This window comes from Phragmites australis, chromosome 4, assembly GCF_958298935.1.
Source record: "Phragmites australis chromosome 4, lpPhrAust1.1, whole genome shotgun sequence".
In the NCBI taxonomy this organism is placed as follows: domain Eukaryota; kingdom Viridiplantae; phylum Streptophyta; class Magnoliopsida; order Poales; family Poaceae; genus Phragmites; species Phragmites australis.
The window spans coordinates 9,061,046-9,133,134 of record NC_084924.1 but is presented as its reverse complement, the minus strand read 5'-3'; the positions used below and the strand labels follow the sequence as shown (position 1 = coordinate 9,133,134).

At 42.4% G+C, this 72,089-nt stretch overlaps 1 protein-coding gene and 1 pseudogene across 1 annotated transcript; one reads left to right on the top strand and one right to left on the bottom strand.

The window, feature by feature from the left end:
• The first annotated feature begins 33,167 nt into the window (after window positions 1-33,167).
• On the top strand, window positions 33,168-37,273 carry LOC133915587 (GPN-loop GTPase 3-like). The gene is made up of 9 exons (XM_062358801.1): window positions 33,168-33,295; window positions 33,710-33,818; window positions 33,892-33,973; window positions 34,384-34,469; window positions 34,796-34,899; window positions 34,986-35,116; window positions 35,198-35,291; window positions 36,302-36,357; window positions 36,958-37,273. The coding sequence occupies exons 1-9, from the start codon at window positions 33,251-33,253 to the stop codon at window positions 37,052-37,054; spliced, it is 804 nt and encodes a 267-aa protein (XP_062214785.1). The 5' UTR covers window positions 33,168-33,250; the 3' UTR covers window positions 37,055-37,273.
• A 173-nt stretch (window positions 37,274-37,446) lies between these two features.
• LOC133915588 (probable phosphoribosylformylglycinamidine synthase, chloroplastic/mitochondrial) lies at window positions 37,447-44,931 on the bottom strand (annotated as a pseudogene).
• Window positions 44,932-72,089: the final 27,158 nt, after the last annotated feature.

Below are 72,089 nucleotides of genomic sequence, written 5' to 3'. Positions count from 1 at the left end.
CTCTTTTGGGAAATATTGTCAATCGGGTCATTTGAGTTTGGTTCTCATTCTTATTTGAGATAATCATACTAGTTTTATTTTGCTGTTTTTTTAGTTTTCTATTGTACTATTGACATTATTCATCAAGAATTAAGAACATGTTGAAAGTTAACTCTTACTAGTTACTACTTGGTTTATCATGTTAGCAATATTCATTTGTGTCACTTTAAAGGATGAATGGTTTATAAACTATACAAGTGAAAAGAATATTTAGCCTTAAGGGCCTATAGTGCCGAGTTCGTCCTAGGGCCCTCGAAACTGTAGAGCCGGCAATGCCGACGGCTTGGAACTACCAACGTGTCAGCTTTCGGCCAGGCGTGGTTTGTTCATCAAGCCATAATATGGGTCGTACAGATCTACTCTCGTGTACCAAATTTCTAGCCTGTTTTGTGAGAAATTTTTTAGCTTGTTTTGTGAGGCTCATTCTCCGGGATAGTTTCATGTCGGAGAGAGGCAGAGAGAGACAAGATGCTTTGGGTGTCAGAGGACGGGGGCCGACGTCAGGAGGCCCACGCCGTCAGGTATGGCAAGCACCCTCCTCGACCTGTAGGCCGCTGCTGACCAGGTTTTCAACGCCGTCTTCAAGCGAGTAGGTTCCACCACCGCTTTCCCTGTCGTCGTCACTCGAACCACATATCCTCTTCGCTCTCTCTGCTCACTGAAATCCTCGAATTGTGGAGATAGGACCTATGACGAGGTACACATTCTATTAGTAATATATTGCTAATAGATGTAGAGGTGAGAGATTTTTCTCTATATATATATCTAAGGACCCCCATCTTATTGGAGATAGAAGATAAACTACTAATATGAGTAACCCTTAATTTAGGAATGCTCTTATTACGTGAGTCTATATAAGAATTAGTTTTCTTTGCCTCTTCTTTCAATGTTGCTCTATCACTGTAGTCTACTCTATCCCGATATTGATATGCACCGGCAATCGGGAGAGAAGGTCTCTAAAACCCTCTCTTAAGATCTTGCATCGGGAGAGGACGGATAAGGTTCTTGGAAAGTGCTCCACGCAACTGCTCAAGTTCTTCACCACAGCTCATCTTCCTGGTCGTTTGGACACCATCCGCTATCATCGTCAACAAATCCGGCGTGTCATTAGCAGGATCAATTGTGCCGTCAATATAGTGCAACCTACATCCTCAACAATCTTTACAGTACAGGATCAGTACGTAAAAATTATGACATTTGTAATTTATTTCCTGTGATCTAATTTCGAGTATAGTAGATCTAGGCATATGAAATGCTATCATACACATGTCTAGATTTTGTTGTGATGATATGAACATGTTAGCTTATCAATTTACGCTCATAAATTCTTTATGGATTAAATTAAACCTAAAAGTGTCTTATTTTCCAATAATCAAAAAATCTTATTGTAAGCACTTTGGTTTATCAATGGCTAGATTTGTCGATGCATTGACACTAGATAAGTTTTCTGGTGTGCACTTTAAGATATGACAAGTCACGGTCACTCTGTGGCTGACGGGTATGAATATCTACTGGGTGGCTAATGGCAAGTCAGAATGAACCCTTACCTCTGACCAAGAAAAGACATTCACAGATGCTAATACACTCTTTGTATGATGCATTCTTAGCATTCTTGGTGATCATCTTTGTGATTGTACACGTACATATAAAGCACGAAGGAGCTGTGAGATATACTGAAGGCTAAATTCTTTGCATCAGATACAGGAAGTGAACTGTATATCATTAAGCAGTGTCATGACTACAAGATGGTTGAAAACTGCTCTGTAGTCGAGTAGGCTCGTGTGGTTCAGTGTATCACGAAGGAACTCGAACTCCTCAAGATCAATGTACCCGACAAGTTTGTAGCTGGAGGCATCATTGCCAAGTTACCTCCTTCGTGGAGAAACTTTGCCGTTGCTCTAAAGCACATGAGACAAGAGATTACTGTTGAAAGTTTGATCACGTCTCTTAATGTTGAGGAGAAAGCTTAGGTTAAGGATGCAAAAAGAGGCGAGGGACAGACTAGCATCAATATGGTGCAAAAGCCCTTCCACAATAAGAACAAAGTGAAAGATAATAAGCTAGACAAAACTACTACCTTCAAGAAGAAGATGAACATAACAAAACTACCTTACCTTGTGTGCGATGAGATTGAGCACTTCGCCAAGGATTATCCAAACCGCAAGGGAAGAAAGGTTCCACAAAAGCTATTGCGAGATTGACTACTATCCGAGTGCTACTTTTATTGGCTGCCTCACATGGTCTTATCATTCATTAGATGGACGTTAAGACAGTTTTTCTTAATAAATAGTTGGACGAGAAAATTTATATGGAGCAGCCTAATGGGTTTGTAGTAAAAGGTCGAGAAGGTATGATGTATAAGTTGTTGAAGTCCTTGTATAGTCTTAAACAAGCTCCTAAGCAATGGCATGAGAAGTTCCATAAAACTTTAACATCTGTAGGCTTTTCAATTAATGAGGTAGATAAATATGTGTACTATCGCCATGATAGGGGTGAGGGAGTTATATTGTGTTTGCATGTTGATGACATACTGATATTTGTGACAAATTTTGACGTGGTTAATTGTCACGGCCCAGAGTTTCTAAATATATAATTAAGTGCTAATGAGCATCATTAGTATCAATTGTTTTGTTTTGAGCAGTATAGACTTGCAATGTGGATTAAACCGAATTTGGTTAAACCAGGTTTAACTGATGCATTGTAAAGCATCTCCCAAAACTTCCATGGAACATAGGGCTGGTAACAATTTTACAAATTAGTAGATGCCAGGAGGAGAATATAAATGAATTTTTCCAAATTTTTGGGAAATGTTTAGAAGGCATAAAAATTGTCACAAGTTGGAAAAGATAGCATCTTTGAACAATTTTTATTCAAAATTTGCTCAAGCATTCTGGATCAAACAAGTTCAAATGGGTTCTTTATGAATTTTAGTTTCAAACAAAATTTGTTTTACCAATTTTGGACCTTGGGAAGGCATTCAAATGGATGGCTAAAGTGGTGGGGATATTTTGCCGGCCGATTACTGTTCACGGCCCCACCTGTCATCCCCCTCGCACACGCAGCTCTCTGCTCCCCCTTCTCCCGCTCTCACAGAGCAAGCGGCGGTCGCCCTTGTTGACTTCGGTGGCCAGGCAACGTCGCCGGAAACCAGGACACAGCGCCGCTTCCTTATCCTCCCCTCCCTGCCTCTGTTTCCCTCTCTCTTTCCCCTCTCGCGCGGCACCAGCGAGCACAGAGAGCAGCGCAGCGCTGAGCAAGCAGAGCCGCGGCCGCCGGCCAAAAGCGCGCGCCACCAGCGTGTTCCGCCGAGCCCGAGCAGGGTGGAGCATCGAGGGAGGTCGCCAAGGCCCTCCTCTGCCGTTTCCCCTCCTTCCCCGGTCGTTTCCCGCGCGGATTGGAGCCGTCCGCGCTTTCTTCCCCAACGGCGGCAACCGAGCTCCGCCGTCCTCCGTTGACCTGCCGCGTCCCCGCTTCTCCGGCCCAACCCGCTACACGGTGAGCTTCCCCATGCTCCTGTACACCTTATGCGCGTGCCGTTTTCCCTCCGTCCCGTCACCGGCGCGTGCGTCCGCGGTGGTCGAACCGCCACCGCCTCCCCGCGCATGCCGCCAGCCGTTGTGCTGCCACTGTAGTCTACTCTATTCTGGTATTGGAGTGCACTGGCAACTGGAAGAGCAGGTCTCTGAAACCCTCGCTCTTGAGATCTTGCACTGGGAAAGGACGAATAAGGTTTTTGGGAAGCCCCGCGCGGCTGCTCAAGTTCTTCACCACGATTTGTCTTCTTCGTCGCTTGGGCACCGCCCGCTGTCATCATCAACAAATCCGACACGTCGTCAGCATGATCAATTGTGCCGTCAATACGGTGCAACCTACATCCTCAGCAATCTTCACGGCACAGGATCAATATGTAAAAACTATACCACTCGTACTTTATTTTCTACGATATCTAATTTCGAGTATAATAGATTTAGGCATATATAATGCTATCATACACCTGTCTATATTATACTTTAATAATATTAATATGTTAGTTTATCAGTTTACACTCATAAATTATTTATAGATTAAATTAAACCTAAAATGCCTTATTTTCCCACCGTTCGGACTATTTAGACCCTTAGATTTCATAATACTAGTATGTAGCCGTGGCTGTAATTCAGCTGCCTAATTTACCCTGATCAGCACATCACTTCAAAGTGCTCAACGCAGAAGTGGCAATATTCAGATACTATGAGCTATGGGGGAATTGTCAGCTGTGGTAGCTTCCGTATGTAATCGAAATGATTTTGTTGCACATCTATTTGTGTACGACCTGTCTGGGTAACCCATTGGGAAATACATAAGTAGGTCTATCTTTCAATTTTGGAACTTATTGGGTGCGATTTAGGCTTCTAGCACTGTCCCTTCTTGTCATAGAGCTGCTTCAATGCGTCATCTATTGCAAGCGAGTATGCATCATTGGGTTTTCTGTTACTGAAGCGCCATCTTAATATGTTGAGCTTTCCTCCTTCCATATAAAAAAAGAAACACGGTCAGTATACGGTGAATGTGCATGGGGAGTGTTTCTGTTTTCATCGTTTAATTATTGTGTGAATTTCAATTGACTGACTTGTTTGAACTCCTTTTGATTTGTTGGATACTTCTACGCTAAGATCAAAGCATTGTCTCAGTCGGAGGATCCACTCACAATTGTATCACCAGCACAGCATTCTTCAAGTTCTACTAAACAAGAAGACTTCAGACCACTTTTTCACAACAAATATGATGGTGCCAATTTTGGGCTGCCCATAGCAGATATTGCTGTAAATGGAGGGTTCAACAGAGTATGTAACAGTATACGTAACTATTCTAGAGCCATTAGATTTTGGACTTAATGTGTTCAACTTTTCTGATAGACACGTTCTGGACAGGAATATGGGCCAGAGGGCACCCTTGAACTCTTCCAATTTTTATCTGAGAACTGTGATCATCCTTCAAAAGTTAGTGGTTTAAAGTTTAGTATTTGCATTGTTCTTTGACAGTATTCTGGCTAGATGCTTCATGTCATTAATGTATTTTGACAACCCTTTTACTAATACTTCTGGATGTACAATATGATTTAAGCTTGCTCCTATTTTGTGCATGTGTCTGCATTTATATTTGTGTATAGGGGGCATAGTAAACGATATATCATGTGCGCTTTTTCTTAGTTTATTTGGATTCTAACTATGGGGTTGTTGACCCCCAGGCTACAGGTAATCTTCCCAAAACAAGAGATGGCACATATCTAGAGAATCTTTTGGAGGCAGCAAAGTAAGCATTTACTCATGCATTCATCAACTCATGACCATCATTTGTATTTATTGTTCTTATTCTGAAACAGACAGTGTGCTACTTGTACACTGTACCAAGTACCAACCACCAAAAACTTGTGTATGTTTCTCCTCCAGATTATATGGTCAAGTAGGCTGATAGTCCTTTTAAGTTATTCCATATGAGTTTTTTGGGGCATTGCCCTATTTGAAAGAGAGGTATGCAAGGAGAACTTTTTGCAGGATGACTCCCCTATTGGTTTAAGTGAAAATCTCGCATATACATTTCAATTTTCTGCCAGATGAAATAGTAAAATGATAGTGTTGAAGGTGGCGCTTTCTGCTTTAAATAACTGCTTGGTGCTCTCGGGCAACATAAAAATCAAGTTGAATTATCCATAAGTCTAGATAATATTTACGAATTTGTCCAGATATTTATGGATTCTTATTCATTTTTTGGTCTACATGCGGTAACATAATTATGTTAACATTTTGATATTGTTCTAGGTCGGCTACCTCTGTAAATTAATTAGAAACGGGACATTAACCAATATAGTTGAATCTCACCAATATTAAGGCAGTGGGTTAAACTTGTAACTTGAATCAGGATGTATGGAAACATTTAGTCTGAATTGTGGATATCATTGTTTTTGTCAGCCGGAGTAACGAGTATTAACACCTGTGAAACTAATCTAGAATACTGGATCGAGACATACGCTTTTCATTGATCTGGTGTTAGTTGAATAAGGACTTGAGGGGCTTCTACTTGCTCGTAGCCTTTTGCAACTGTATTTCTAACATTGTTGTAAGCAATCAAGAAAGCTCGATCGAGATACATCATACATGCTAGAATTCATTTTCGCTGATTTAGCGCTGGTTGAAAAGGGACTTGAAGGGATTTAACTAACTTGCTATGTGATTGCCTGCTTAAAATTGGCATGCATGATCCACATATTTGGGTTTAATAATGAATTAATTCTCTTTTGCTGTTATATCATTCATGTTGTTTAATCTGAGATCCTAGTTGTGCTTTTACAAGAATGTTGGCTAACTTATTTTCTCTACTAATAGCCACCCAACTCCGGAGAACCATTTAGCGTCTGAGTATGACATGAAGAGTGAAGAACTGCCACCTCCACACCAAGTCTACTGCCAATACACTTTGTAAGAGTTCTAGATAGAAATCTCACTTGGTAGCCATATGGGTGGCGGGCTAGCAGGCCCTCTTGATTACTACTGGCCTATACACTTTGGTAACAATGAGTCCGTAAGCCTAAGGACACGTGGAAATTGAACACAAGCAGCAAAGGGAAGCAAAAAAGACATGCTTGACTCAGAACAGTTCCCTATGCTACACCGATGTTGCAGCGTGTGAACACACAATGCCTGGACCAAATATGGTAGCAGAACAAAAACTCAAGATTTTTAACACCTGATACGTTCTGATCTTTCCCAGATAATTTTTAATGTCCATTATTTTTTAGCCCTTATGCTATATATTCTTGGTCTACCCTAATTTGCTTGGGACAAAGGTTGTTCTTGTTGTTGTTGTATGCTATATATTCTTAAATCCCTGATGTGTACTAAATATTCCGTAGTTCTACCTTTTGTTTTTACTTGTTGAAATGAAAAACAGTTAGTTATTCTCACCTATGAATTCTTTTGTTGCCTCTAATGAATCCTTCTACAATTTTGTAGAGAACTCAGAAATCGGATGATGTTAGAGTAGAATCAGATGTGAATACTGCCAGTCCACAAAGCTTCCATCATCAGAGGGCTAAATGGTTGATTGCAATGTACACTACCTTTGATTTTAACATCAGTGATGACTCTACTGATTCTCACTAACTTATGTATTATTAGTTGCTTCCTTATGGTTTCTTTCAAAACTTAGTTGCAAAGGAACCTCGAATGATTTTTATTATAGTACCTAGGTGTGCTAAAAGACAATTGTCTGTGACCAGAATACTTGTCAACTCATGCATACTGTTGCACACGATGGCGAAAACATATCCATACAACACTCTCGTAATCAAGCATAAATTTCTATTCATCAGGTTGAAGCATGGGGAAAAAATTAAAACTAACTGATAAAGGATCAAAGTGAACAAAAGTTGAGGAACCTAACAAAACTGAATTTTTTGGAACCTACCTCAAGAATCGAAGTTTTAAAATGCAGCTCTAAAAAAAGTTTTAGCTTAACATCAGCAGTTTGCTTGTTTCTCCATTAACGCTAACGGTTGAATGAGGTATCTCTACAAATTAGGGACCTTATAACAAGTTGAAAATCCATAATGTTTTCACGAAATAGAGTTGCATAACCATGAGCCCTGGTTTACATGATTGTGGTCCCTTGTACAGTCCTGAAGCACGAGCCGTCTCTTATGGAGCTTCTTGCTGATCAAAATGCATAAGAATTATTTGGCACACCCCTTCAGCCTGTGCGACAAGTACTATTATCATGACTAGTTCCACGCAATTCTTGGCACTCTGTTTGAATTAGAAACGCGCATTGCGCAGTACCTGCATGGGGCAAGATTATACTATTGGCGAAAAGGTGTGCTAACACTCGCTGATGCCATGACAAGGCCGGCACGTTTTCTGAGGCTGAGCTAGCAATCGCTTATGAATTCAAGTAAGAAAAAGGAGTGGAGTACAGGCACTCAAGCAGAGGTGTTGTTCATTGATTGTAGACTTTGTAGTATGTTCGTATATCTTTCAGTTCACTGTTTGTGATTTCTTGGAAGTTCCTTGCTGCTAAATTGTCGGGTTTTGTCGTCTGTGAGCCGTGGGCAAAAGGGCCGGAAGCAGAACTTTTTTAAGAATCGTTGTGAATTGATTCCAATCGAATATTGAATAATCAAACCCTTCGATTCATTATTTTTTAGATCTTTTAAAAAGTGCAATTTCTCAGATGGTCACTTTCGTGAGATCTCAGATACTTTTGTGCATCACTTCTGGTCCTCCTTCGCGCAAGGGGACAGGCGAGTGCAACCGCTTATGAATATTCCGCCGCACCTCGCAGCATGCATGCTCTTCGATTTGATTACTCGATTTCCTGGGCCGACTACCAGTTTCCATCTTCCTTTGCAAAGATTCTTAGTTTCGTTGAAGAGCATGCACAGTGCAGTGCATGTGTACCTGTTCTGTTCCTGCTAGAAAACTCCTCGCATTTCTTGCACACTTCACGCGAAAATTCGCATGGGTGCACCGCACTTTACTGGGCACCGCCTAAATCAAGCTTCAGCTCTTTTTTTTTATGAAACAGGAGAGGAGCACCACCACAATGTAGAAATATATTGACTCAACGTTTTCTCTCTTTGGCGGACGCGCAACTTTAACACCTTGGTAAGACTCCACGAAGGGAGTCGAGCCAGAAGACCGTGCAGTTTCGAGAGGCACAGTAAAAAAAAGTTTTCTCTCTTTGGCAAAAGTTCATAAGTATATGAATCCATATGTATATTTTTTTTTTCTTGAGAGAAGACCTCTAGTATTTAGTTTGTCTTTGAGCAAAAGCCAAAAGAAAACTCTATGTTTAGGCTAACATGAAGATTTCCACCAGTCCTTCAAAATCATCTGAAATACCCAGATTTCGGTTAGCTCTTCCAGAGTTGAGATCAGCTAGTTTGGCTAGATGCTGAATAATAACGGAGCTGTCTGGCTGCAACTGCAAGGGGATACTGCTCGCCGTGTGCTTTTGTAAGTAACTGCAATCCATTATTTTGTTGCAGTATATTGAAAACTTTGACTTTGACCAGTAAATGTGCATTAAAATGGATTGTAAACAGTTGAGAAAAAAATATTCCCACCGTACTTACAACATTTATATAAAAAATCATAGAATTATTCTCAAACAATATGCCCTTTTTATGCAATCAGGGTGCCCATATGGCATCCTAGGTATTGAATGAATAATTTGTTATCAAAATGATAAAACCCACTCCTCCTGATTGGTTGAAAATTGAAGTAATTGTCAAGAATTCATTTTCCTTAGAACCGCAAACTATAAAAATTTACCTAATGCCAAACATATAGTTTGCTCTGTGTTAAAATGCTAAATTTGATGCAAAGTTTAAACCAGCCGATATCAAAATATCAAGACTTTTCTCCACGAGGCCCTAGGACATCTTATATTGTTTTCTTAAAACGAGAATGCCCAAGTTCACACGCTGTCAACTAAGATTGATGAAACATCATCATTAGCGAAATACTCCTTACCTAAATAGATAAGCTGATATTGATTTTGGTGCATTTCTTTTCTTGACTTTAATTCTTGGTTCGTATAAGCTTCTCGCCTTCTCCTACTAATTCTATATATGCGACTAAGTACTAAAAAAGAGATGAAATTATTAGCAAGCATCACACCTCAAAACCAGCCAGATTATTCGTCTAATTTATTTATAGCAGTATCCAGTACAATTAATAATTAATATCTGGCATCTCATGTATGTAAATCGTTTTTTATATAATTTATAAATTTATGTCTCATACATGTAGAATCTGATTACTTTATTCATCTCATGTATGCTTACAAATGATATTTATTATACAAAACTGAAAAATGTTGGGAAAAGTAAGATGAACAAAAGAACACAGGAGAAGAGTTACGATACAGCCATTGGACATCCCGTACAAATTATAGCGATGAACATCATCAGCTTACCTTATAATGTATATTCCCAAGCAAAAGCATTGAAGAAACGTGATGGCCAATATTCAGGGTACGGTGTCGAATGAGTAAACAACTAAAACAACAAATATGTGGACTGCAGACCGTTGAACAATGCACATATTTCAGTGCGTATTTTACATTTTTACTGGTTCGTACATTATATTTTAGGTCATTGCAGTCACCAAAATACAGGAGAAGATGAAAGAATTGAATATGGTAAAAACCTGGAAGAGTAAAAAAATGTTATGAATGCATACAACAAAATTAATGATAGAAGAAACAGTAAGGCCAGTAGGCCACTAACCTTTTGTAATTTATAGCATTATACTGCGTACATCTGGCCATCGACTAAATTAATCCCTCTTTGCTTTGGCACCCATGGAAAACCTTGCATCACGTCTCGCGGTTCTTTTTTTTTCGGCCTTGCTAGCATATTAGAACACAGAAATCTTTGTCAACCTTTGTATATAAAATCTTTGTTCAGTTCACACTAAAATTCCAAAAAAAAACTTGCGTTGAATTATTGCAGTACTTGTAAGACACAGGTTGCCAAATAGTTTATGCATCGAACACAAAGGACACGAAACAAGAGAGAAGTCCATATGAAATTCGTAGAGGCAAGCTATGTTAAGACATGGCATGGCAGATCTTACCAATTTTGAATAAGCAACCGAAGAGTTCTACATGTTAAGACATGGCGGATCTTTCCAATTTTGAATAGAGAAATCGACTGAAGAGGGGTATCACAATTGATTTATACTGCATAAGTAATAAGCCTAATGTTAATAACGCGATGAGTGAATAGGGATTTAGAGCATGTTTGTTTTTTATCGTGATTCTAACAAATCAGAATGATTCTTACAATCTAAAATCTGGATTGTTAGAATCTGAATTGCACAATGTAAAAAAAATAGCATCCGATTATTATAATATTCCTTCTCTCTCCTCCTCCCCTATAGAATCGCTCTCCAGACAACACCAACGTCGCCATTGATTGCCGCAGCTCCGACTATCCCTTTCAATGCTGGTGATCTCATCCTGCTCCTCTCTAACTATCCTACCGATTTTACTCACCGGATTACCGCACCATCACATCATGACACAACTCGGGCTCTTCACTCTTCCGCTCCCCATCTTCTCCTCGCTCCTGTTCCTGTGGTGGATGACGGATCTGGAGGCAATCATATCGCCAAGAGGCTCTTCATTGCGCACTGCGGCAATGCCACGACCCCACCACCGTCCTTGGGCAGCGTTTCTGCCTCAGCTACACCGGTCATGCCCAATTCCACCGCCACCGAGCCCGTTGCCACTCACCTCTACTCCCCACCGATGTCACCCAAAAATCTAGTACTCGGTTGCCAACACTCCTTCGACTCCGGCCGGATCCGCCACCTCTCCACTTTGGTAAGCCCAAATGCAACTCGGGTCAGCGGGAGCTTGGGCCAACGGGAGCTTGGGCGGTGGGAGCTCAAGCGACGGAGCTCAAATCGGCATCAAGAGGGAGAGAGGGAAGGGAGAAAAAAGCAAAACATTATGCTTGTCATGACAATGGTGGATAAATATGTTCCATAATCTATAATCCAGAAACATTCTTTCTCTAGATTATGGATTATGGCATAATCTACCAACAGATTATAGAATCGGTCTATTTATTTTATATTTTAATTTTAAAAATCAAAATCTTGAAATTATAATAAAAAAACAAATATACTCTTAATGACATTGAAATACCAGTACTCCAAGAGGACTTCACGTACGGTCAGACAGGGGCAATCTCAGTTCACCTACCGTACAAGAAGTCGATAACCAAACGAATACATTAAGAATGATGTCGTAGTTTGATTTTATATAAAATTAAAAAAAGATAAAGAGATTATCCGCTAATTTTTTTATAATTTATTTATTTATTTTTATTAGTAAAATAAGTCTCATGTCCGTAGCCGATAACGAGATAACATACAGAGGACGATGATAGATATAAAAACAGATAAATTATTTAAATTGTAGAAGTTTTTATTAAATATAAGAAGAATAAGGAAAAAGAATGATAGAAGAATCAACTAGTGGTTTATATAAGTAGAGATATAGTAATCGACCTAATGGCTCGTGCCTCCCATTCTGCAGATGCTGACCAAAACCTGACCAGGCTCTGAGTCATCTCAGAGACCCACCTAGACATTCAATTCCTAATCTGCCAGACCCATGCCTAAAGACGTCCAAATGGGTCGTGCCTATTGGGCCGGCCCGAGGCACGGCACTGTAGGCATAGCCCGATCACCGACGGGCCGAGTCGGCACGGCACGAGGCCACGGGCCGTGCCTGGGCCGAGCGTGCGGCACGACGGGCCGGCACGGCACGACCCGGCCGAGTCGGGCCGGCACGGTCCGGCCCGGCACATATTTTCTATTTTTTATATATATTTTTAATTTTTAGCTATTTTTAATATTTTTATCTATTTTTTATATTTTTATCTATTTTCTATATATTTTTTATATATTTTTTCATTTTTTATATTGTTTTTATCTATTTCGGCCCGTCGGGCCGAAATCGTGCCCAGGCCGACCCGGCACGGCACGATCACCGACAGGCCGTGCCGTGGGCCGAGGAGAAGGCACGCGGGCCGGCACAGCACGGCCCGTTACTGTAGATGGGTCGTTTGGGCCGTGCCGAGTCGGGCCCGTGCTGGGCCGGCACAAATGGCCCATTTGGCCATGTTTACCCGTACCAACTTCTACGAAGAAGTTATTGTCCAGCGATCGTAATTTCGCTGCTGAGATGATGTTGAGTCCGCGCCAAATTGGATCCACGATCGAGCCGCAAAGATTTGGTTCGTTCATGTGCGAGCGGGAGCTCGGGTGACAAGAGCTCGAATCGATATCAAGAGGGAGAGAGTAGGGAGAAAGCGAATGGAGAAAAAATAAAATATTATATTTATAATGGTAATGGTGGGTAAATATGTTATACAATCTATAATTTGAAATGTTTTTTCTCTGTATTATAGGTTATGACATAATCTACCTCTAGATTGTGAAATCTGGATTGTAAAATCGGCCTATTTATTTTTGATTTTAATTTTAAAATCAAAATCTTAAAATTATAATAAAAAAACAAATATACTCTTAATGGCATTGAAATACCAGTACTCCAAGCGGACTTCAGTTCACCTACCATACACGAAGTCGACAACCAATCACCCGCGCGTGCGAATCTTCAGAAACTTTTCTCCAAAGTTCACGGCAGTCGCCAGGGCATATCTACCCACTTGCAAACCAGGCATATCTACCTCGGTCCTTGGGCATATCTACCCACTTGCAAACCACCGGCACGAGCTCTGTCGGACATGCTAGTAACCAGATGGAATGACGCGTTTAAGCCACGCCGTTTTTTTACAAATAACATAACAAAAGAAGATTAAAAAAATTATGTTCATCAATTTTAGACATCTTAATATTTATTTATGAATTTATTAATATTTAATACATTCACTTAATTATGAGAAAAATAATATTATTTTTATACATACACATAATTTTAATATATAGATAACAGTAATATGAACCTAATAAAATTTATTTCATATTCTTTTGAGTTTTAAATATTTTTCTATGCATTTGGATTATTTCAACCAATTTATCAATATAACTATTATACCTTTCGCTACTTTCTAGAATTTCTAAAAAACTATATTATATATGTAAATATATGGATACGTATATACATACATACACATATATACATACATGCACATATATGTGTGCATATACGTATCTATATCCATATACATACATATATACATACGTAGGATCTACATAAACAATAGCTACCGTACATAGGCTACAGTGCCTTAGCCTACGAGAGGCCTTCAAATCTTGACTGGTTAATATATAGATAGATTTCTTGCGCTTTCAGCTATTCCCACTGCCTCGATCGGGGCTCGGTCCTCTTCGGTGAAAATAGCCGTACTTTTCCGTGCCATTGCCCGGTCACTTCGCCCCTGTAGGTACGTGTACGTCCCCTATAAATCTCACATTCTCACCTCACCCCGCTCCATAGCGCCAGTCCCATCGTTCTCACTCACCTGTTCAGATATAGCTCGATCACTACGAAGCTAGCTGAGTGAGCCTCACTAACAAGATTCAAGAAGCTTCTCAAACGACCACTCGAGCCTCCAAGGGCGGCGCCTAGCTCACCTCGACCCTGACGGGCCCGATGGCACGGTGCACGCTCGCGTTGCTCTTCGTGTTTGCTCTCACCTGCGTCCCTGTCGCGAAGCCTGCGGCGACGATGCCCTGGGTGGCGCCTCACGGCCCTGAGCCGCGCGGCCACGACGAGGCCGTGGGGGCCACGGTGAAGGAGACGGCGGCTGCGGGACGTGGAGCCCACGGGGACGGTGCGGCGGTGGGTAACGATGTCCCGACGGGCGGGACGGTGGTCTGGGTGCTGACCGGAGGAGCAGTGCCGCGTTTGAAGCTGCGGCGGCAGCTTCTGATGCAAACGGCGGACTCGAAGGCCGGGCCATCGTGCCACTCCAACAATGTGCACATCAACTGCACCCCGCCGTCGCCGCACTGATGATTAGCCTGGTTGGATGTGAATGTCAGAAACTCGCACTTCGACGTAGACGCTCCTGTTACTGTTGTACAATTTTTTTTTTGAAACGTTAGCATTATATTAATTTAATCAATCGTTACAAAGATGGTCGGGATCACGTACCAAACAGACTCGGATAACTGATCAGCTAGCCTAGCCAAAATAAGAGTTGACTCATTACAACTTATGTGAGTGTAAATGCAAAAAAAAAAGTCTCACTCACTAAGTTTTTTACATGACAGACAATAGCTCCAACTTCAACCTATCTAGAAAACTTCTTTCTAATATTCTGGCAGTCAGATGCAACAGTAACATTCTGAAAATTTTATTCCTTTGTGAAAACAATAGCACATCGAACTGCTAAAGCTTCAACCAGCTGTGGGTCTTCAACTCTATTCATAACCTTACAAAAAGTCGTTTTAAAGACCCCAACATGATCACGAATCACAGCTCCCACTCCCATATGAGGTAGATATTTAAAGATGACTGCATCCACATTAATCAACAACCAACCATCCGGCGGTGGCATCCATTTAGTTACTAAGGGATTAAACTCACACCTATGAGATGTTCGTTGTTTGGTTAAGTGAAGCAAAAGCATCTCTATATAAGCTTTTGCACGTTCAAACACAGAGTGAGGATGCATCCAATTCTCACCGTTTCTAACTGCATTTCTTGCCCCCAAATATGCCACACAGTAACTGTAAATGCTATGGCTTCCTCTTCCTTTGCTCCATCTAAGAAATCAAGAAGCCATTGTTTAATTGAAAGGAAAGCAAGGGACTTACAGTTAATATTAAAGCATTTTCTTATCTAACACCATATTTCATATGCATATTGGCAAAACCAAATGGCGTGTCGTACTATCTCTTCTTGTCCACAAAAGTAGCAAGCAGCAGGAGCAGGGATGTGTCTATGCTTTAGTTGTTCTCCAATCGGGAAGCAATCATGAGCCATCCGCCATAAAATTATTTTCATTTTAGGTGGTGCTTTAATAGCCCATAGGTGTTTCCATGATTTAGATATTTCATATTGATGTGAGGTTTCACCTCTGCTATTTTCACTCAGAAATTTATGGAGGCTCTCTAATCTTGTAAGGGAATATGCTGATTTAACAGTGTATATATTTGATTTGGTGTATTTCCATGTAGGGAAATACTCACAAGGAGTATGGCATAAAGGAATATGTAAATCTTCATTGAAGCATGATTGAACCATCTCTTCATTCCAGTAACCTATTGCCCCATCTACAAGAGAATACACAGTTAAGTCATGAGATAGGGGAACAACATGTTTAAGTATGGGAGAATTTTGAATCCAATGATCCTTAGCAATTCGAATAGTTTTTCCATATCCCACTCTCCACAAAATACCTTTCATCAAGATTTCCCTACCATGCATAAGGCTTCGCCATGTGAAAGATGAGCTTCTTGGCTGAGGTGCATTCCAGAACGTGCTTTTAGGGAAATAATGCCCTTTTAGCACTCTGGCACAAAGTGAATCAGGGACTGTAAGGATCCTTCAGCATTGCTTTCCTAGCATTGCTTGGTTGAAGAGTTGCATATCCCGAAATCCCATACCTCCCATAGCTTTTGGCATCGTCAACCACTCCCAGGAGCACCAATGCATTTCCTTTTTACCATTTTGAAAGCCCCGCCAGTGATTCGAGATTATAGTCCTCATTCTCTCGCAAACATTAGCTGGCAGACGAAAACAACTCATAACATATGTTGAGATTGCTTGGATGACTGATTTCAGCATCACTTCTGTTGGAACCGAGGTCCCGAACAAAGAAAGCCTTTGCTTGTGTAACACGTGTTTAGAGATGAATAATCTTAATTTCTCTGTCATCTCAGATACAGTATGGCCTTATTTATAGCCCGTACTCAACCACTCCACGCTAGGATTTACAGTTTCACCTCCTCAACTGTCATATTCTCGGTATATTCAGGGGCATTATGGTACAATCAAGTATATTTACATAATTACAACTGTACCCTGAGCGGCTATATGGCCTTCGACGTCCATTGGGCGCCTTCGGCCAGTCTCATGACTGCGCTGCGAGTCTCTCTCTGGCCTGCAACCGAAGGTTCGCCACGATCTTCGCTCCTGCTCTCCGACGCCGTGGGTCGACCTTCGGCCTCCAGCCGAAGGCACGCCAGAGCCTTCGCCTGCACGGGTGAGCGAAGTCGCTGATCAACCTTCGGCCTCTGACTGAAGGCCCACCGCAGCCTTTGCCTACACTGGCGGGGGAGGTCGCAGATCAACCTTCGGCCTCCGACCGAAGGTCCGCCATAGCCTTCACCTGCATTTTCTGAAACACAACTGTAACACCCATCAGTGCTCAGCCACCGGTAGACTTCGACTTGCCATCCGAAGAGGGGCGAGAGATCATCCCCAACAACTTCCTTACTAGCCCTTGAGAGAGGCCGATCACTCCATACTCTCATTTTCTTCCACACACGGTCAGGTAGAAAATTGAATGTACTTATGCTGCCTACCCAAGCAGGCATACCCAAATAATTTGCTTGCAGGGCCTCACTATGGACATTGAGGTATGTCTTCACTCTATCCTTGACTTGATGTGGACAATGATCCCCGGAGAAAATTAAATATTTTTGAAAGTTAATCCGTTGTCCTGATCCTTCACTGTAAACATGGAGCACCTCATTTAGAGCTTGAAGGTTCTTGACATCCCCTCTAGTGAAGAAAATACTATCATCTGCAAAGTTTATCTGTTTATTCATCTCTACCTGTAAGGCCGTAGACTGAAAGAGTTTGTTTGAGTCTTTCTTGAGCTGTCTCAGCCTGTTAGGACTTGATAATTACCCCTTACGTGTGTGTAAAGGTGCTATTGCGTCACAAACTACGCAAAAGATGAAGAAATCATATATAGGGTATGATGAAAAAGTTTTACGTGCAACTCAATGCTTCGATGTGGAAAATCGTTTATTCATAAAGAGAAATATAAATTACACCATCTCATCCGAAACGGAGACGCAGATTGCCATCCGATTGAGCCAACCATTTTTTACAAAAGAATGGCTAAGGAGTATCTGGCATACCCATTAAGAAGGAGATGATCACCCTTTGAGTCCACTACCAAACTGAGCCCACACTCGATTTCTCGATGAGCACCAACGTCAAACCGAGGGTTCTAACGTTGGTGGACAGGTAGCACGACGAGCAGAGGTTCCACCTGAGCTAACTCTATGTCTATAAAAACTTATAAACCTAATGAAAACTAGGTGACAATATGTATAAGAAAAAATATGCATTTAAATTTGAGTTATATTCAAGATAAGTTAAATAGGTGGATCGGAGTCACCAGAGACGAGTGCAGGAGGAGGAGATGAAGGTGACAGACACATTGTAAGCTCGCTGGCGGGGATGAGAGGTTGGGAGGAGGAAGAAGATCAGGTGGCTGTTCTATTTGAGATTTGACGGTGGAAAACCCGGTCCGGAGAGGAGAAAAGTGTGCAAGTGGGCTATAGACTGGGCCTCTGCTTTTTATCAGTTCTAAACAAAATGTACAGCTCCATGCATGCAGCACTCGCGCTGTGCAACACGTTGGCGATTGCCGCGTGGTGTATGCATCCGTGCTTAACCACCGACAAGGAGAAGACACATGAATTACCAGGACGTCGAGACGGTCTCTCGCATGTCCGATGAGCAGGTCAACAGGAATGTCTGAAAGTCTGAACCGAAATTGCATGGGGCGCCACTAACCAGCAAGTGCTAAATCTGCCTTACCATTTTCCGTTGGCTCTAATATATTTTTTAAAAATTTATTTTTTATAATATTATTATAATATTTTTTAATATTATTATAGCATCATCTATTTTTTATCTTCAGTAGTATCTTATTTTCTATCTTACATATTATCTCTGAGACCAACAATCAGTCTCTGTTCAACAGTGATACAGTGAAAGAGAATGTACTTCAAATATGAAGTACCCAACCCTAGCTGTATCATTGCATAGCACCGGACGGATACCGCTGCTGCTGGAGAGGAAAATGAGCATCACAATCGGTAAAAAGTACATAAACAATGCAGCACAGGATGCAGATCGGCAAATGCTGATGATGCTGGAGATAGCATCAGTCACCGAATCGCCTCAACTTCTTCGCACCAAGGCACGTCAACGATTTGTGTTTTTTTTTTTTCATTCGATCGATCACATTTCCATGTCATAGTTACGTGGAGCTTGCCCTCGTATTGCACTCTTAGCTTCCCATGCAATCGGCTCCGGTATATTTTATTTCAAACAAGTCAGCAAATTTTATAAATTTTGATAGACAATTAGTCAAATTATATGTATACTTAATATATAAAATTTCTTAAACTGAGGAAGTAATTGCTAACATAGTGCCATCATTTCCATCCTCAAGAGCTCCACTGGATCGGCAGCTGAAACTCCGCACACGCACATACACGAAGGAAAGATGGTGCGCCCCGTGCATGCAATGCTCCCGCTGCTCCAACCCGTAGTCCCGGGTATCTCCTTCTCCTGGTGTCCGATTGCTCGAGACCATCATCTCGGAGGTGGAGCCGAGGCAAATTAACCTGATGCGCCGCGCCAGCTGCTCGAGGCCCGCACCACCACCCGACCCATGGAGGTGGCGGCCGGACAAAAGGTGGATCCGACCAATGCTGTCGACGATGGCACGACACCGTCGCCAGCAGCCGCGCGACACATGCGCACGGCGAGGATGGCGTCGGCTCGCTTCGGCCACCGTTGAGGCTAGTGATGATAACGCGTTCCAAGTTTCGCCTCTAGCCAGCTCGCCGTCGAAGCGCTAGTAATTAGGGTTGGCTAGCTGTGCGCTGTGGTTGTGAACAGGGATATAAATAGATATCTAATGGATAATTCTAGATTACTATTTAATTTAATTAGGTTAGATAGAATCTCTAATTTATTTTTTTAGTTTTAGATCGGTGACAAAAAAAAAAAAGGTACAAAGCTTACATCCTGGCTGTGAATGGTCCGGTCCGGTCCGTTCTAGTCCAACTCGAGTCGATCGTTCTTCGTGAATCGCGATCCTTTGGTCCAGATATTTCCGTTGTTGCCGTACGTACAATTGTTTCATATGTTATTAATTTTATCTACCGAAGTAACCGTAGGCCAGCAATTGGAAGGGACAGTACTTTCGAGCGTCCGGTAACCATTGGGGCTTTCTAGGATAAGTAACCCTTGTAAATACACAGGAAAATATGTTGATGAACGATACTAGATATGTGTGTGTAATAACGTGTGAAAAAACGTAACTCAGAATCTGAATGCTTTTTTTATGGTTCAACTTCCTTTCGTACAACAATGTGCATTGCATTTGCATCCCCTCTTCGGAAACGAGACGGCCGATTTACCGTTCGAACTGACCTTGTACACTGGGCCGTCAGATCACACGCAAGGTGGCAATGCAAAAAGCCAACACGCGTCTTCACCAGAACCGACTCAATGAGCGATTTTATATATATATTTTTAAATAAAAATTTATAAATAAATATATCCATTTTGCAAAATTGCATAACTAAACTCGTGTCATACATACCTATAGGTTTAAAAATAACAAAAATTACATACTATAAAAAAATTTATGAAAACAAAATTTATTTTATTTTTTCTTATAATCTTTCTGACAACGATGAGAGTCTTGATCTACAATTTTTCAAAATAAACTAATATATTTTTATTTTTTATTTTAAAAATATAAAAGTAAAAAAATCCTTAACCAGCTGTCAAAATCTAGACCCCCATGTGGAGTGGAGCGAGTCGTCCAGAACCCATGGCACTATTTACCCTAATCAGGGTCTTCCTCGTGGTCATCGTCTAGTGTGCCGCCTACCTCGCTGCCACCATCTCCTCCACTTTCTAATCACCCCTCCCCCCTAACGCCTTTAGGTACCATATGGTTGATTGAACAAAATTGAATGAGATGAGATCATTCAAGATGCGTTGGACTGGACGGGATGATCTGAATGAGGTGGTATAAGTAAGTTGTTTGGTTATATGTATGAGATAGTATGAAAATATGTTTGGTTGGTTGTATGGAATGTGACGACTTGATACAAGATTATATTTGATTGCCTGAATGCGTCAATCTTGGTGGGTACTCGTATGGTCCAAGTCGAGACTTGATATACTGGTAGTTGGTACACATAAAGAAACGTAAGCCATATGTGTAGGAGACGTCCTGTAACTCGTGAAGCCTACAAGGGTCACTACAGAAATACATTGGCGGTTTGACCCTCTTAGGGATGAAAATCCTCTAATGTTTCTTGGGTGGGCTTGGTGGTACTAAGAAAGATATTGCAGTTAAGAGGCTAAGAAATGAGTGGTCTATCCATTGATGATGGTGGGATTATTTATGATGGCTGAGGGCTAGTGAATGGACTGCGTGCGTTGGCTTGGCTGGGGGCTGGAGCATAAGATTTTCTGTGAAAGTTGGAAAAGTTATGTCATTGATGCTTGGCAGAGATTCCTTGTGAAAGTTATTGCTTGGTGTGGTCATTTTATTCTGCAAAAGTTCAGCAATGAGTTATTGTTATCTCTCTATGGAGGTAGAGAATCCTATGAAAATATTTCCTGTGAAAGCTGTTGATTTTGAGTGGGTGTAGAAATAACATCTATCCCTTTGATCTTAATCCAAAGTCAAAACTTGCTTTAAGCATTTATCCTAAAGCAAGCAATCCTTATGTGTTGAACGGTTTATATAATCACATAGTAGATGCTAGAGATAGAATTAATGTCCTAAATAATTCCAAATAGTTCGTAATATAGTACAATAATATAAGACACTAACCATATACCCATTGAATTGAACTAATGAAATGGAAAGGTAAACAAAATAAATAGTCCTGCCTGGTATTTGCATAGTTCATACTGCATAGATGTTGAATACCTAGATCATCTTAAGATGGCGGAGAAAAGTGGTGACGTAAATTAGTGGAAGAATATCAGCTGTGCCAGTTAATGTTATCTGGGTAAGATGGTTGTCGTCTCCGAGGTGGTAATGGAAACAAATCTATTTTTATTTTCAGGGTCATCAATATCCTCCGGAGATGGAGGTCTCAGAGGGAGGGGTCGTTGTGGCATGAAATCATCGTCATCATCGTCATCGTCGTCATCATCTTGAGCTATCATGGTAGTAGCACTTTCTATTTCCTTGTCAATTGTACACCATCTCAATATAGTGCATGAACATCCTCTTGCAGTGTTCCTTGAACCTTTTCTTGTATTGCTGTTGGAACGTCAAGGCATTAGGGGCATGAATCAACATCCTCATTGCCCTTGTTATTTTCTGGATGAGTAGTAGAGGGCGCCCTGTACCCCTTAGGTTCGCTGACCGTCGTCATCTTCTACACGAACCAGGCATGACACCCCCGCCGAAGAGCATATACATCACCAAGAAGTTTGTGATATCTTTGTCGATCAAATGTGCTTCTTCCAGGAACGCCTAACGCAAAAGAGGAGCATTTGAATCATTGGAAAAAAGATAAGTAGGGTGAACACATAGAAAATTGCGAACCTGAATGTGGGATGCATATTGGTCGGGCAACATCACTATCATTTTTTGTCTCCTAAAAAACCTAGAACAGAATGATGGTCGTCCAGTTCGCACACCCTAAGATATGTTTGACGCTGCTCGTGCAAGAGGGCCCTAAGGTCCTCAGTGGTTACATGCTGGAGCGGAGCGGTTAACGCAGAACAGAAGTGTCTTGCTTGCAATTTGGCCGCGACTTGGATTAGGTTGTTCTCTTTGAAGGGATCATCCTTCCCTTCACGCACAATATATAAGGAGGCATTAAGTGCTATATGGATCGCTATATGTGTCCATAGAATGCCTATACTCGAAGATCCCGTCATAGATTTATTGATACTTCACTGCAACGTTATGACTCTGCACCAAAGCACGAATCCCTAATTATTTAAGAAACATTAAACAAGTATTAAATATATAATTAATATGTAATAAAGCTTAATAAATAAGTAACAATTAAAGTTATGTACCAGAATTATTTGACAAATATTACATAAATTAAAAATAATTAAATTAACAATACAGTGAATAATACATAATAGGAATGACTACGACAATAAAGTCAATAATACATGTGTCATTAACAAGTACAAGTGCACCGAACAACTGCGCGACGACTCGATGATGAGGATGACGTCGCGTAATCCCCAAGAGTGTACACGTTTAGTGGGTGTGTGACCCTCATACCAGTGACCTGTGCTGGCCCCTGCCACGTGTTCCCTTGCTCGTCATCATCATCGTCCTGCCCTGTGGGGGCCCCACCGAACGTGTATCCCACCCCGCTAACTCTGTCCTGCATGTACCATGACGAAGGATCCTCATGCGCCAGTGTGGAGGCCCCTAGAACGTGCTCCGATGGAGTTCGGTATGTCGAAGGCTCGCCCTGCTGATACCACTGTGAACCCCTAGGTGCATCATGATATTGGTGGTATTGTGCGGTGAGGAGCTCGGTGAAGCTGACAGCCTGCACTACAGCAGGTTAGTCAAAATCATGTGTGCTGCTCCAGTCAGGTGTCTGCTGTGATTAGTCAACGACATCCTCGTAATGAGTCGATACTACAGACAGAGGTGTCAGCGTAGTTTGAGGAGGTTGTGTCCAATGCGGGGCCTGTGAACCCAGTGTACACTGCTCGGGCGCAGGAGCCTACGTGCACTCCTTGTCCTAAGCACTGGAACGTGATATATGACGCTCCAAAGCTGAATGTGCCTCTCGTGATTGTGCCCTTATGGGTTCATCACGCTCCAAAGCAGGTTCATCTCAAGGCTAGGGGAGAAGGGGCTGCCGCTCTTCAAACTCCTGAAGAAAAATGACCACTCCCAGTGGATGCCGGAGGCAGAAGCAGTATTCCAAGAGCTCAAAAGGTACCTTTCCTCCCCTCCTGTACTAACCTCGCCTCGACCCGACAAGGAGCTCTTGCGCTATGTTGCCTCAACACCACAGGTCGCAAGCATAATCCTGATCGTTGAGCGGGAAGGCCTCCAACGACCAGTATATTACGTTAGTGAGGTCCTTCACGACGCGAAGGCTTGGTACCCACAGGCTCAGAAACTGTTATACGCCATCCTGATAGCCTCTCGCAAGCTCATACACTAATTTCAAGCTCACAAAATTAAGGTGATTTTCTCGTTCCCAATTAGGGAAATTCTCCATAATAGAGATGTGACAAGAAGAACATCAAAGTGGGCAGTAGAGCTCAAGGGATTCGATCTCTAGTTCATCCCCCAAACTTTTATCAATTCTCAGGCGCTGGCCGACTTTGTTGCCGAGTTGTCGTCCTTCGAGCCCGAGTAGGTACAGTGACCAGAGGCAGACGAGCACTGGATCATGCACTTCGACGGGTCATTCACACTAAAGGGAGCTGGGGCATGAGTGGTTTTGACCTTACCTACAGGCAACATCCTCAGGTACATAGTTCAATTATATTTTCCAGCCACTAATAACACTGCTGAATATGAGGACATCTTGTGAGGAATGCGAGCAACCTCCACACTTGGGATTAAAGAACTATAAGCGATAGGAGACTCACTACTAGTCATGATCCAGGTGCAAAAAGAGTTTTAGTGCTCTGACCTGATAATGGCAGCATACCTCACCGAAGTGAGAAGACTAGAGCGACGCTTCATCGGCTTTGAGGTCAAGCTCGTCCCTCGCAAGGACAATTTCTAAGATGATGAGCTGGCCAGTCTAGCTTCTTCTCGTGAACCTGTCCCGATCAGAGTCTTTGAAGAAAGACTCTCACGACCATCCACCGTGATCTCTGGCCAAGGTGAAGGGGATGCTCCGCTCGAAAACGGAGCTCCCGAGGCAACACCTTTGGAGGCAACTCTCCTTCAGTACCGTCGACCTCGGGCGGCCATCATGTGGTCACCCTGCTCGATTTGGGTACGACCTGGATGGATCAAATCTTGGACTACCTTCAGAATCGAGCAGTCCCTGATGAGGATTCATCAGTAGAAAACGTCTCGCAACAAGCTCGTAGATACTCCTTGATAGAGGGATGCCTCTACCGCCGAGGGAGCAATGACCTTTTGCTGAAATGCATCACTTAGGAAGAGGGGAGCACATTGCTTTCTGATATCCACGGAGGCATATGTGGTAGCCACGCTTTATATCGCACCCTTGTCGGAAAAAGCATTCCGGTAAGGATTCTATTGACCCACTACCCTCCAGGATACCTGTGAGCTGGTGAAACAGTACGAGTCGTGTCAGTACCATGACCAAAATACCAACCTACCAGCCCAGACACTGCAAACCATACCACTTTCTTGGCCTTTCGCTCTCTAGGGGCTTGATATCGTGGGACTGTTCCCCAAAACCTTAGGCAATTTTGAATTCCTGTTCGTGGCCATCGACAAGTTCACTAAGTGATAGAGGCTGAACCCGTCTGGAAGATCACCGCCAAGACAACGATTAAGTTCATACGAGTGCTGGTAGTGCGGTTTGGCAGTCCAAACCGTATAATCATAGACAACGAAACTCAATTCACCAGTAGTGCTTTCCAAGACTACTGCGAAGAAATCGGGACCAAGGTTTGCTATACGTCTATGGCTCGCCACCAAAGCAACGGACAGGTTCAAAGGGCGAATGAGACGATACTTCAAGGGATCAAAACCTGGGTCTTTGATCAGCTTAAAAGCTATTCAAGATGTTGGGTGGAAGAACTCCCACACATTACTCTGGTAGCTGCGAACGACCCCTTGTCAGGCTACGATTGAAACCCCTTTCTTCTTGGTTTTTTGGCGCTGAAGCAATGCTCCTCTCAGAAATCACCCTCCAGTCACCTCGAGTCAGCAACTACTCAGACGATGACCAGGTGGAGCGATGAGAGGATGACATAAACCTGATCAAAGAGTTTCACGATCGTTCTTTGATTCGAGCTGCCCGATATCAGCAGAGCCTCAGATGCTACCACGACCGGAAAGTGCGAGAACAAACACTGGTTGTAGGCGATCTAGTCCTTAGACAAATTCAGAATAAGACCGGTCGGAATAAACTCTCTCCCAAGTAGGAGGAGCCCTATAAAGTGGTCGATGTCACCCGACCTGGTGCATTCAAGTTAGCCATAGAGGACGTCGTGAATTACACAACTCCTGGAACATCACCCTATTGTGCAAGTTCTATGTGTAGGGTCGCTCGAAAACAGGTTTGTTTCTCTATTTTGTAGGACCTTCTAGACAAGCGTGGAATACGACCGGTAAGTTCTCAAATTCAAACAACCAAACTCCCTATTTTGCAGGACTTTCCGACCAGCAACAGGCTCCTGATAGATTGGTTCTCCGACCATAGCACGCGATCACACTTGACAGCCACTACAGAACCTGGCGACCAGGGCACCAAACAACAAGGAGGCTAGAGAACCCAGAACAATGCAAAGCCCCATCCCGTATCCAAGCGCGATGACCGGGCTACGAGCGGCCGGAAATAACGACTACAATGCCATAAGTCCTCACTCGGGCCGAGCGTTGGTTGCCACCGACGGACTTGTCGAGCTATGATCTGTTCTACGCCCCAAGAACCTGACTAGCGAGCGGGATGGGACAATTAGAGCCAATTTGTCGCATAAACACTGGGAAGGTTTTCTGAAAACTCCAAACAGTGGTTCGAGGTAATCGGTCCAATTAATCGTGGGACTCCTATTTGGTCCTCTGGCCATCGGTGAGGCCCTGGGAGGGGGCCGAAACAAAGATGGACATCGTAAAGCCTCAGCATTTTCCATTCATATAGAGGATAGGTTACAAGCCGACTAGTTACATCCAATCGGGCTAACTATCCTAGTACATGCTTGCCCTATCCACCCTGACTCAAATGACTAGCGCGAAGTTGACAGAAAGAGTCCGTTAGACTCTCGCCTCTATCTGCCTCTAAACAAGTCAAGGAGCCTCTTATACTCCTCCCTGGAACGGTAGCTCACCACTCTGGGGATCGGACGATGACCTGCATAAGGGTCGGGAAAGGTGGCTAACGCAAAAGCCATACTGGAGCTGATGACCGGCCCCAGCGCACCCTAAGGACCTCCCTTCCGCTTCATCTCTAACTCTTCCTTTTCATCGATCTCCTTCTTCAGAAGGTCTCAATCGATCCCCTCCTCATCATCAGAAATATCGATGACCTCGGGGATCCACCCAGGCGGGAGAGCGAGATGAACAAGCAGAAGGCGGCCTTCTTTGGAAGGGCGTAAGCTTGATGATCGCCTTCTTCAATCTTGCAAGCATCAGCTTCGACCTCACAAGCATATCCGCGTCAAATGCCACCTCTGGAAGCACCACGGCAAGCAGATCCAGAGTCGGAGGTGACCCCACCTTTGTCGAGTCATCTAAGATCATCGACCTCTCCAGCTATGAAGGAGGGGAGTACTCCATGGCCTCAGGGCTTGCCTACGCTATGGAGCAAAACATGAGACGGGATAGAGATGAATGGACTCTAGTACTAAAGGCCTGAAGGTAAGAAGGAAGGTGAGGGGGTGGATCAAAAGGTCATCAAACACTCATCCTTTCAAAGACCTCAGCGGCGCCCCAACCAGCGCGACATTCAAACCGCTCGAAACTCGAGGGGGCGCACAGAAGGAACCAAGAGTCCTTTCGGTCCAGTGGCAATCAATATCTCTCTCTGTCGTACCCTCTTCTCTCTCTCAAGACACTTAAACCTCCCCACGTGACGCGAAGTTCAGAGTTGAACTTTGAGGACTGACGGCATCAACGACCACTCCCTGGGCGAACTATGTTTGCCCAGGACCCAAGTGGCACGACCAGGCTAGCCCACAGTCATGGGGAGGCTTGAGAGCTAATGTCGGTGTATGGAGTAAAGGGGTACCCTAGCTAACGGGCCCCACCGAGAACTTAACTACTAGAGGTGTATATTTCCCAAAAATTGGCCTATCGTGCGACTATGATATGGCTCCAGCAACCAGTATAATGCCTACGTGACTGGTCTCCCTACGCCATTGCATAAACCCGTGACCAGCCCCACTGGTCGCAAGGACAGATTTGACACAATCTGTCCAAAGCACATATACTGACATCCACTCAAGTGTTTTCCTTCCCCAGGCGCAAACCCCAGTGGACGAAGTCATGGACAGCGCAGAGGGACATTGTCCCATCTTGTAGCATTAAATGCTGTGGGGCGGAACATTGCAGACCAGAACGGTGGCTTACGACTGATGGGATGTAATCAGCAACCCAACCAGGCAAGTGGACGGGGACGACGCATAAGGGCATTGTCCCGTTTCGTAGCATTGAATGTTACGGAGTGGGACTTTGCAAGCTAGCACGACGGCGCACAATGATAGGATATACGGAGCCTTCAGAGAAAGTGGGCACGCCTTGTCCTCTGTAATGATGGTTTGAGTTAGATATTAGGATGAGCAGAGGTTTTCTGTTTGGACCCACATGTAAGTTCTCCTCTCTACTATATAAAGGGATGAGGACCCCGTTTGTATGAGAGAGATCAAGTCTGGCAACCAGCTAGAATATCATCTGCAATCAATTGAGATCCTCCATAACACACATGACGTAGGGCTATTATCCTCCGAGAGGCCCGAACATGTATAACTCTCTATGTCCCCGAGTTCACCGTCTACACACACATCCAGTTCTTCAAACACCATTCACGCACCTACTATCTAGCATACCCTAAAATCATTGTCAGAGATTAACCCTCGATAATAATTGTAGCCTCGTCCACATCCGGCTGGATCGAACTATGATAGCCCATGAATCTAGGACATAGAGAGACCAGCATCCTTTTTGTCATATTGCACACAAAACCTACAAGACGCAAAGGGTCAATAAAGCTTTAATAGCACTACAATATTTAAAGTGCATTAAATAACAAATAATTATCTACCCTCAACGTAACCTTTCCACTGCTTTTTGGGTGGCCGCGAAACTACTAACGGGATGCCCCTGATTGGCAGCCTGGTCAGCATGGCCACATCCCTCAATATTACAGTCATCTCGTTAAAATGAAAGTGAAACATATGTGTCTCAGACCGCCACCTGCCGACGGGACCTGTGAGTAGTGGCTCCTCAATTGGCAAGAGAGGTGTCCTGCCACCCCCCACCATTGGAGCTTCAGCCATCATGAGAGCGAAAGGTTGTAGCCCTACCTGTGCGAGTGGCTCGTAGAATCGAGGGTCTAACTCCTTAATCGTGTGGACACTCCGAGCTCGCAACGGAAGTAACTGCAAAAGGTATCACATACATGTACCGAGTTAGTAGCAAATTATCATGGTAATTAAAAAGTACATATAATCATGGTAGCTGCTGCCCTGTGAAATCATCTGTCCCTTATGGTTCTCATCGTACCGCTACTGAAGAAGCTCAGGAAGACCACCATGAGCCATGACAATGATTTCAAGCTACATGATTCAATAAGTAGGTGAATAAAAAAGTAGAATATATTACAAGCTTCATGATTCAATAAGTATGTGAATAACAAATTAGAATACATTACAAGCTTTATGGTTCAATAATAGGTGAATAACAAGCTTCATGGTTCAATAAAAAAACATCTTATGTGATGCCAGTACCATACGTATATTATAAAATAAGTAGTATAACTAATAGGTGAATAACAATTTAGAGTACAAACCATGATTGTGAATAACTTCAAACAACAAACTAAAATACAACAACTCTAATACACTATAGTTCGATAGTGACCTGATAGTTTACTGTCTGGTCGGGCATGTCCTCTTGTCATAGCCAGGTTGTTTGTACAGTTTGCACTTGCGTAGACCGTCAACAGTATCTGCTTCATCCATGTCACCTTACAGCCTCATGACTCTAGGCCTTTCAGGATCTGCGCGTCGTGTTCAGGGATAAATTATCCACTTAGGCCCCTCAGTCATTTTGTAGCTGCTTCCGCTGTTGAATGACCATATTTTTGGAAGCCATATGCTCCTTAATGCATCGATCGTGAAGTACGGTGCTACGTACTGTGATCCGTCATTGCCGTCCATGGTCTTGCAAGCGACTAAGACATGCGAGCACATGATATGGTGTAGTTTTGGCTTATTGCATGTTCACTTCATCTCGTGAGGCCTAAGTTGACATTGTTGCATGATATCCCCTGCGCTATATCTTGAAGCATACCTACGGTGGCATATGACCTCGAATTCAGTGTTGGCTAGGTCATAATCCTCATCCGTTGAAAGTGTTCCTTGTTCATCCTTCTGGATATGATTTCCTCCACCTTAGATGCAAACCGCATGCTGTAATTCATAGCAGCATTACCATGGTCTCGAAAGTAGTCCACCGTTCTATAGAATGTGAGCTCAATGATGACACATAATGGGAGGCCCCGTACTCCCTTTAGGACATTGTTGAACGCCTCCGCTATGTTTATTGTCATGATAATGTACTTAAGATGAGATACAATAATTTTAAAAGGCCTATTTGTATAAGAAATGATACAATATGATCATTAAAATTCTATATGCTAACCTGGTACCGTGAGTGTCATGGATTAGGGCCCAACACTTCGTCGGCTTCCCCGCTATCCACTATCTAAACATAGCATGTGAACAACTAACGATAGTTTGTCCCCTAACCATTTTCATTCGCAGATGGTCCTCTTATGCTTGTTGCTCTACCATCATCTTCCGAGTGTTCCCATTTAACTCTCTCCATATCTCGTTGAACTTTGCCTATTAGTTCTGCAGACATAACCCTTTGAATCTTTTTACAAGAGACTCGATGCAGTACCTTGTGTATAGGTTTGCTCCTAAGTGTCACATGCACCATGTTCTCTCCACATTATGCCATACAATGGAGTAGTTTGTACTATCATGTAGCACATCCAACGCATGCAGAAGGCCTTTGTTGCGATCTAAGATGATGTAAAATCATTCCTTGTTGCCCACGACATATGTCCTCACCAAAGTGAGGAACCACAACCAGCTATCCTTGTTCTCACTCTCAACCATTGAAAAGGCAAGAAAAATGATTTGATTATTTGCATCCGCTGCTATCGCTGTCATAAGGGTACCATGGTACTTGCCGCTCAGAAATATGGCATCAACACATACAACCGGCCTGCAATGTCTGAAAGCTTGGATACATTGTCCAAAGGACCAGAATAACCTAATGAGGTATCGATCAGTGGTGCTGTATGATCCATCCTATAGCTTGATTGGCTCATTCGCTATGACTCACTGAGTCCCTAGATTTGTCAAGACAATCTTCTGCATTAGCCTTGAAGCATAGTTATAAGACTACTCGAAGTTTCCAAACAAGATCTTCAATGCCTTCTGCTTCGCTTGCCACGTGGTGTGATAATTGATTAGCATACCCATCTTAGTCTGCACCTCCTCTATAATGAATTTTGGCGACAAATAAATGTCTGTGCTAACAAGGGTGATGAGGAGTTAGGCTATGAATCTCGCATCAACGGCTTAGTTCACATTCCTAATAGCCTCTTCGTTGTATGTATGTGAAGTGTATCTACTGATCACAAAATATTTCCCATATTTCAACTTACATGCTCGTACAAAGTAAGGACAATTCAGGTGCTTGATATACTTGACCTCATACTCCGTAGGGTTAGATCGGACACACTTGTGGTCCCTTCTTGTTATTAAAACATAGTTGCTAATAAAGTGGATGACCTCCCCCTATTACGAAACTATTGTCCCACCTGGATGTCGCTATTCTGGTATCCCTAGTTAGATAATGTGTTATACTCAATGACAGCACAATCCAACAGCCCAGCACTACGAAAGTACCGGATCGCCGGTACCAAGTTATCGTTGTCAACAGCTTTTTCATTCCCGCTACCACCATCTTCATCATCTATACATCTCGCATCTACCTCAGAAGGGTCCACTCTAACTCCCTCTCTATCAGAACTGCCCTCCCCGATATACCCTCCATCCTCTTCATACATCATCTGCTGATATGATCCTTCCATAGTAGTCATTGTATCATCTTGCACCAGTCGTGATACTACATTTACGTACACCACATATCAAAGTTCTCCTCTAATACCTTGCATGAGTACAAAGCTCATACATTGTTCCTTCTCATCTCGAACAATGTATGGACAACGACCAAGCTATTTGGATCAAATTGTGGCCGCACACCCTCCAGGACATCGGTATGAGATTGCTGGTTCACACACAAAATGCTCATAACATGTGATTTCAAGTCATCTAGGTCATTAGGTACCTCAACTGAACTCTCTATATTCTGTTAGTTCTGAATTATTACGAGCCTCTTGTACAAAACTACTGGACATTCTCCATAATAAATATGGAAAATCGTACCGTATCTGCTAAACAAAGATATATGTAATAAAATAACTAATTAGATGTATGTACTATACACAACTAGTTTCGTCCATCGATAAATAATAAATAAATTAACAATGTAAATTAAATAGTACAATACTTAACAATGCTAATATCTAATTAATTAACCATGCTAATTAAATCATCAATATTGAACTCAAATAAAATAATTAATATTTAAGATTGAATTAAAATATAATTAAACAGGTTTACACCACTGTCCATCCATCATTCACATCACATCTCATTCCTAACCACCTCTTTGGTCATGCAGCTATTCGGTACGCACCACTGTTTTAATGGATTAAATTAAAATACGAATTAAACAGACGCACACCACAATTAATTAAAAAATTAATTTGGTAATTTTTCGGTGCATTGTGATTTTAATCAAATATTTTTATTCAACCCAAGTTTTTTGAATATTTTTAAAATTTATTTTTTCCTTTTTTCTCTTATTACACCGACACCTTACTTACATCTATGAAGAACATACATACACTAGGCTATCACCCTACACTACCACTAGCACAAAGTATCATCACTAGACCACCATATTATTAAACTAATTAAATAATCTAATTACACTGACTAATTGAATTCACACTAATTACTATTATATAATCTACTTACTCGGACTAAGCAAATAATCACTATTATACAAATTCATGTTAATTACTATTACACTGACTAAGCAAATAATCAAATTCATATAATCAAATTAAGCAAAAATTAAACAAATATAATTGAATAGATTAAACAATCTATTTACTCTAATTACAATTATTGTTATGAGTATTAATTAAATACATAATTTAATTACTTACTGTAACTCGCGCTGCTGCTATTTCTCACCTCGGGCTTATTTTCCTCTCCTCGTGCTGCTGGTACTCCTCACCTCGCGCTACTTCTTATCTTCTCGCCCTGCTACTTCTCCTCACCTTGCGCTGCTGCTCGTCTCTTCTCTACTCGCGCTGTGGCTTCTTATCACCGCGCTCTCATCTTATAACAAAACATGGCAGCACGAGGGCTAAAAGTCGCGGGGACAAAACATAACGTGAGCACCACATCCGGCCTATATACGGTACTGTACACCGTATTTGGTACCTCAGAATATAAGGTGTTTTTGGTACTGTATCGAATATAGGCGGATCCATCTTTTTTTTTCGCATATTTGACATACTATATTATCTATTTTAATAAATATAGTGGTTTCTGACCTATGTTTGGATTTTTTCCCATCCTGCCCCCATAGACCCCACACGCCGCTCGCTCCCCACACGGCCACACCCTACTCCCTGCTCCACCCCGCCGCCCTTGCGCCGCCATGGGGTACGCGCAGCTCGTCATCGGCCCCGCCGGGAGCGGCAAGGTGAGGATCCCCGACTCCTCGCTCGCCTCCTTTTCGGAGGGGTTGCTGTGGTCGCGAGATGCTTGGTTTTGATCCCCGTCGCTGATTAGGGTTCGGTGAGAATTGGTTCATTGCTTTGATCGATTAGGGCTCTGATGGTGCTGCTTGCGCTATTGCGTTTTAATTTCTGCTAGCTCTTATCGGATTTAGTTAGTGCTGTTCTAGTGGGGGTTCATTCCCTACGTGAGGCGATTTCCTCTGCTCTATTTCTATTGCTTAGTTCATTTTCACGATTCGTGGGATGGGTACACATATACATGTAAGAGAACCGGCAAAAATTTATTGCAAGTGTGCATACGCGTTGCACATTGGTTAGGGTTTGATTAGGGAGAACATGAGAATGGCTTGCTCTAATCAGTTGTTGATGCTGTGCAGTCAACTTACTGCTCCAGTTTGTACGACCATTGCCAGACCGTGGGCAGGACAATTCATATAGTCAATCTCGATCCAGCTGCAGAGCATTTCAACTATCCTGTAGATATGGGTAAGGATGTTTCTATGCTTTGTATGTGCGAATTTAGACATGGTTCTTATTTGGCTTTTTGGCATCTTTGTAGATATTAGAGAGCTCATATCATTGGATGATGTTATGGAGGAGCTTGGGTTGGGACCAAATGGTGGCCTTATCTATTGCATGGAGTATCCTGTTGTTTTAAACTCTATGTTTATTTGTTGTTTGTTCTCTCCCAAACTATCTAGTTCTGAACTAACCCCCTGCTTCACATTATGTGCAATGTGTCACTGTTGTATTTCAAACTTATTCCTTGTTCTGTGACTATCATGAGGCGCAAGGTTTAGGACATACTGGTTTCAAAGACGTTCCTTTGCTAGGCAGTTGGAACAAAAGTCTTGTAAGTTGTGGCCATGCAATCATTGGATGTTCCTCGATATGACAATGAATGTCGTGGGATGGATTTCTCAAGCATTAAACAACCTAGGTCATGACAATGTAATTCATGAAGGATGTTAATATTCCTTATTCCTTATGGGCGTGGAATCTAGTTTATTAGGATTTTATGCTGTCAGTTGTTTCCTTAACAAAGCCTCAGGCACTTTGAAGACAGTATGGATGATTGGTTGGATGAACAGCTAGAGAACTATTTGGATGATGACTATCTTGTGTTTGATTGCCCTGGTATATTCTCAATTCATACTTGCATGCTTTAATTGTTTGTTACGAGTTACGCAGTTTCATCTCACGTACTATTCTTACCACTTAAATGGGCTTGACAAAACAAGCAATCATCAGTCTAGTTATAGCTAGTGTATCGTACCTGTGCACTAAGTGTATACAAAATACCATCTTGCGTTACCTTTAGTGTGTTAAACTGTGTTTAGCAATGCAAATGTGTACTTTTACCTCTCTCTTATACTATTCTATATATGAAAAGGTTGAGATATTTAGAGAGGGTCAACATCACATGAAATCAGTTAACAAAGTTGCACATCTCGTTTTCCCAGGCCAGATTGAACTTTTCACTCATGTCCCAGTTCTGCGTAACTTTATCGAACATCTGAAACGGAAAAATTTCAATGTTTGCGCTGTATACCTTCTTGATTCGCAGGTTTGCATCACTAATAGAACTTTTCTTGACAAAGAAGATACTCAACTAAAACCCAATTCTGACTTGAGTTGTTTTTCTTGATCCAGTTTGTCAGTGATGTAACAAAATACATCAGTGGTTGCATGGCTTCTCTTTCTGCCATGATTCAGCTTGAACTTCCTCACATCAACATCCTTTCAAAGATGGATCTGGTCTCCAACAAAAAAGCTGTAGAAGAGTATGTTTTATTTCCTCCTCCTTTACATAGTTGCAAGAACTTGAACTGGCCTTCTTTGTATTAATACTTTGATATTTCTAGGTATCTGGACCCAAACGCACAGGTTCTTCTGTCACAGCTGAATCGACATATGGCACCTCGGTTTGGCAAGTTGAACAAGTGTTTAGCTGAACTGGTATGCCTGCCATGAACCTGTAAATTCTGTATGGTGTCATTCTTTGAAATATTATGATCAGAGTTCTTTAGTGATGTCATGAACCCATATAAATGCTGGATTCGTAGCTCATGCATTCAATTTTATCCTCCTGATGCAAATTGATTGCCAGGTTAAGATTTTCTCAGACGTAATATAGCTTGATTCTAATGTTTGTTTAATGCCATATTGCCATGAAACAGTTCATCTTGTTTGGTTCTTATGCTAGATGCTTTCAGTTTCATACTACAAGCATGCAACAGCTTTAACTTCTTTAATCTTTTTTTTTAGTTGTATGGTGCATTATGTGGTGCAATGGACCATGGGCAAACCATCTTTGTTTGATTTAAATTTATGGATGGAAAGTGTGGAGCGTTCTGCGTACCCCTGCTTGCTTGGGGCAAAAGCCTTTGTTGTTGTTTTATGTGGGGAACATTCTATCAACACTGATGTTTGGCTATGACGAGGTGTGCCGGGGTAGATCAAACTTGTGGATAGCTCTGGCTGCAAACACCTTTTTTTAGGGGGGGGGGGGGGGGTAGGATTGCGAGCGATTTCCACGTGCGGAATTCTTTTGAAGTTTATTTTATCCTTGATCTAGTAATAATGATACTATTTGTGGAATTTTGAAGTGCTTTTATAAAGTAAGCCCGTCTGCACTGCAATGGAAACTTCATGATTGTCTGAGAATATGCATCGCTTTAGTCATTTGAAGTAGTTCAATTTCGTGGGCCTTAGCTGAAGGCTTAGAAACATTTACAAAGTGGTACTGGCAGACAGATTACAGATACATTCATCTTGATACGCTTTGAAAATTTTATATAGATGAATATACTATAATTTTTGTTTTCTTTGTACATATCTGGATCAACTTTGAGACGGCACTTATCTTACTGATAACAATTTGATGTTTAATCGTTTCTGCTCTCTGCCTTTTCTACAGCCTTCTGGTGTTCTCAGTCTGGAGTATTAATCTCAGTTCCATTATGTAGGTTGATGATTACAGCATGGTGAATTTCATACCACTTGACTTGAGAAAGGAGAGCAGGTAATTGCTAGACTCTTACCCTTTGTCTTGATGTTAAGCCTATTTACATGGTTAGGCACTTAAGCTCATGGTTCTTAGTTTATTGCGAAAAACTCTTCTAAACTGAGTGGAGCCCTTTATCACTTAAATTTCCCTGAGATACATTGGCATGCTACCTTGTTATCATTCCTACGAAGCACCTTTCATATACCATATTTATCTGGAAGACACACTTCCATCTTGCCACCTAAAAAATGATGTTGTGGTAGCACACTCGACACTGCCAATGCGATGCTATTATTCATTCTTTTGCTGTTATGAAATCATGTTCGATTTAATTTATATAGCCAGCTTGACCTGGGGGAAAAGAATTCTAAATCTGCTCACATAATAAAAGTTTGCAACATGGGATGAGTTTTAATTAAAATCCAAAAAAAACTTTTAGCTTCCTTGAAAAGAAATGTATTACCGTCTTACCAATTCTTGTGCATTTCCATGTCATGGATAGACAAATAATATATTTGTATATTTGTCTTTAGGTCCTCAGATACATGTCACTTGTTTCGTGAACTATTTGGTTATCTTTTCTTATTCCTAACAGGCCCTGTTTTTTTCTTCCAGCATACAATATGTGCTATCGTCCATCGACAACTGCATCCAGTATGGGGAAGACGCTGATGTGAAAGTTAGGGACTTCGATCCTGAGGACGACGACTAGTTATTTGATCCTGTAGGAACTGCAAACTAGTTGGTATCTAGTAGTGAACCAAGAGACAGACCCGGACAACGAAGAAATAGTTCGTGTAGGTAATGAATCAGTGCTTCAAACTGTAATGCATGGGCGCTTGGACAAACGGTGATCCTTCGTTGCTATTCCGGAACGTGCTTAATTGTAATCGCAAATCTTATATACAGTAATCGGCTATATTGTTGGAGATGTGCTAGGACAAACGTGCATACCATAACTTGTTGCACCTAGATCAATTTATGCATCATCAGACAGACAGCATAGGAACTTACATTGCATAAGCATACGCAAATTTAGATAGCATAATCAGCATTCTATACGTTGATAAGTGCACGGCATCTAGCGACTGATCACTCGGAAGGCACAAGACAAACGCAAGACTAGTACTTAACCATCTTGCATGCAGGAACGACAGATGATGGCATGATGCTCAGTCAACTGATGACAATCATTGTATCATTAGCAGCCATAGCAGGACATGGATTCAAATCTCGGCCCTTGACTGGCTAGCAAAAATCAGGCAGCTTTCCATTCCTTCAAAATTTCAAATTTAGGCTTTTCAACATTTGGTTATTGGATAATATGTATGAAGGTCAAATACAATTATTCCGCCAAAAGGAGTTGTCGAATGGGGTCATACAGCCATAAACCATCCATATTCATATTCATAATAGCCGGTACCCACCGAGAGATCACATAATCCCTGCAGCCGGAAGCTGCCCTGCGAAACCAATAGAGTTGAAAATTAGTAAACATAATCCGGCAAGCAGCACCAAAACGAGCAAAAGCTCATAGTCCAACAGCTGGAACAAAAAGTTATATAGCAGAGTATAAACAAGTGTGAGGAACGGTGACATTTAGAAACCTAAACTAAATTGGCTTAAAAAACTTCACAGAATAAACATATATTAATTTCTATATAAATATGCTCTAAATTTATCTAGTATGTCTATTCTACCGCTCAAGAGGATTGCAACATGTAAATTGCAAATATGTAAATATAAAAACGTAAATAAAGTAAGGAGACAAACTCAGTACAAGGAATTTTTATTTCGTGGTATCGATAATATGGATGCCACACCTAATCCACGTTGAAACTTCACAAAGAATATACTCCCAGTCGTCATGTCTCTTCTGATCACGACTCTTAGAACTATCAAGTCACCAAAACAAGATCTCAAGCATAATAAGTCACCAAACTATAAGGCAAGATTTGAGCACTAGCCTTTCTTCTGGTCACTTGCTGTCGTGATCACTTCGGAACTTAAGCCACCAAGGTAATGGTCTCCGCGTCCCCGTACACGTCTTGCCGCCGCTCTATATCAAGTCGGAGGGTTAACAAGCTTGAGCCATCAAGACCCAAGATGCCGACGAGTCACCAAGAATCCAATGCGCTAACATAACACTCGGTACAAGCTAGGAGAACTTCTTGATCCCTTCTTCAAGCCGTAACACATAATTACAACTCATTCTGAACCTATAAGCACTAAATACTCTCTGATCTTGTGCTTAATCGCATTCGATGATCACTTTAAGCACTTTGATAGCTTGAATGTCTTCTCAAGTGTATACGAGCTTCCTCTAGACTCCAACAGCATACTACACCTTCAAATGACTGAGTGGAGGGGTATTTATAGTCTCAAACCCGCCAACTAGCTGTTTTCCCAACAGCTTAGAAAAGCTGTCAACACCAGATGATCTGGTGTTAGTACTACTGTTCTCATCGAATCATCTGGTGAGTACAATCTCAGAAACTAGCCGTTGAACTTTCACTCAAAGTCTCTGTGAACACCGAACACTCCGGTGTGCCTTCAAATCTATCACCGAACCTTTCGGTGAGTTATCTTTAGCCATCCAAGCCTTTGCAGCCTCTTTATGTAAAATGCTCCGGTGCATTCATCCGGTGTTCATTCCATTCACACCGAACCATCCAGTGAGTTAAACATTCTCTTCCTTTCACTGGAAATGCTCCGGTGCAATTATCTCTGTGATCACTAGACTATCCGGTGAGTTAATCTTTATTCTTTAGCAATTGCAGTCGCCTCTGCAAGAAATGCTCCGATGCCATACTTCGATATGCACAAACCAAGCACCGGATCATCCGATGGATTGATCTTTAGTTTTTTGCATTTGCGTTCTTCTTTACAAGAAATGCTCCGGTGTTACCATGTTCAGATCACCGAACTATCCGATAAGGTTCTCAGCCTTCTCCCCCTTTGTCAGAAATACTCCGATGAGTTCAACACATAGAGCACCGGACTATTCGGTGAGACTATCAGCCTCTGTGCATAATGCTCCACTGAGTGCAAACTCCTCTGCGCCGGACCTTACAGTGAGGTCAATTCTCTTGAAACTTCTCCAATTCAATTAAATTTTGTCCCAACTATGGTGGCTTCTTGATGTATTGTATCCATGAGACGTATTAACATATATTCTTGAAAAACATGTTTGCTATAATGACTATGTTGCCATTAATTATCAAAATCACAATCATAGTCTAATATGATCATTTTCGCTACAACAAGAATAGGTGTCTTAGTAAGTGCAATAAACTTTACCAATCATACACAAAACTAGGAGGGTTAAGTTAAAATCAAAGATAATGCCGTTAGGCTTTTTGAACTAATTGATAGTCCTGCTAGCCTGTAACTCAGTTAGCTCGGCTTCTTTACAAATCCAAAGTTCAAACACAGTACTGTGTTACAGGAAGCTAAGGTTCTACTAAAATGAAACTAACCAACATATGTAAAGTTGAAAACTGAAGAGTTGCCACCGTACGGCTTCTTTACAAATCCAAAGTTCAAACACAGTACTGTGTTACAGGAAGCTAAGGTTCTACTAAAATGAAACTAACCAACAAACAAATATGTAAAGTTGAAAACTGAATTCACAGTGCCACAAACAGAAGCAGAAAGCAGTGAATAAGTTTGATCTACCTGCATTATGAGCATCATTATCGAGCATTCTGGAACATCCGTAGCCAAGGGCTGGGGCCACTCTTTTCAACCTGCCATTCCTTAGGATACCATGGATATTGCCACATCATGAAGCAACGTTCAGGGTGAGGCATCATAGCCAGGTCCCTTCCATCAGGGGAGCAAAGGGTAGCAATGCTTAGTGGAGAACCATTGGGATTGAAGGGATAGGTCTCAGTTATGTTATTAGCATCATGGAAATATCGCACATGAGCCAGATTCGACTTCACAACAGTAGTTAGAACATTTTCATCTAGGAAGAAAGCTCTTCCCTCACCATGAGCACTCCAAACACCCAAGGTAGAACATTCCATCCCTTTGAACATGATAGCAGGAGAATCCCCTACGGATACACTGGTGAACCGGCACTCGAAACGACCAGATTCATTGTGAATAAACCTTGGCTGGGACATATCTCCACCTGTACCAAGAGAACCTCCAACATCTGATCCTGGCACCCAGCCAAGGAGAGCCATGAGTTGACAGCCATTGCACACTCCAAGACTGAATGTGTTTGGCCTATAGTAGAAATTCTGGAATTGCTGTATGAGGGGTTGGTTAAACCTGATTGATGCAGCCCAACCTTTCGCTGAATCCAGCACATCTGCATAGCTGAAACCACCAACAAATGCAATCCCACGGAACTCCTCTAGAGAAGACTTCCCAGCCAAGAGGCCTGACATTGTGATGTCCCATGGTTCAGTCCAGCAGCATAGAATGCAGCAGCCATTTCCCTATCCCTATCCCCATCCCCATTGCTCCCTTCTTCACGAATAATTGCAACCTTTGGTTTTGAGGATGCAATCAACAGTTTCTCGTCTGTGAACTTGGGAGTGAAAGACAAAGACCATGATGGTGATCTGCTTTTCAATCCTTCTTCCTCAAGTTTGACACAAGATTTCAGACGTTGTAGCTCTTCAAGCTGGAAGCTCATTTCCTCCCAGAGATCCCTGAGATCTGAAGTTTTTTCCTTGAGATGCAGCTTGACATCAACAGCAAATTCAATTTCTGGTGAGCTAGTAACTTCTCTGATTACATTAGCTGAAACACCTGCCGCTTCAAGCTTTTGCTTCACGACATTGAGATATTTTGAGTGCACTTCAATAGCAAGGCCAAGCTCCTCCGCAAAGAGTGCCTCAAGAAGGTTCCTATCTTCCAAGTTAATGTCCAGCTTAATACCACAATTACCAGCAAATGCCATCTCAAGAACACTCATAATAAGACCACCATCGCTTATGTCATGACCTGCTGAAATAAGCTGTTGACTGAGAATCCATTAGTGTTACCTCAGGTGCAATGTCTAAAGGCTCGGTGACTTCAGAAACTCGGTTGAATTCAAAGGTCTTCTAAGGCATATCTCCTAGAACCTTTTCAAGCTCAAGTTCTTCAACAGGGGTGGGAGGAGGAAGGCCATTCAACTTGGCATGCTCCACGGCAGCGCTATCAATCAAAACAATCTTTCCACAGCCATCAATTTTAACAATGACAGCCATTGAAACCCTTTCCCTCTCACAAAGTGACTCCAACAGGCTTCTGCTCTCAGGATTCACCAGTAGTGCATCATGTTCCTGGTACTCAGCACCCCATATCTCCAAAACCAACAATGTATGATCGCCAACAACAATTGAGCGGATATCAATTTCAGCACCCTTGGGATAGATAATTTCCTTCACTACATTGCAATTTCCTCCTGCCCCCTGATCATGAATGCTGATGATGGGGTTGCTCTCTCCCATTTCTGCACATGCCCTAACCACGCGATACAGTTTCTGTGCCATCTTAGCATCTCCACGCTGTACTGCATTGAAATCAAGCTCTGCATCATTCTGGCCACTGACCATACTTGAGGCAGCACCACCACCCATACCAATTCTGTATACTGGACCACCAATCTTCACAACTAGCATGCCAATTTCTGGATCCCACTTTGATATGTGTGCATGGTCAATTTGACCAATTGCTCCATTGAACATTATTGGCTTCAGCCACTCACGCCGCTCCCCATTTAGCAACCTCATCCCAAAATTTCTGGTAAATCCCTGAATTAGAGGCTCACCAAACTTGTTCCCATAGTCAGACGCACCATCACTAGCATCAATAAGAATTTGCAACGGAGAGGCCAGATTCACTGGGTAAGAAAAAGAAGCATCCTCCCAGGGCGCATATGAATTGTCCATTCGAAGATCACCAACACAATAACTAGCAGTGGAAGCAACAACAAAAGAACCCTTTCCAGTGGCATGTGTTCTCTTATACGACCATCTGCACCTATCTCAGCTCCTGGGTAAAAATTATGGGTTTCTGCTGTGAATAAAATGTCAAGCTCACACATCATGATGGATAACGGTGAAGTGGAACCAGGAATCGTTGGGCGTAGCTGACTCACTGAGAATCCTTTTGTTGCTCTCGAGTTATCCTTGAATCCGATGACAGAGTTACTGGGGTTGGCCTTCAGAGGATTCTTCACTAACTGAAACAAAGTTTTTGGCATGGCCTCTCCATCTATTACAAGCTTTCCATTAAAAAAACCAATGCCTGCTATGTTCACTATTGGATTGTGCAATATCAAAAAGTTCCACAGTAGTCGGATTGTGTTTGATATCATCTCTGAAGAGGTGTGTATAGTAGTCAATATCTTGTTCATCAAAAGCAAGACCCATCATCACATTTATTTCTTCCAATGCTTCTTTTCCCCTTTCAATCACTGGAATGACACGGACAGGTTCAAGAACTACATCTGACTGGAATGATGTGAGCTTGTGGGGATAAACACACTCTGTCATTGTATCATGAACCAAAGCAGCAAATTCACTGAGCTGACTTTCATCAAGTGGGTCATAACCAGGCTCAAGGCACAAAAGGTATCTTCTAGACCTCTCCAGTCAAGTCACTTCTACTAATGAGAGAGATTTACAGACCGATACAGCATTGCTTGAGAGCGCTATTGAAAATGTCATCCGGGGACGACCTCAACAATGACAGTACTAGAACATCTAGAGTCTTCCTCCTCCAAAAAGCTCCTTGTTTGCAACTTCTCAGGTTCATAAGTTTCTGCTAAGAGCCAATGAAGTGTTGCAAGCTTCTCAGAAGTTAGTGGACTGTCCAATTGAATATTGAAGCACTGCTCGGTTATTATATCAACAATATTAGCAGAAACCTTTGCATCACTTTCCTGAGCAATTCCATGGTCTCACTTTCTTGAAGAAATGGTTTACGATACAAGTGAATAATTCCAACATCCAATGCAGTATCAGATTTCTCAACCAATGGATTGTCAAACCCCTTGGATACAACGGCGCCAGATGATGACGGCAATCAGATATTAGGAACCGCAACTCTTTCAACACGTGGCCAACAAAGATGCTGTTGATGAAAGCAGTGTCGGGCCATTCGCAACCTTCTTGATCCAAGATTTCTCGCGGCAGTTAAACCATATCCTTTTCCCTATGCCGACAATAAACATAAGAAACGGTAATGTCAGCAAAAATGGAATAGTTATAGCTGTGCTATTTCATATGTTACATACCATATTCCCAGGAAAGCCTTCGATGCGTGACAGATTGATTGCTGTCATTTCACCAGGTGATGCCATCTAAAACCCGAGGATTTTTAATTAAAAAAGGAAGATCAAGAATTAGTGTTCTGTTGATTCTACAGTGTACTAAGGAAGTGGTGCAAAGATATAAATGTACACAAAGATTGAGCATGGTGAAGCAAAGGAGACAAAAAAAATAGTGAAAGAACAGTATTTGTTTTCAACATTTCATCTACACCTCATCAATTTTATTTGTGAGCTCAAAGGTTATGGTTCTGTCATTTCAAATGTCAGGAAGGTAGTACTACCAACAAACTTATGCAAAAATTGGTTTCTAAAGTGAAGTAAGATGTATGAACATGATGAAGAATAAACTCGTACACAAGTTCACTGTGTTTTGTAGGTTAGTTCAATCTTGAAAAACCATGACGCCCTTCTCTTGAAAATGTAAACACTATAACACAAAAGTGCTACCAACACAGATTATGGCTGCAAAACAGCGACACAAAAATCTGCCAATTCAATCAAAAGAAACTCGTTTGCCAATATTATTTTTTAGGGGTGCTCACCATTATTCATGCGATGCTTCTACTTATCTTGCAAATCATTGTAACACACAATTACTATAGTAAACAGCACTGTTAAGCCTGAAACCAAATTTACCAACTCGTATAACTGCACAAATGCAAGTTGTCAACCAATAGCTGTTCCCAGATATACTGCATATATTATTGGTAGCTAGCAGAAGAGCACACAAGTGACGGATTGTTGGCCCCACGACAGCGACACTTAGCCCAAAATATCTCAGTTTCAACTATCAAGCTGTCGGAACCAGTGGACACTAATCTCCACACTTATTATCACTCCCAAGCTGGTTCGATCAGGAGCTGAACCTTGGGGAAAAAAACTGCAAAATAGACTTGTTGCCACTAGTACTCACTCCACCATGCAGCAAACAAATCCTAAACAATCAATCAAACTGGATGGATCGGAGAAGCGAGTTTTGGATTTGGATTTGATTGCTCTCAGAACAGCACTAGCCCTCGGAAAGATCAGTCCATGCAAGCAAGATAGGGTTCCTTACCACCAAAAGATGAACTCAATACGATCCACGCCAATCCAGTAGAGGCGAGGAGGAGGTGTACGACGACGCCGCCCACCGCCACGAGGGATGAGCTCCTTGGGCGCGGTCTGCTCGCGTCGCTCCGGCGGAGGCAGAGCGTGTTCACTGACGGCGCGAGGCTTTTGAGACAAACGTGCGGGGGGAGCCGGGACGAGGAGGACGCACGCGCCGCCGCGAGCGCGAGGGGCAGGGCCGGAGGGGAGAGAAGAGAAGGAAAGGCAGATGCTTCCCCAGTTTACTCGGCCCAATGTAGTTGAGTTGGGCTGGGGCTAACCGGCGCGGCAGCAGACCGCACGGTGGATTCGGCGGAAGATTTTTTTATTTTTTATTCTAATTTATCAAATTTAGCAATTTTAGATTGCCGTTTGAAAAAAAGAAAAAGTTTATTTTACCTTCCTCAACTATTATCCGAATATGTTTCCCCTCCCCTCAACCAAAAAACCAGATATTATTGCTTCCTCAACTATCTAAACCAGATTTTTTCCTTCTCGTGTGGTTTTAACCCTGGTTGTCCTACATGGTTCACATGTGGCTGTGCCCCCCACATGTCAGATGACACATGGCCATCCTCACTGTGTGCGCACCATCCCTGACGGAAGGGAGCATTAGCACACCGTGGTGGCGGTCAACCATGAATCCCTCATGGTACCCAGCCGCTGTTGCGTGCGCCTACGGAGGTAGGGTCCAAGTCGACATACACCCACCATAGAGGTGGCAAGAGCTCGTCGGAGTTGGTTGCGGCTAGCGACGAGTAGGATAGGGTGGTGGTGGAAGGATCTAATGGCTCTAGAGGGGGGGTTAAATATGGCTCTAATCAAACGTTAAAACAACTATCGATTTCTAGAACAGGAAGCAACCTTAGTTTAGAAGAAGTAAATGCAACTACTCGAGCAAGCAAGCTAGAACATGGAGAATAAATATGCAACCATATATCTTAAGAGTAAATTACGGAATTGAAACTTGCATGAAAGTAGATGCTATAAGTAAATTACGAAATAGAAAGAGAGTAGGGAAAAAGAACACCAATTTTTTCCCAAGGTATCAAAGAGTTTCCACGCTCCCCTAATCCTCTTAGAGCATCCACACAAGGATATCGTTTCCCCTTGAGTCATCAAGACTCAAGTGCTCACTAGTGATCGTCATTTCTTCATCTCCGGATTAACAGGCATCAAACCAAGTACAAGCTCTTCCCGGAGTTCTCACAAGAACTCCAAGAGCTAATCGAGAACATCTCCAATCACCACAACCGACTAGGTGTTGCAACCACCAAGAGTAACAAGCTAACTGGTTCACTTGATCCCTATCAAGCCTAAACAACAGCTAGATGCACACTCGCTGCTCTTGAAGCACTAATGAAGTCCTTAACCTTCAATTAGGGATTTGGAAATCAACTCTTGATTCTTGATGACACACATAGTGTATGAACTCTTCTGTGTTGCAAGAGAGAGAAATAAAATTGAGTGAGAAGGTATATATAGACTAGAGGTCCACATCTAGCTATTGTTCAACCACCCACATTTTCCGTAAACATCGGATGGTCTGACACACACACACCATTATACACACCGGATAATCCGCTGAGTAATCTTTTCCAAAAGCTAGCATACCAGCTGTCAGTAGCCGTTGTCTAAAAAGCTCTGGTGTTCTTCATACCACATCACCAGATAATCCGGTGAGTTTATTTCCCATGCACCGAGACACCAGGTCTGAAAATGCTCTATTGTGTTACACACCTCAACACCGGATTATCCAGTGCCTTGAATTCCAATCCCTCTGAAAATTTTAACTTTCTATTAAATGCTCTAGTGTTCATCTTCTCTGAACACTGGACAATTCGGTATACTTAACTCCAATTTTCTCCAGAAAATATCCCTTCTGTTAAATACTTTGGTGCATATATTTACCATCATCGGACAATCCGGCGAGGTCATTCAGCTTCTGCTCAGAACAGGAATAAGGTCCGGTGAGTATAAGTCCTTCAGCACCAGACAATCCGGTGAGAACACAAACTATGAGGCTCATCCAATTCAATTGACTTGGAGCACTAACTTCTTGACTAATCACCCATAGGCTTCTTTGAGATACTTAGTGCTAGATTTTTGTAAATGTACATCCAACTAAATCTAGACTCAACTAGATCAAACTACAACACTTAGCTCTCCTTTATAATACGATCGAAAGACTAGAAAGGAACATATATCTATTTTAAGTGTCCTTCATCACCTTGTGACACTTAGAACTAGAAGATTCTTAATTTTGATGCAAATGTCCTTTGATCGTCCAATAGAATCTCATGAGGGACCAAGAAAACTCATACAATCATTATTAACTAAGTTTTTTATTCCCTTCAAAATATACGCGTTAGTCACAATGATACAATTATCATTAATCACCGAAACACTTACCACTTACCTAAGAACCTAGATGCTACAATTTTCCCCCTTTTGGTGATTGATGAGAACACAAATAGGAATATAAAGATATGAATTGAAGAACACTCTATCATACTAGGCAATTAACGATATATAACAATTAAGCAAGAGAAAACCTAACACTAGAATAACCTATTATGCTAGTAGAATAAGAATTAAAACTGAGTACGCAAGGAAATATAGTGCGATGACAAACGAAACACATCAATTAAGAACCAAATAGCTTGTCATTACATCAAAAGCTATGAAGAACCAACATTACGACCCTAGACTACTCAAGATCCCCCCCTAATACTAAGAACTAGAAAGCTCACTAGCCACTCTACTATCTCTCTCTAACACAAAAGACTACCCATATCACCTAGACTCTCTCCCCCTTTGGCATGTAAGCACCAAAAAGAGTACATTCCTAGACACCTGAAGCCGAAGGAGAGGAGGAAGTCGGTGTTGCTGCTGATGGTCGCACATTGAACTATGAGCACCTGAGGCCGAAGGAGAGCACCTCGATCTGTATCTGAATTTGATAGCTCAACGGTAGCAGGGTCAACAATGGGTTGAGGAGGTTGTACTGTCTCTGTAGGGGCCTCTAAAGCTGGAGCTGGGGTGGAGCTGGTAGTGCTGGTACCCTGAGTAGTAATCTCCTATAATGTTGCATCGAGCTCCTCGAAAATAGACTGAACGACAGGTGGAGATTGAACGGATGACTGCTGAGACGGTACGGTCGGTTGTGGTGAGTCCTCAAAATGAAGAGCGCCAGAAGTCAACATTGTATAAAGAGAAGGCAAGACTGGCCTCTGAGTCATCTCTGCAGGCTGAGAAATGATACCAATGTTAAAGAGTGGTGACAGATGAAACGCTGACATTGGTGTACCCCAAAGACCACTGATACTACCTGGGAGAGGACTAGGTGCTGGGACTGGTGCCCGAGTAGCTACTGGCAGCTGAAGGCTTGATGCCTAAAAGAGAGAACCAAGACATCTGGATATGAATGTGAGCATGCGATCGTTGTTCTCTCTGTAAAGTTGAAGTGCTGCTAATGTGGCTTGCTGCTACTCCTGCTGTTGTAGCATGTCTGCATGTAACTTGGCCTGCTACTCGGCCTGGGCTACCTGCTGCTGCTGCATCTGCTAAAGGATGAGAACAAACTCTAACAGAGGTGCAGTAGGGGCCACGGAGGGCGCTGTATCAGGTGCTAAAGTAACTATAGTCGTAGGAATAGCTTGAGAGGATTCTCCAGTCTCAGCGTCATGTGACCTAGCAACCGGTGGGAAATACTCGAGATCCGAAGAATCTGAGTCGCTATCACTTAGATGAAAAGCGTGCGGTGCCTCTGTCTCGGCCTCTGCAAGGGTCTGGTCCTCTGCTGCTACTCTTTCTCTGTCAGCAGCTGACACATGCTCCTGAGCGTGGAACATCGCACGCTGACCTCGGCGTCTGTCTGAAGGTGATGTGGGAGCATATACACCGAAGTGCGTGGGAGACTGTTCGTAGACCTGAATAAACTCTGGGAACCTAGTCGAATGTGCAAGCAAATGAGGTATGAAATGAGTGTACGGCTGCTGTCTGGCCATGGTCATCCCCTCTGCAATCACATCCTCAATCTCACACATGATCAGGTCAACTATGTCAAAGCGTTGGTGAGTGAATATAGATAGAATCAACCACTGTTGCAAGCTGGTGATCGCCTCTCCATATCCAATCCTTGAGAGTAGGCTACATCTCAAAGCCATGTGTAATGCCTTCATCTCTGGAATTAGCATATCTGGCACTCGGGGAGATCCTGGAACAAAAGGTTGCATGAAGATTGACTGGAGCTCATCGTCTATCGGGAACACTCACCAACTAGAGGACGAGGAGGTGGCTGAGCGTGAGGGTGAACAACCTTGTGCGAAGACCAAGAGTCCACCAGAAGACCTAACGTCTCTAGAATGTTGTTCCTGTAGAGTCTCCAACTCTCCCCCTGGAATATAAACTGTATGAGTTTCTCTCGGGTGCTATCCAGAACGTGGCATAAAAGACTCTCACCCAATCCTCCACGTAATGACTCACTCCTGACAACAACTCTGCAAGTCCTGGAATGGCCTCAAAGTGGGCTCTCATATCAACTCCACCAACTGCTAGCTCCAAGTAATACCAGTTGAGCTTCGTATGAACGCTCAAGCTAACTCTCCTCCTTAGATAAGAACTGTGAAAGCTCTCTTGGAGGATCGTCCAAATCCTAGGGCTGACCCCCACCACCAGCTGCCTGACAGGTGCAGGTTGATCGATGCGGCACAGACACCTCTTCTCCTCTAATATGTAGTCCTCACTGAGAGACAGGGGCCTCGGAGTCTTCAATCGATCGATCTCACCCCTTCTGTTCCTTAGTTCTCTTCTTCTTAGGCTGCTCGACGATCTTGCCCTTGTCGCAATGCTCACGACCCATCTAAGAGATCAAAGAATAAAATATGGATGAGCGAGAGATTTGAGTTTTTGAAATTTGAATGAAATGTGTCGGAATTTGAATCCTAAACACGATTTTGTGGAGAATTTATATGAACATGCTAGGGATTCATTCTTGCGACTCTAATTAGGGAATAATTGCATGGGATTTGACTTTAATTGCAGTAATTTGACTGAAATTTGCTTGAAATTTGAACGAATTTGAGTGAATTTTGAGCAAAATTAAGTCAAATTTGAGCTAGGGCTAGTCGGATTTGAGGAATCACCAGAGAGGAAGCTCACAACAAAGAAGATGACAATTTGGCGATGGGTGGTAAGCTCCTGGAGGCCGACGATGGCGAACTCATGGTGGCGTGGTTCTGTTGCGACAGCAGTGGCTGCTCTGGCACGGGCGTGGGGAGCTGCTACGGTGGAGCTGCTATGGTGAGGTGCGGCGGCGGTGTGCCCAACAGGTGTGGGAGAGTTGTGGTGGAGGCACTGGCTGGTAGTAGGCAGCGACGAGTGGGAGATCTCGGGCGGTGTGATGAACAAATCGAGATCGAAACGGAGAGAGCCGGCCGAGAGGAAATATAGGACATGTGGGTTCCGCCGAAAAAGCAAACACTGGATAATCCGACGATGAAAGTTGTGAGCACCGAACAATTTTACAAAATCTCTGCAAATTTGCTCCAAACTGAAAACTGAACACCAGATAGTCTGATGAGTAACCTCTTTAAACAACGGACCATTTCTGCCTCAAATATCCAATATGAACATCGAATGGTCCGGTGAGGAAAATTTTGCATGCACCGGACTATTTCTTTTCCTTCTGAATTTGTTGCCGCTAATACAAGCACCAGAAGGTCCGGTGGGGCAATATGAGATAACACCAAACCTTTTTCTAGAAACCTTAGTAACGCCGAGAAACTGGGCACCGGATGGTCCGTTGGGAAGAAAGCAGAGAGCATCGGACCATCCGGTGATAAGAAATTATTTATGCTGAACTAAGATCTCGCACCGAGTCCAAACTTAAAATAACCACACAACAAAAATACATATTTGGACTAGTTTGAGTGAAGTCTCAACCTCTCAAACACTCATTTGCAAATATTTGTCAAATGACTATCTTATAATAATTTCAAAATAGGCAATAAAAACCAAATAAATGAGAAAGAAAACTCCATGAAATGTTTGAGCCATATTGCCTATGAATTCAAAGATTTAGGCTTTAAATTCACTAGGACATGACTCAATAGGCATTAAGCACTTATATTTTTCTAATCACACTTATAGAGGTGTACGTTCACATGGAAAGCGAACAACAATCTCAAAGAGTGATATTCTCCTTTCTGATCTCTTCCGCCAATGCATATGGAATGCATAACAAGTGCATGAATTTTAACATGAGTGCAAATTATATGGCACATGGATGCATAGCAATAAAATAAACAATCTTGTCATATTACTTCCCTTCTCAAGCTTCTTCATGATGAATCTAACTACATGCCTTGAGCAAAACAAAGGAGCCACCAACTCAAGCAAGACTCAAGTGCTCACTGGTTCACTTGATCTTTATCAAGTCTAAACACCAGCTAGATGCACACTCGCTACTCTTGAAGTACTAATGAAGTCCTTAACCTTCAATTAGGGACTTAAAAATCAACTCAAGTGTTCTCCCTTACTTCTTGATGACACACACAGTGTATGAATTCCTCTAGGTTTCAAGAGAGACGAATGAAACCGAGTGAAGGGGTATGTATAGGCTAGAGGTCAAAATCTAGCTGTTGTCCAACCACACACACTTTCTATGAACACCGGATGGTCCAATGCACACACTATTATACACAACGGACAATCTGATGAGTAACCTTTTTCAAAAACTGGTCTGCCAGCTATCAGTAGCTGTTGGCTGAAAAGCTTCAATGTTCTTCATACCACATCACTGGATAATCCAATGAGTTCATTTCCCATGCACCGAGACACCAGGTCTAAAAATGTTCCGGTGTGTTACAGCTATTGTCGGAGGATGAACTCCTGTCGCAGGGATCCCGAGAGACCCCTTTTTAGAGATTCGGCCGGGGGGATGATCCTGAACGAGCTTGTCGGGGAAATAAATGGGAACAGAAATAAATGCAGTGGCTGGTGGTGGGAGATGATCGACCTAGTGCAAGAAAGATGGGTGCACCGGGGTTTAGACAGGTTCGGGCCGCACGGAGGCGTAACACCCTACTCCTGTGTGAGTGCTATACCTTTCCTTGAAGGGAATTCTTCAAGGATGTATCTGGTTATAGGGGTGAGCTGCTTACAGAGAGCTTGAGGCTCTCTGTTCTAGCTTGGCTTGAGCTTGTTTGTGATGTTCTTCGCCTTTTGATCTGGGCTTCCTTGCCTTGTTCACCTTGTTTTCCCGTCTGTCTCCTCCGAGCTTCTTGAGTTCTCCATCCTTTCCTTTTATAGGCGCGCCGACCTCGACTTATCCAGAATGGGAAAGAGGGGGCGCAAATACCAAGGCGCCACGGAGAAAGGCGTCATCATTCCGTCTTGGCGAAGTGACAGGGGCGGTGGAAAATTGCGGCGTGCATCCGACCACCCGCCACTGCGGAGGTCCTCCGGCGCCATTAAGAGGGCCCACCGGGCAGCCGCAGAGATGCCCGGTGCGCCCACCCTGTCTTGTCCTTCTGCCGGGGCAGGGTGGCAGGCGGAGCGCTTTGATTCTGGCAATGTTATCCCGAGGCACCCGGGTGAAACCGGACGGGACCCGTGCATTTAATGGACCCATGCCCCCCTGCCAGAGCATGGCAGGGTCTGACACTAGGGCGTGGGCAGCTGAGATTGTCAGGATGTTAGGATGTCAGGCCGCGCGTGCCTATTAAATGCGGCATTGGGCCCTTGACTGGCTGACACCCCGATGACGGGACCCTTCGGGTCGTCGGACGATCTTGCGCGAACCTTCGGGGAACCGAGTCCTCGGGGGCTGCCACGTGCAGCCCCGAGCACTCTCTCCCGAGCACTGGGGGAAAACTTTCGGGGAACCGAGTCATCGGGGGCTGCCACGTGCAGCCCCGAGCATTCTCTCCCGAGCACTGGGGGAAATCTTCGGGGAACCGAGTCCTCGGGGGCTGCCACGTGCAGCCCCGAGCACTCTCTCCCGAGCACTGGGGGAAACCTTCGGGGAACCGAGTCCTCGGGGGCTGCCACGTGCAGCCCCGAGCACTCTCTCCCGAGCACTGGGGGAAACCTTCGGGGAACCGAGTCCTCGGGGGCTGCCACGTGCAGCCCCGAGCACTTTCTCCCGAGCACTTCCTTCCCGGTACTTGGACTCCGCGGATCATCGGGGAACTGGGGTGCTCGGGAACCAGAGGCGGCGGCCCCGAGCACCTTCTCCCGGGACTTAGCTTCTTCTTATCTCGCAGGGCGGACCTCGCGGGATGGTGACGCGTGGCGGATGGCTGGCCCGGTCTCGGGACTCAGGGACCCCTGGTTCCTGATACACCGACAGCTATCAATGCCAAACCATCTGGTGCCTTGAATTCCAATTCCTCCAAATATTCCAACTTTCTGTTAAATGCTCCGGTGTTCATCTTCTCTGAACACCAGACAATCCGGTGTACTTAACTTCAATTTTCCCGAGAAAATATTTTGTATGTTAAATACTCTGGTGCACATATTTACCATCACCGGACAATCCGGTGAGGTCATTTAGCTTATGCTCAGAACAGGAATAAGGTCTGGTGAGTATAAGTCCTCCAACACCGGACAATCCGGAGAGAACACAAACTCTGAGGCTCATCCACTTGAATCGACTTTGAGCACTAACTTCTTGACTTATCACCCATGGGCTTCTTTGAGATACCTAGTGCTAGATTTTCGCAAGGGTGCATTCAATTAAGTCTAGACTCAACTAGGTCAAGCTACAACACTTAGCCCCTCTTTATAGTATGGTCAAAAGAATAGAAAGGAACATATATCTACTCTAAGTGTCCTTCATCACCTTGTGATACTTAGAACTAGAAGATTCTTAATTTTGATGCAAATATCCTTCGATTGTCCAATAGAATCTCATGAGGGACCAAGAAAATCCATACAATTATCGTGAACTAAGTTTTTTATTCCCTTCAAAACATACGCATTAGTCAAAATAATACGATTGTTATTAATCACCAAAATACTTACCACTTACTTAAGGGCCTAGATGCTATAGGTGGCCATGGCAGCTCGGTGAGGAGGCGGCTGCGGCTGCAGAGAGAGAGAGAAAGGAGGGGCCGGGGAGGTAGAGTAGGAAGGTGGTGCTCACGGGGTGCTTGGTTCGGACGGAGGAGCAGTGATGTGGCATCGCGTCAGTGAGGTGGCGAAGATGTTGCCAGAGTTAGGGAAGAAAACAACGCGAGCTCAAACGACAATTTGCCACGCAAATTTGCCACCCTCAAAACCCTACCTGCCTCGATGGCTATAAAACGTATGCCACAACTGCCTAGAACCCATCCCCGTGCTTGAATGCCACCTCTACCTCTCCTCGCCGATGTCACCATTGTTGAGATGGCCGCCGCTCCTGTCAACCTCCATCCAAATTGGTCGCTCTCCGAGCATCTCCTCGAATCACTATCTTTCCCCATCCACTTTTCGCAGACCCTAGGCCCCTGGGACAAAACTTCGTCGTGGAGTCTCATCGCTGGCTGTCACCGTCGACCCGTCTCTGAGCTTCCTCTGCCTCAATTGAGCACCCCGTGAGCATCCACGAGCCCCCCTCTTTCTTTTGGTCTAGATTGCACTGGATTTGGTGAACCGTAGCCCCTCCCCCCACTTTCTTCTCTCTCTTCGACGAACACCACTCGCCATCGGCCACCCTTGGCCATCCTTCGCCTGCAAAGCCCACCGAGAGCATCCCCGTGACCTCCTCGACCGATTCCACACACTTGTACATGTCAAAGTCCTCTCTAGCAAATTCTCATATGCATGCCACCACCATCGTATCTCTGGCGAGATACTCCACCCTCCCAAGCCCGCTGATGACCCATCTGGTGCCTCCTACGCCTTCCCTACCTCTCTGGCAAGCCTTGAGCTAGCGCGTAATTGACCTTGAGGCCGGGAGCGCCATTCTAGAGAGGTCGTAGTCCAGTGTTGCCGCCCTCTTCTGTTATTGGGCCACCGCACTTGCGTGGCGCGTGGCTGGCGTTGCGTGGCCATCACGTGTCGCCTCGTAGGACGAAACCACCACCAAACCAGTTAATGAGGTAAATTGCATTGGTTTGAATCGCTGGAGAAGGTGGGATATCTGGTTTTACGGTTCGAGGGGGATAAATAGATTCGAGCTATAGTTGAGAGAGGAAATATATACTTTTTCCTTGAAAAAATAGTAACTAATGGCGTCTGTCACCCGTTTAAAGGGTGACAGACTTTTTTATATGAATTTTTGTGAGAGCTAGATGGTAGCATGCTTTACATCATAATTTTATGACTTTTTGATCTGAAATTTTGTGAGAGCTAGATTGTAGCATCATCTATACCATAATTGTTTTTTAGATTTTTTTCATGACCATTTACATAGTGTTTTGAGTAAATTTCATAAAACTATAACTATTTGCATATAACTATCTTAAAACTATAACTTCTGGATCGAGTTTTATAAAACTACAAGTACTCGCACTTCTAATAACACAGAACTACATTTTTTTGCACAAAACTATATTTTTCTTGTAAAAATATTTTCATAGAAATACAACTATTTTAAGCAAAATAGTTATAGTTTTGTGAAAAAATGTAGTTTTATGTTACTAGGGCATAAGCACTTGTAGTTTTATGAAATTCGTTCCAGAAATTATAGTTTTGCAATAGTTAGGTGAAAATAGTTGTAGTTTTGTGTTATTAGAGCATAAATACTTGTAGTTTTATAAGACTCGTTCTATAAATTATAGTTTTGTAATAGTTATGTGTAAATAGTTGTAGTTTTATAAAATTTATTTTAGTGTTTTGAATCTTGAGAATAATGGAATACTATATTTTTTTAAAAAATAATATGTCACATGTTGGAACAGTGACAATTTTATTTTTTAAAAACACATCATCCGTTGTAAGAGCGACGGATAACATGTCGCCCTTTTAATAGACATCTAAAATTGTTAAATTCGAAATTTTTTAAAAATATAAAAAATCAAGCGGCGCCAACTATCCACGGCGTCAGTTTTTGCCTGGTCCAGCTCAGTTTGAAGACGGAAGGATGTTGTTTCCATTCTCCTTGCGTTTCCGCCGGCCCACGGCTGCAGCCGCCGAAGTTTTTCCTCGGGTGATCCCGTGAAAATTCTCGCGAAATTACCCGCGCGGAGCGCCTCTGTATCACTGGCTAGCCCAAGAAAATTCATGCAACCTTCTCGCGCACTTGTGGGAAATCTCTGCACACACGCTTTCCCCCTCGCGCCCTCGCCTATAAACGCATCCCCCCCCCCCCCCCCGGTTACGTGCCAGGACGCCTGTTCATCGAAAGGCTAGCGAACCCGACCAAGATCTCCGTCCGTCATCTCTACGGTCGCCGAGTGTAAGTTGCTGCCGGCCATGGGTGCCCGCGCGGGACCATCGAGCTCCGTGTGCCTGTGCACCTTGCTGCTGGTTCTGGCCGCGGCCGCGCACGGGGCGAGGACGGAGCCGGGTGTGGCGCGTGGGCACGGTGGCTTGGCTCACGGGGCGAGTAGGTCGCTGCTGGGCTCGCAGCCCGGGCCATCGTGCTGCACCCACGATGGCAACACGGCGAACGGCTCGTGCTGCCCGCGGCCGCTGTCTCCGTAGCACCCGCCGTAGTGTCAACCGTGGGACTCCTCGCCGTGCGTAGATTATTTGGTCGTGTTAGGCCTCGTTTGTTTCCACTTAAGATTATAATAAGCTAGCTTATTTGTGTAAAGTGGAAACAAATAAATAGATTATTTGTCCAGATTATTATAAGCTGAAGTTCAGATTATAATAATCTCATAAGCTGTGGAGGAGAAACTTATTTCAGCTTATTTCGACTTTTTACTATACTACCCATTGAATTTAGAGAAAATTACCCACCAATGCCACTCCTCCCACCCCACACCCGAATCCCCGCTCCCTATTGAGGGCATTGCAGACTTTTGCCAACAATCCAGACTCCAATAATCCAAATTGCCAAACAGCTCACAGCTTATTTTCCTCCAACTTATCATAATCCAGCTTATTATAATCCACCATCTATAAGCTGCTTATTATAATCTTAAATGGAAACAAACAGGGCCTTAATCGTGTTCTAAATTATTTGGTTTGGTCGTCCGTCTCTCGATAAAATGTATAGATTTTTTTTTTTAAAAAAAGTTACGTGTTTAGTTCGTTCGTTCATTCAGTGTAAGTAGCAGGTTAATTAATTTGGTTGTGGCGTAATGGCCGTTCTGTTTTACATTTTAGCCTGTTTGGAATATATGAATTTGTGCAGAAAGTTCTGCGTGAATTCCACAGTAAACATTGTAGTTTCCCGCAAAAAAGAAAGAGAATCTTTATTGTGCATTATAGCACTGGGAAGGGGAGAGTAGTATGGATCAAATCGGGCCGTGGAGTGGTTAGGATTGTTTTGTAGTTGGCCAGTTAGCTGCAAAATTTACATGGTATTCATGTCGTACACATCGGCACCGTCCAGGTTCCCCAACTCGTATCGACGCCAAAGCCAGATCCGTTTGTGCCGTCTTCAGTGAACCCACCTTTGCCTAACACGCTATCACCATCCAGGTTCCCCATGGCTTCCCGCGCTGACGCACAAGCCGGCTCCATCACCCACCCACGTCCCTTGCCAATCCGTGTCGTCGCCAAGTGAGGAGCAGGCGCTGCCACGAACTCGGGTCTTTCAAGGCGCGTATCCTGGAGGCATCAATGTGAGGCCTCACCGGGAGCCCTTGACATAACTGCCCAGCTGCCCCTCACCATCTCACACGGCTGCGCAACCCGCTCGTCGGCGTCCTGGGTCGTGTCCGAACCCACCTTCATCTCCAATCTGTGGGGCTACGCATAGTGCATATGTCGTGAATTGCACTGTCGGCAAGCCTCATCCTCGGTCGAAAGGTCTCACGAGTCAGATCCCTCCCTCACCACCGACGTGTCCGTCGTGAAGCCGCCTCCGCTGCAATCCCGCGTCGCGGGCAACCCGACCGTGACGGTCCCGCAGCGGCTCCCAACACACCTCCTTTGCTAATCTGTGGTGCTATGCAGCCGCATACTTCGCCAACAGGAAAGCCGGTTCAAAATCAGAGGAAGGGAAGAGGACTATTGCAGACTGAAACAAGGTCGTGGAAGATCCTGATCTTGGGATTTGGTGGCATTTGTGCAGGTACAACATGCATGATTAGCTGCATTATCACTGAATAATGATCCTGATTGCACTGTTTGGAAAAAATCACATAACATTAGATCACTAAATAATTATCACTGAATAATGAATGCAGGATGCATGTTTGCATTTATATTGTTTTTACGCTTGCCTGTTATAGTGTTTTGATACGTTAGTGAAAGTTTTTTTATTTTAATTGGTGCTCCTTAACAAAGATGGTGACATACAAATTAGTGAGCAGTACAACGTGTATGTTGTGAAATGAATATGCAATTGAGGACCTTTTTTGTATTATGTTTCAATAACGATGTAACAGAAAGACATGGAAATCTAGTGGTGGGCTAGTCAAATGTCATTATTATGTAATGGTCCATTTATCTTGAAGTAGTCATGTAATTAAGGAGAAAACTACTTTGAGATAATTATTTGCTAAATTTCTTTTAGTCTTTTAGATTTTTTTGTTACAGTTCAGTTGATATTAGTAGTTGAGAGATACTTGGTTACTACTTTATACTGATATAATATATAATGTTAAGCAGCAAAAAGGCAAGATTAATTATGTAGCTTGACATTGAAATGAATCACGATACATTGAGCAATTTCCCATTAGAAACTATTCGAAGTAATCCAACTCAATGAATAATGGAGAACCTTGTAACGAAAATATCATATTTATGCATGGCCAATTAGTTCATTGCAGATGAGGGATTGTAAGTTTCCTGAATACTATGGGGTTATTTACAGTACATGTTTGCTTGAAATGACATAGTAGATTGCTGGGCGACATGGATGCGGAGGAGTACATTAGACTAGAGGAAATCGAGGAATATAACTTCGTTGCAAACCAGACTAATAGGAGCGAGGACAAATTCTATGATTCCTACAATAGTTATGCACACGGGAAATGCTTTAGTGTGAGAAAGGACAATGTGAGGAAGAGACTAGGCACAGAGGAGGTGATATGGAGGAGATTTATTTGCTCTTGTGAAAGATATAGGTTGTTGGAGTACTTTGAAAGGACTGATCGAAAAAGGCAGCCACACCCACTAAACCAGTGTGGATGCCTGGCTAGGCTCGATGTCTAAATGAGTGAGAAGAGTGGCATATGGTATGTTAAGGATTTTGTGGATGTCCATGATCACTCGCTTGCAAAATCGGAGCATGTTTTTGTACTGCGGTTGCACCGTGGGCTTAATGATGCTTAGAAAGCCGAGGCAATCCAGCTAGGACTAGGTGGACTTTGTTGATATCAGATAATGGACGTCATGGAGAAGAGCCACGGTAGTCTCGGAGAAACTACTTATTGTCTTGGACAATAAGTGGAAGGATAACCAGGTTATGGATAGACCAAAGTATGAATATGTACATACGAATATGCAAACTGATGCATAGGACATAATTAGTTATAAATAAAATAATTTTTTCTGACAATTTTGTAAATATGTCCTAATCCTACAGCGTATCATATGATCTATTCATGCTTAAGTTCTTCAAATAGTGAACAGGAAATAGATTATCTACCATTTTTACATAGGTATTCCTACATAATTAATTCCCTATCAACAAAAAGTGGCGCACATATCAAACCTCTCACTAACATTTATTTTTAATCCTCCTGTGCAGAAGGATATGACCAATTTTAGGCTCAAACTTGCTGTCACATTGGTTAACTCTACGTTGAACCGTGAGAAAGGAAGTCTGGGTTACAAAGATAACATACAAAATCTAGAAGATGATGATTAACTATGAAATCGAGTTGTCATGTTATTATGCCTATTAACATTTACTACAATTATGAATAAAAAATCACTGTACAAACTTTCTATCATGGTGTCAAGCATGTATGCTTTTAGGTATGCAAACCTTATTGTGTTAACAGATGATTTCTTCAAGTTCGTTCTGCTAAAATAAGTACAAGAATGAGGCTTTTCAAAGACCATGGTCTCAACTAGGACATCCTTAGCTTTGTGATCAAGTTGTGATCCTGTTATGTCTATTACCATTTACTATATCTTGTTATCTATGTATTTCTGTTTCATCCTAATATATGGTTTCAGGCATTCAGATCTTATCGTTTTAAGAGTGTCTAGTTTTGACCTCTAAATCAAAACATTCCAATAGATACCTACCGACTCCTTTGTGCAGTAGGTACTCCAAATGTCGATCTAAGTAAAGTACCAACAAATACTTCAAAATGTGTAAACAATTGACACAAGGAATTAATCATAGCAGTCTCAAATTTATATCACTTTGGTGTTCATATGCTACGCTCACCAACTAAATGTCACTAATTTGACCAGATAATTTGGATTCAAGTCCACGAGACACACCACATAAATGTTGACCGCACCTCACGATCATTTCCTCAAACACCTATCGGGCAAATGCGGTCAAGTGAAAGATGCCTACACTTACAAGTTGCCCGCACCTCTACAAGCGCACTGGAACAGAGGAAGAGGAACCAATCGATGAAGTCGTTGCTGCCCTTAGCCTGGCCCGGCACAAATTCGTCCGTGGCTCCGCTAGCCATGGCTGCCGGCCTTGCCGTTCTTCTTGCTCCACCTCTTGCCGTGGGCGCCATCGTGCCTCCCGCACCGGCTCGGGTTGCCACCATCATCACCTCCAATCAGCATTAGGGAGCCCCATGTCACTGTTTTGTGGGACACCGCTGCCCCATCCCACGGATGACGCCATGCCTCCAATGCCGTCCTGGGCCGCCGTGCCTCCCACACTGTCATGGGCCGCCGCCACCTCCCAAGCAATGCGTCCAGATCGACGCTCTGCCCTGACACCCTGCGCCCCAAATGTCATCGGCCGAGGTCCGCCATCATCATTTCGCCATCCTAGGCTGTCATCCCTCCCACGTCCTCCTGGGCCGCCGCCACCACCCGCGCCATCGACGACCCAAACCAAGCCGACACCACACGCTTGGGCCCTGATGCCTTGCGCCCCTCCTGTTGACCTCGAGGAAGGAAAATGTGCACCTCCCTCTGCCCGCGTGGTGCCCGCCTCCATCATGTCGCCGATGTGGGTGCAACTAGTGGTGTGCTCCAGGTCATCACATAGGGACGTCGCAACCATCTACACCATGGGGGGATTGACAACCATCTACGTCGTGGGGGATTGACAGCCATGGGAGGTGGCTTCAATGAGATGGACACCTGGGTGTGGTGGTGGCGGCCATGGCGTCGTGTGAAGGGGGTGGAACGAAATGAATGGATGTCTTCGTCGTGTGAAACGAAAGAGCATAGATGGAATGAATCGATCTCGTAATAAAAATAAAAATAAACCATCTGTTAATACGTTGCCCTAATAGATACACAAAATTACTTACACACTATTACTTTTTCTACCGATAATACTCTCAAACTGCTAATACTAGTCATGAACACTAGTATATTACTGTTAAGAGTTTTCACTAGTATAGAATACATCTCAGCCATTGGATCGAAGGAAATAAATGCCTCACGTTCATTTGAGGGAACCGTAAAGGTCCTCAAAAGAAATCCCCATTTTCCAAAACAGCCTTATTGTATTGTATCATAAATCGTTTGCCAAAGAATTGCATGCATGCCTCGGTTGTGAAAGAAGGTTTCTGTAATTGTCATGTGAAATGACCTCTTTTAAATAAAAAAAAATCAGAACACATGGTTGTATTCATTGTTGTTTCGCGGCAAATCATTGGATATACCAAAACGAATACAAAGTTCATCCATACATGTGACCTCAACAATGCCAGTATAAGAAGTTAAGAACTTCTAGAGACTTCCTCCTCCAAAAAGCTCCTTGTGAAACTTCTCAGGTTCAAAAAGTTCTGCGAAGAGCTAATGAAGTGTTGTGAGCTTGTCAGGAGTTAGTGTTTTATCCAATTGAATGTTGAAGCACTGCTCAGTCATTATATCAACAATATTAGCAGCAACCTTCGTGTTTGATTTCCCGAGTAGTGCCGTGGTCTCGATATCTTGAAGAAATGATTTACGGTACAAGCGAATAATTCTAACATCCATTGCAGTATCAGATTTCTCAACCAATGGACTGTCAAACCTCTTGGATACCACGGCACTAAGACCCTGGTAGTTTCTCCCTGTATTATAGATTATAGATCGTGGATTGTTCAAATTTATCTCAGTAGATTGTGGATTGTATCGTAATTCAGACATATATTTACCTAATCTATTTTTAGAATCTGACGGTTTATTTGCATAATCCGCAATCTAAAATATACAATACAGGTGCAACAAACAGGATCTAACGCTAGCAATTGGACATCAGAAACAGTAATCTCTTTGAACATGTGGCCAACAAAGGTGCTGATAATGAAAGTGGTGTTGAGCCACTCACAACCTTCTCGATCCATGACTTCTTGCAGCAATGAAACCATTTTTTTCTTGTGTAGACTATAAACATAATAAGAATACAGTAAACACAGCGAAAACAGAAAAGCCGTAACTGTCTTCTTTAAACTGGGCGCCTCGCTAGCCCGGAAAACAGACTCACCGATCTTGTCGATTGTTTTTTTATTATGCAATGAAAACTCCATCGATTAGCCATTCTTTCATAGGTTGCATACCATTATTCCTTGGAAAGCCTTGGTGCAACAGATTGCTTGCTGTAATTTCACCTGGCAGTGCCATCTGAAATCCTAGGATTTTTTTTTTAAAAAAAAGAGACGAACCTGCAACACGTGGATCGGGAATCGGTTTTGATTCACGGTGTATTTAGGGAGTGGTGCAGGGTATAAATGTACACAGGGATATTGAGCATGGTGAAGCAAAGAAAATAATAATAATAATAAATTGTGAAAGAAGAATATTATTTTGAACATTTCATTTACAAGAGTTGAACCCAATATTAGGCTTCAGTTCATTATATGTTATTTGTGATCTATAAGGTTATGTGCCATTATTTCAAATCTCAGGAAAGTAGACTAAGTGGCTTCTCAAGTAAAGTGGGACGTCCAAACATGGTCAAAATATACCCCATTCTATAAGCTCACTGTGTTTCATAGGTAAGTTCAAACTTCACACATGTGATGCTCTTTTCTTGCAGATGTGAACACTAAACACACAAGAAGTGCTACCAGCACAGCTACCTGCAAGGTAGCAGTTCAAACTCTGCCTATGTAGTCAAAATAGACTTGTTCTCCATTGTTCATGTGATGGTTCTCCATTGTACGGCTAGGATGCCTCTACTTATCTTGCAAGTTACTGTAATACTCCCTCCAGTCATATCATTTTAGATAAGATATAGTCTCTTATGTAAAACTTTGATCATTATTTTTATTAGAATATATTTATAAAATATATTGAATTTATGATATTATAAAAATATTTTTCAAAATAAATCTACACATATATATTGTTAGTCAAAATTTAAAAGTTTAACTGAATGTTTTTTATAATGACGTGTATTTATGATCGGATGGAGTATAAGATTATATAATATATTCCTAGGTCTTATCCAGATTTGCCACCTATAACTCCACAACATGCAAGTGATGGCGTGTTGGCCGCACGACAACGACAAAATATCTCAGCAGTTTCAACTATCAGGCTGTCCAAAATTCTAAACCAGTGGTCAGTGCCTCAGTGGACACTCACCTCCAGACTTGCCGTTACTCCCAGTTGCCTCGATCAGTACCTGAAAGGAAAATAGACTTACTGTGCTGCTACTAGTTCTCACTCGATGAAGCAAACAAATCCGAAAGAAACTGGATGGATTGGAGAAGATAGATTTGGATTTGGATCGGAAAAACAAAGCCGTGCCCAGTCCACCAGTTCAGTAGGGGCCGATGAGGAGGAGTTGGAGGGCTAGGAGGGAAGAACTCCTCGGAGGTGGCCGACTACGTCGCTCCAGTCAAGGCGAACTGGCGGAGGGTTCGACGACGGCGATAGACGTGTCGAGGAGCCACCATGAGAGCGAGGGGAACGGACTAACGGTTGACCCCAAGGGATTTTCCACTTGTATTGCCTTTCTTCGGTTCAAACTCAAACGAACCAAAGCATCTCATCGTCACGATGCAATCAACAGAATGATGCATGGAGACTGTGTATATTGTGTACTAGTGGTGATAGCATGTGTATCAGCACGCCTGTTACTCATTCGACAACAGAAAACGGCGCCCCTGACGAAGCTGAGCTTGCTCACAAAGGACAGGCCAGGTGGGCCAATGTGAGAGTGTCTAGCCGGAATGGCTATGTAAGTGTATGTGGGCCTAGCCCGTGAGCATGAGGAGTGAGCGGATGTCTATGACTATTTGAGCGCGTGTTGTCACATGGCAAAGACAAGCTGTAATAGAATCCTGACTTCTTCCTCCTTCGCAAGAAGAACTCGTCGTCGCCATGTATGTGTGCATCAGCTAACCAATCCTCCTCTCTAGCCTCGATCCACTGTTGTTCTTCCTTTCCCACTACCGTGTGCTAACAACTTGGTATCAGAGACACCGATATTATGCCATGCTAGAGTCCCACAATCATTTTACAAGGTTTCAACGGAAACTCGGCGCTATGGATTCCAACACGAAGCATCTCATCGACGAGATGAAGAACATGAAGCAAGTGCTCGAGAAGAAACTAGCTAAGTCAGATGTGAAGCATGAAGACCACATCAAGCAATTGGACGCCCATCTGGTGTCCATCAGTCTTTGGAAGCATCAAATGGAATCCGCCATCAACGATCTAAAGCTGGAGATTGGAGTGATCCACAAGAATCTTGAACGGATGTTGCTGGAGCACAAATCTCCTTCATCGGGTCTATTCGCACCTTCAGAGATAATCGTGGCGCTAACACATGCCGAGTTCACGGTTGTCGGCCCAAGTGGGCACTGCTGTGACGCACACCACCTGGAGTGTTGGTTTGGGTGGTGACCACCCTCTCTCATCTCCCGGTCAAGGATACGCCCGATTTACCTCATTCTACGCAATTCATGAATGATTCACATTCGAGATGTCGCATGGGTAGTCGTGCTTTCTTTTGCTCCTCGCACGAGTCACCAGCAATTCCACAGCAAAATTCCTAAAATCAATTTTCCCTTATTCGATGGTAGCAATCCTAAGATGTGGAAATCTCGTTGTGAGGATTACTTCCATCTCTACAATGTTACTCCTGAAATTTGGATTTAGGTAGCCACAATGCATTTCTCAGGTGCGGCTGCTCGATGGCTTCAAGCTATGGGACGCTGCATTCATCATATATGCTGGGATGATTTTTGTGAGTTGTTGCATGATAGATTTGGTAGATATTAGCACGATATCTTGATTAGATAATTTTTTCACATTAAGCAAGTAGGCTCGATCTCTGAGTATATTGAGCAATTCTCTGAATTATTTGACTAGCTCACCGCTTATGAGTTTGTCACCGATCCTCGATACTTTACAATGAGGCTCATATATGTGTTTGGGATGACATCAAGTCAATTGTATTAGTACAACACCCACACAACCTCGATACTACTTGTGTGCTTGCTTCTCTGCAGGAAGAAGTAGCCGACAATGTGCATAAGCATGAATACCACAAGTCTGAATTTCCTGTTGCCAAAGCTTTTGCAAAAGGCCATCACCCACTTTCACTACCTCCGAGCAATCCATCAACTAAACCAAGGGTACCTTAGAAGACAAAAGATTGGCTGATCCGACAAAATCTTTGTCAGTGGAAGAGGAGATCCAATCTTCGTGCCTATTGCAAAGCCAAAGGGCTCTGCCACAAGTGTGGTGAAAAGTGGAATAGAGAGCACCAATGCTCTCCCACTGTTCAATTACATGCTTTACAAGACATCCTAGAGCTATTCCCAGATGAGGCAGATGCATATTCAGAAGGCCAAGAACAATAAGCTTATGCAAATTCTCAAGTCATGGCTATTTCTGATGCAACCTTCTCTAGTACATATGCTCCTCGTACATTAAAACTGAAAGGTACAATTCAGAACATTAAAATCCTTATTTTGGTGGATTATGGCAGTTCACATTCCTTTCTCAACATATTTGTGGCCTCTCTTACTGGTGTGTCCAATGTTGTTAAGCCAATGCAAATACATGTTGCAAATGGAAGTATTCTTGAGTGTATATTTGAGTTGCAGCATACTGACTGGTATATTCAGGGATATTCTTTTCACTCTACTCTGAAAATTTGCCTCTAAAATCATATGATCTGATTGTTGGTATGAATTGGCTAGAAGCATTATCACCAATGGAAGTCCATTGGGATAGAAATGGTTGTCTATTCCCTACAAAGGATCATCAATTATCTTGCAAGGGATGCTACCATACATGCCAGAATGTACATGAATTGAATTTTTTTCAAATTACAACTGACCAAGTTCCTACCAACAGCATTGTCATTCCAGACAAGGTACAATCTCTTGTATCTTAATTTTCTTCAATTTTTTAGGACATCAGTGCTTTACTCCCTCCTAGAGATTGTGACCATTATATCCCATTGATACCTGGAGCAAGGCCCATCCATATTAGACCATATAGATATACATCTGCATTAAAAGATGAAATTAAAAAATACCAAGACGATCAAATCTGGAATCATACAACCTAGTACTAATGCCTTCTCTTCTCCTGTTGCTCATCTGACAACAGAAGACAATGCCACTAACGAAGCTGAGCTTCCTCATAGAGGATGGGCTAAGCGGGCCAATGTGAGAGTGTCTGGGCCAGAATGGCTGTGTAACGTATGTGTGGGCCTAGCCCGTGAGCGTGAGGAGTGAGCAGGTGTCCGTGACTATTTGAGCACGAGTCTTCTGGCAAAGATAGATTGTAACAGAATCCTTCCTCCTTCCTCCTTTGCAAGAATAACTCACCTTCGCCATGTCTAGTCGCATCAACTAAACTATCATCCTCCTCTCTAGCCTCGATCCACTGTTGTTCTTCCTTCCCCACTACTGTGTGCTAACAATGTGGTACTAGCCGATATCACACCTTTGTTCCTCTCGAGTCCATCCAGTCTCTTCCTCTTTCCATCTCTGAACTTTAAAGTCAAGATTCTGGAGGCCTTTAACTAAATCAGTGGTGCTTCAAATTGAGATAGGGAGACTTTGCACGGCACCAACAAGTCCCAGCCACCGACTCACGGGATAAGTCGTGTTGCTCTCCTTCTAGCGTACTTGGATGATCCCGTGAAAATTCTCGCCAAGTACCCGCGCGCCCGCGCATACGTTCCTGGCCAGGAGGAGGAGCCCTCGCACGAGCTAACCCTCTAAAAGTTCATGCAAACTTCGCGCGAGCCTCCGAGAAATCACACCCCCATCTCCATGCATACGATTTCCCCTCACAACCTTGCCTATAAACGCATCCCCGGCCCATACGTGCCAGGAGGCCTGGCCTGTTCATCAATCATCACAGCTCACAAAGGCAAGGGAACCCAACTAAGAAGATCTCCATCATAATCATCAAAAGAAAAGAAAAGAAAAGATCCCCACCTTAGGATCGCCATGTCTCGAGTAACTAACTGGTTGCTGAAGTAGCTGCTGCCCATGGGTGTCCGCGCGAGACCATCGAGTTGGGTGTGCATGGGCACGTTGCTGCTGGTCCTGGCCTTGGTTGCCGCGGGCGCGCACGGGGCCGTGGAGTGGGGCGCGCACGCACGGTGGGTTGGCAAGCGTCACGAGGAGGTCGCTGCTGGGCTGGGCACATCCTCGCGGCCTGGGACGTCGTGCCGCACCCAAGATGGCAACACCTGGGGGCAGCTTTAGGCCGGTCTTAAGTATATAAAAAATAATTATTTTCAATAAACACTTAAAGTATATAAAAAAACAACGTTAACCTCAAATCCTTTTTAGAAATCATCTGAAATATTTTTTAATATTTCTAGATATGAATTCATCGATGATATTATCAACATCAAGCTCATCCAACAATTTCTTCTTGAAGCATAAAGTTGTCAACCATTTAATTTTTCTTGAGATATTGTGGAACTAAAATAGTTCTTCAATAATTTTAACTTTTAAAAAAAAATTTAGCTGATGTCACAGTCACACGTACAATAAATAAGATCTGATAAGCAATAGAAACATTAGGATAATAATATGTTTCTTTGACATACTAAAAAAATCTTCATAAAAGATGTTGGTATAACTCTATGTCTATCTAGGATAATAATATGTATAAATCTTAACTCAGACATTAGATTATTTAACTTAACATCATATAAATCATTTAAAGAGGAAGTATTTACAAATTTAGTGTAACAATCTTTTAATTTAATATCATCTAATGACTTTAAGGTTGTCGAGCTTAGTAAAAACCCTAATATACTTTAGAATGCTTGAAGTTCTTCAAATATATTTTTCAATAAAGTGTTTGTCATATTCCATAACCAAAAAGTAATTAATTTCAAAAGTATTCTCAGCTTGTAAAAGTAATTAACCGTAACCAAAGATCAAAACACATACACCATTGATGCATGACATAGGAGGAGCCCTTGGATTTTAGGGGCCAGGGCGGTCAATCGGCTTGCCCCCTCTAGGGCAAGGTTCACAAAGCCGGTGAAAACCGGTAAAAATTCGTGATATTCAGTCAATTTAGTCAGGACCGTATTTTGAATTCGACCGGATTTCAAATTTAAATTCAAAAAAAATAAAAAAATAAATCACAAAAAATCTACAAATACTAGAGACAATTCTAGGGCCTTCTGTGAAAAAAATCAAAAATAATAATTATTTCTGATAAACACTTAAAGTATATAAAAAACAACATTAACCTCAAACACTTTTTAGAAATCATCAGAAATAATTTTTTAAATATTTCTAGATACGAATTCATTGATGATATTATCAACATCAATCTTATCCAGCAATTTCTTGGGGATGCATAAAGTTATCAACCATTTAATTTTTCTTAAGATATTGTAGATCTTAAATAGTTCTTCAATAATTTAAACTTTTAAAAGCTTCTTTCAGCTGATGTCACAATCACACTTACAATAAATAAGATTTGATAAGAAATAGAAATATTAGGATAATAATATGTTTCTTTGACATACTAAAAAATCTCTATAAAAGGTATTGGTATAACTATATGTCTATCTGGGAAAGTCAATTGTATAAATATTAACTCAGACATTAGATTATTTAACCTAACATCATATAAACCATTTAAATAGAGAGTATTTGCAAATTTAGCGTAACAACTTTCAGTTTAATATCATCTAATGACTTTAAGGTTGTCGAGCTCAGTAAAAACCCTAATATACTTTGGAATGCTTGGAGTTCTTCAAATATATTTTTCAATAAAGTGTTTACCATATCAACCATAACTAAAAAGTAATTAATTTGAACTATTCTTAACTTGTAAAAGCAATTAACCGTAACCAAAGATCAAAACACATACACCACTGATGCATGATATGGGAGGAGCCCCTGGATTTTAGGGGCCGGGGTGGTCGATTGGCTTGCCCCCTCCAGGGCAAGGTTCACAAAGCTGTTGAAAACCGATCAAAATTCATGATATTCGGTCAATTCAGTCAGGACCGCATTTTAAATTCGACCGATTTTTGAATTTAAATTCAAAAAATAAAAAAATTCTAAAAATACTAGAGACAATTCTAGGACCTTCGGTTAAAAAAATAAAAAATAATATCATTTACATCATATTTCATGGAGAGGAAGTTTGAAAAAAAGAGAAAAAAAATACTGAAATGGGTTGGATGAGCATGATGATTTGTCCCATCATGTTAAGAAAATGCTTAACATGCAAACACATATTTTTATTTTGTAGGGAGTATCTTAAGAGGATCTTTAAAATTGGTTTCACTTCATTTAGAGTTTTATTAATTTTCCACGATTTTTAAAAAGTTCATCGACATAAAGTGAATATGTTAAGAAAAACACTGTAATTAACTTTTTCATGTCTACCATTATTTTTTCTACATAAATCATAGTATAAGTAAACTAATACAATTGGTTTAACTAATTTTGGAGGTGTGATGGGTTAGTTATGAATTAATCTAATTGCAACACATTTACACAATCTTTTATGTTACAATGACTATTTCATGAGTTCATGTATTTTTGAAAGACATAGGACCATGTAAGAAGACTAATAAAGTTGGTTTCATAATTTTTGGATTAGCAAAGAATTAACTATGCATTTAGCTAGGTTTAGTAAATATATTTTATCACAGAAATATACAACTTTTTTATGAGTATAAATATTTTTATCATGTAGATCATGTTACAAAGAAATAAAATTATTTCACTTGATTTGAAGGTCATATGAATTAGTTATCAATTTTACAAGATTGAGCTATTTTTTTAGTTTATCTTGAACTTTACTGAAATTCAATAAAATCGGGCAGTTTTTGATAAAACTGAGCTGTTTTCGATGGAATTCAAATGATTTTCAATCATAAACAAAATGCAGGAAATGCGGTCGGTTTTCGGTATAATTCGGTCAATTTTTGATTGATTCGAGCGGTTACCAATGGTCCATTCAATCGGACTTTGTCTCCAATTTACAAAATTGGTCGAGTGAATTTGTCAGAATTCTCGTCAAATTTTAATCGCATTTTCTGGTTTTTGTGAAATTCATAAAATTGCCGGGTAGCGATTCCCGGTGCTCGAATGGTTTTCCTGCCCACAGACGCTGATCCCGTAGCATTCGAAGTGTCAACCGTGTGCCTCCGTGCCGATTGTAAATTATTTGGTTTGATCATCCGCCTCTAGATAATGTACAGATCTTTTTTGCACTTGGTTGGTTCATAAGTTCATTCATTCTGTCTCAGCGTCAGTATCATTCAACCGTGTGCCTCCCTGCCTCGTGTAAATTTCACTTTTTGGCGTGTTTGAAATACACAAATTTGCAAAAAGTTGAGTTCCGTATGTATTCCACACCAATGAGTATAACTTTCCCAAGAACCACATGAATTTTCCTGCGTTTAAACGGAGACTTGTATGGTAGAGCATTTTTCAAAGAATTTTGTACATGCCTCCGGTTTCGAAAGAAGGTTTTTATAGTTGTCAAGCAAACCGACTTTAAAATTGAAATCGATATGAGTTCAGTTTCCAGCTTTGTTAATTTGTGCATCACATCTATGGTGAACTATTTCCTGCGAAATTCTTTAGTTCTTTTTGAACTTTGATTCACTTTTTCTTGGTACGCGCAATGTCTACTTAGAATGCTTAGACTTTACTGCAATTCAATAAAATCGAACTCAATATTACAAAAAATACACCGGGATTCACACGTTGTGAAGCGTTTGATATGAATTCTACATGATTTGCATGTGTTATGTATGGGTTCAAATGACATACCAGCATGGTATTATTAAAACGTGCTTCATATTTTTCAATCGAAAACGTGAGTTTTTATGATGGACTGTAACACTGACAAATTTTAACGGTGAGTTATGGTTCTGGAAGGGGATTTGAGAGGTATCCTTTGTTTCCGAGCCTAGAGGAGCTTCTAAGGAGACAGATAGGCCCAATGAACACAGTGACAACTGGCAAGGACGCCGCTAACTATGTTTGGCGAATACAACCGATAGACTAGGTTAGGTTGAGAAAGGGACTACGAGGGCCGAATTAACATGGGAAGTGATCGTGGATGTGGTGATGGGGAGAGGTGAGGCGGTGCGTGGAAGCTGGTTCTTTTGGTCTGCGTCGAAGACAAAGACGACAGTTTAGTCCGTTCTCGAAAGTACGAATCAGGAAGAAACTCATGCCGTTTCTAGGATGCCACGATCGGATCGTTTGATGATAAGGTTGAATGAGATATGATTATTTATATTTTTTTATAGAATGATTTAATTTTTTGTTTGATTAGGATGGATGGGATGAGTCAGTTTTCTGTTTGGTTGAGGAGATGAAAATGGATAAGATGAGCTAATTTTTTGTTTGGTTGGTGGTATTAGAGTGAATAGTATGATCTATTTATATTTATAGTATATAAAAAAATATTAATGATTTTTTTAATTTTTAAAAATATATTTGAGGTATTAAAAATTGCTAAAAATTATGAAAGTAGATTTTTTTAAGAATTTTAATTAAATATTGACTCAAGCTTTTAGATCAAACTAATTAAAATGAGTTGCTAGTAAACACTAATTTACACATAAAAACGTTTAAAATTTTTAAACTACTCATATACTAAAGATAAAATAAAAAGTTAAATAAAAAAATGAACTCATACGTATAACTAACGAACGAAAACTTAAATAAGCTCTTATGATCGATATCACCGGACGAAGCCATCTGATGTA

What these genes read in the sequence shown, in the direction of transcription:
- LOC133915587 (XM_062358801.1), top strand. Translation starts at nt 33,251, where the DNA reads ATGGGGTACGCGCAGCTCGTCATCGGCCCCGCCGGGAGCGGCAAG. An exon ending in TCTTGTGTTTGATTGCCCTG is followed by an intron (nt 34,470 to 34,795) that starts GTATATTCTCAA and finishes TCGTTTTCCCAG; the next exon opens with GCCAGATTGAACTTTTCACT. An exon ending in AACAAAAAAGCTGTAGAAGA is followed by an intron (nt 35,117 to 35,197) that starts GTATGTTTTATT and finishes TGATATTTCTAG; the next exon opens with GTATCTGGACCCAAACGCAC.